The following is a 72089-nucleotide window of genomic DNA, read 5'->3' on the forward strand; positions in this document are numbered from 1 at the left end:
TCCTAAACAGTCGCACGATGACGGAGCGCAGCCACCAGCTACGTGGGGTCATCCAACATATGGACGGGGGACTACGTTCAGTAAAACTGAAATCGATCTACAAGCCTTTTGAAAACTTTCTAATTCTTAAAAATCTCTTCACTTGTGAAAATTGATTGTTTTATCTACACCATTAACAGTGCAAGAATATTACATATCACATCGAAAATTGTTTTAAGATCAGTGAGGTGGAGGTTTCATTTCTGTCAAGGTTACATGATATTACACGTACAACTGTTTGTGATTGAGTTTGGTAAACAACGACTTCCTGAAAGAGAGTGAAACAGTTATTAAGGAAGTTCGCATGGAAAGAGTTAACCGGTACTGCAATAGACTCATCATATCAAATCCCTACACACAGACAGATAGCTATATTTGTGAACTACGTTATATTAATTCATACAATTGATATTATCATTGATCCCAGTTTCACAGTTTCTCAGTTGATGTTCGACTATCGAAAATGAACTAGTTTAACGGTGGTCAAAACTCGGGTCAGGTCTAACCAGAAACTATAACCCGATCCTAGAGTTTGGATGACCGTAGTCATAATATATATGATTTATAATATACTTCGTGTAGATTGGTAAGAAAGCATGAAGACGTTTTCTGTCATAGTTCATGATACTTTTACTCAACAACTATTACTTGCATTATGGGGACATGATTATGGGAAAATATTACTAAGTAATAGGAATGATATTCTCAAAAACCTAGAAACCAATAGCGCCATTTAGTGGACCCTCACCCGCAAAAAGCTAGATCCTCGATTGCCACGTAGCTACGAAAGCTCCCCTATTGTAAGATTTACCTTTTACAATAGCTTGTGCTCGTCCAACTTTTCGCACGGCCACATCTACAGACCTCACCGCGCCTAGCACCGCCTTAGCAGCGCCATCTATATCACCTGATTGAGTAGCTGCTGCTGCATCTGCCGTTACTTTAGCAGCTGTGACCTGACGTAGAAAATAGAACTCATGAACTTTCACTAGATACTAAAATCGAACATCTTTATAACGATTGAACGTATCAGAAATTCATAGTTTTTATGAATTTGAATAGGCCCTGTCGGTATAGGTACGAATAGGCGTTTGATAAGGAACCATTCACACGATACAAACCCCTCCCCTCAAAGTGGCGTTCCAAGAATTTTAAGAGTGGCCACGCGCTTGATGTCGAAACATACCTATTTCATATTGAAATCATAATTTTTGAAGGTTATTTAGGCCATCGAAAAAGGCCATGTTGCTAAGCAAACCGCGCGCGATTTATATTGACCACCGCTTTTGAATGCAAAATGTATAGATGTTTCGTACTGCTGGCTCCTATCAAACAAACTCAATCTGGACGGTTACACGGTTCATATTTCGTTGATAGTCTAAAGATAGGGAATGGATTCGAACCTGAGCCGAATTGATAACGCTTTGTATCGAGTCAGACTTTTGTTCGCTACACTTATATTCTTCTTCTATCAAATCAGCAACAGACTGAGCCAATATGGCCGCTACGAAACCGGAAGCCATACGACTGACTTCCCGTTCCTGTTCGGAATGGTTTCTAATGACCGTATCTGTAGAAGCGGTTAATCTGTCATCACTAGTGATAGACTGAGGGGTAGTTGACTGATCCATGGTAACTGGTTGTGGAAGAGGGTGGTTTATTGTATTCCCTTCAGGAGAATGGTGCGGTGTAAAAATAATCCCACTCTCGGAATCGTCCAGTTTCCACTTGATGTTTGCGTTCTGAAATACAAAATCGAAATATCGCAGCTCAAGAAATTTGAATTATGCAAATAGAATTAACCAAGGTCAATTTTACTGAAAATTGCTAAAAACAATTGAAACGTGTAGCTCTTAACTTTGAATCAAGCGCCATAGCGCCCATACATTCAATTCTACAACTAATTTCCTATTTCGAATGTTTTAAACATCGGATTCTAAGAGACGACTGCTGCACTTGGTTCTACTAAGCTGGGCCCTAGGGTTCTTGCTGTGAAGTTAACGCAAGTTTTGAACGAGTTATTAGACCAAGTAATTTCCTCAAACCAAACCTTCTTTTTCTTCTTCCTCGGTTTCTCTGACCCACTATTTTCTTCCTCCGACGGCTGCTGGTGATTCGATTTAGTGCCCGGCGTTTCGTCTGATAGATTATCATCATTGATCGCAAACAGGAGATTTTCTCTTCTGATGTTTAATTTTCTCAACCAATGAATCAAACTGGGAACTTCATAAACTAAAAACAAAAATAAAGCGACTACAAAACAATAAGAACTCAGGGCAGTTGAGCAGTCAAACCTTTCATTTTTAAGACCAGTATGAAAGGCCGTCTTAATAGTTCTGTAAGGCCACAGGAAAAGAAAACCCCGTTTCTCAGGCCCGACCAACCCGAGATTTCGTCGTTTCAAATAATCATTTTCAGAATAGAATATAATTGCCCACCCTTTTTCAAATTTTGGTTGAAATAATTTTTTTCAAAAATATATATGTGGCCGTCCGACTATCAAACTCTCCATTCGCGTAAATACTTTTTTCAAATCGTGATGTCGGCTGAGATCAATTTCATAAAAATATTCTATAACATCGGATTTAACAATTTGATTCTGGAAATGGTGCAGCCATGCTCAGACAACTTTGCTAATCGGACATTGATGGCGACCTAGGATTGTAAAATTCCAGGAATTCCGTGGAATATGTTCAAAATAAGTAATCGTAAAAACACCTAATTTTTTTCATTAATCATTGTGGTCTACTAGCTGTTAATCATATTCCTAACTAAAAGTTTGGTCCAGTTAAAAGTGTATTTACGGCGACCTACCCCATTTCCAAAAGTATACCAAAATTGTTTTTCTATAAAAAGAAAAAAAACCTACCTACCCAGTTTGGTGGTTGCCCCGACCGAGTAACGGGAATTTTTTAGTGTGGCGTAACTTACAAATACAAACCTGAACCTGGTTGCACAGTCGAGACCTAGATCCAAAAGTACTCATATACAGCTCAAGTTATTAGGTCCAAGAATATTGAAACATCGTAAATTATTATATAGAACAGACCATGGACGTCTGAATGCCGATAACGTTCATGGCTTTGAGTTATCTAAAATCGGCTAGGCCTTGACTGAACATCTGATCGCTAGGAACCTCTGTCAAAACATTACTTAATAATGTATTTAAGCCAATTAACATCCCATTCTGTGAATTCAGAAACATCCATGATAAGATCAAATCTGCCAATAAGCTCAAATGGGCAAAGGCAATCTTTGGTATACAGTTTCATAAAGTTTGAAACTGCGTTAACTATCCTCTAAAGCATTCGGGTACCCGCGTACCGGATAGGGAACCCACGCCTAGTCAGTGTCAGTCTTACTAACCTTCATCTGGTATCAGAAAATCTAAATTGACATTAATTGCAGGGTCCGTAGATGCATTCAGTATAGGCAATCCCTCTAGACACTTATACAAGTCAATAGCAGGTTCATCGGTGACGTCATCCTCTTCATAGAATACATCCCCATAAGATATCAGATTCACCTACATATTATGATTAATGATTAACGCGTAACATTACAAACTGGTTTATTGGTTTATTCTATTCTGGACCCCGGCCCTCCCCTCACCGAGAATGGCTGTGCTCCCTCGAAAAATCGACGATGTAACATGTTAAACGTAACAAAAAGAAAATTGGAGTAGGCCCACATATCCTCCGCAATTCTACCCTTTCGACAAAGCTTCTCCTGGACGATAGTCCCGCTGTCCTCGGCATTGAAAACGTGGGAAATGTACTAATTAACTTGAGTTAAACTTAATCATGGACCGAGAACTATGTGGCTCCTAGGATACTTTCCACGTGCTGTGGATATGTGAGTTTCTCGGGTGGAATAGCCCAACGGGTCTTTTATCATCATATCATATTTTCATTTACCATCAAAGGAGGCCATATTCACAGCCTCTTAGGAAGGGAAGTGTAATGACACTTCCCTGGTTTGCGCATTTCATTTCCATTTTCAATTAGTAACACGCCATTCTACGTTCTATTTAGGATTCTGTTAATTTTAGCTGACAAATCTTACCTTTGTATAAAGACCTCGCCACTCAAAGAGTATCTTATCAATTAATTGTATGAAGAATGATAAATGTGCCCAGACGTCGGACACGGCGTTCAGTCGACGATTGGACCCACTGTCTTCACTGTCCGCGTTCATTCTACAACTGACGTCTATATACAGGGTGTCTTCACATTGGATACAGATTATTGCCTGAAACGTGTAAACAGAATAAACATCATTAAAATACTCATGACTCAGAAAGACCAGCCCGATTCAACTAAAATGGTTTTAGACCGTGAGTCGAGATGAAAACAGGATATCCGTGTATGATGAATAAACGCGAAAAAATCCCATATTAAATACAGCCAAAACGAGAAACTTGAATAGAACTGTATAGTATTTTCGCAACGTTTCGGCTTAAGACAATTAGCCATCATCAGTATGCATATATTCAAGTTTCTCTCTTTGGCTGTATTTATTGTGGAATTTCTCGCGTTTATGGATTTAGATCGTTGGCCCAGTTGCACATTCATTCATCTTATCCGATTAAGTTATACATGTAGAACAAAAATGAGCTAAGACTGGTTTTGTTATTAGACCGACAGAACAATAAGAGAAGACTGTTCTTAAAAGTTTTAAAATTTGGTTATAGAACCAATTCTTTTTATTAGCTTTCACAAAGAGAGAATTTTAAGACTGGTCCGTTGATTTGTAGATTCGCTATAGAAACAAAATGACCTGAGACTGGTCTTAAAAGCGTTGACAGTAGAAACAAATCGATTGGTGCAACTGGGTCCTTTATTAGATCTGATGTCAGTGATTGATGCCGCGCAAGATCAGCATAATCCACAAATCCCACTCCTAATTTGCATATCCAAATTACTTTACCTCTGCTATTTTCAGTAACATGCCTCGTTTCCACGTGTATTGATATGACTCGCAAGCACGTGATGTGTGAATACAGCCAATCAACCGCTCGAAACAACCCGGGGGAATCCCAACGGGAAACACGAGTCGCCACGTGATCTGTAAATCGCCCGGGAACGGTTTTGGCGTCCAATTTAATTGCTGAAAGGAAGATGAAGATTTGATAGACTTTCTTCAATCAGTTACTTAAAACGTCTTTCGCAATCAGAACGTTTTGATTATGTTACGTTTACACTGCACTATAGGCCAGTTCCATCATATCTCTCGTAACAGGCTGCATACGTTAAAATATACGTAAACTCGGTAAATTTCGGGATTTCTATCAACGAGCATTCAACGATGGAGATCTGGGACCACAAGGTCCGGGTTGATTTTTCCCAACGGTCTAGTGATCTGGTGGTATAGTGTACGGGGTGTATTTTTTAGTGATGGGTTACTCAAAGAACTATGGGACCGAGTCCTAAACAATCAAATGCGTAGATATTAGTAGAAGAACAAGTTATTTGAGGTGATTGAAATTAAACGAATTATACTGTAATCATTGATTAAAGATGATTACTGTAATTTAACTTACCGGTGTTTGATTTGGAAGTAGACGCATTAGTGTTATATAGTATTGAGTGGTCGATGAAAGATTCGGGAATAAACTCAATGATAAACCATTATCTATTGGTTTATTCTGTATATAAGGCATCAATATACCCAATCGACATAAAAGTTTCATCATCAGCTGAATCTGATCTTCATTAAATGGAATAGTCTAAAAAATAGCACAAAAAACATGCGTGACGTATCAAACCAGGACCAAGTTCCACATATTGTATGGGTTTGATTTGGACCTATTTTTTACAGTTGTGTGGGTTTTGTTTTAACCTGGACCCAGTTCCTCAATTGTATGAGCTAACCCAGTTCCACATTTGTGTAGGCTCACCAATTTCCACAGTTGTGTGGGTTTTCTTTGCATCTTGACCCAGTTCCACAATCGTATGGGCTTACCCAGTTCCACAGTTGTGTGGTTTTGATTCAACTTTGATTGTGCAGGCCTAAATCATAGTTTTTTTTTATTGCTATCCCTAGGTCTACCTACCTGCCACAGCAGAGGAAACAGTATCTCCCTGACAACGCCCCGTAATGGAATATCCTCCAATGCTCTTACTAGTACCGACGGGTTGGGTTTACTAACACTGCCCCCTGGTGGCCAGAACCGTCGAGATTCGAATTTGAACGATTTTTTGTCGTCGTCGATCAACAGTAGACAGATGGAGTTAGCGAGAGCGGACGGATCGAGGCAGACGAAATGGTTATATAACCCATCAGGAAACATGTTAAACCGAATATCTAGAATAGCTCCCTAAAACATAGACAACAATAACAACAACAACGTTAGATAACGAGAAGAAAGATTCCAACAGCGCTTGTTGTGAGTTTAATGTGACCAAAAAGCCAAAGATCCCAGTTTCAAAAATCTCCATTAAGACTAAACTCGAGAGTTTTGAATCAATTCATTACAAATGTTTTATCAATAACCCTCGGGACAAATCTTAACGCGAACTGTGGAACTGGATCCTGAGCAGAACTGGTTCGGGTAGATTAGGGAAATAGGAGAAGGTACAATATCGATACCTACTGCATTTTGTAGAAATCTGAGTTGATTTTCAAATAGATCCTCGTTAGTAATACAGCTAGCAGTGAATGCTATATCTCTGATCTGAGCTCCAGTCAGTAATACACATCCAGAATGTTTCAATTTCAACAATTCGCTATATAACTCCACAGTTGACGAATCCACCTGGTTTACTATGTGCGGAAATAACTGAACGTCCAGTGATAGATTAACTAATACTTCAGCGAGCTTATCCAAACCCTGCAAGAATAACATTTCAATCGTAGTCTAATATTTGTTTTCATAATTTATTAGTACATAATTTGTGATATTCGAGATTTTTCTATTGAATAAGATATTATTGATATTTTTCTCGAAAATTCTTTTAACCAATAATTGACGAAAGAGATTTACTTTAGAACCGATTTTAGATCTGCTGTGTCATTTGATATCAGACGTGTGTGTAAAATCGATAGAGTAAATGAGAAAACTGATTTGATACCTTTCCAGTAATGAGATCAACGGAGAGAATTTCGTGGTGAAATATCGGTCTTTTGTACAACAAATACTGTAGATTATCGATCCGATTATCGATATTAGGATTCAATTGAAGCGATCTAAAGAAAAGAATAAAAACAGAAAATGAACGATTAGAAATGAGTGGAACCGGGTCCAGTAACTGTGGTTCGAACTGGGAACTGGACTGTGGAGCTGGGTGGAACCGGGACGAGTAGCTGTGGATCGAACTTGGTCCAGAACTGTGGAACTTGATCTAGTCCAGTCTCAATTGACACTGACTCTCGAGAATTTAGACAGACAAATGTTGCTGCTAGTTTGTCGTCATCCCTTAGGATACGGCATTATTTTCTGCGCACTGACCGCGGCATTTGCGCAAAGGTTATTTAGTTCGTTTTTTAAGGGGAATGGAGAGGGGTGTAACGCTTGTAATCATTACTATTGGATTTTAGTTCACGTTCCGCGCTTTAGAGTGATTTTTTCAAGGCGGTAATAAAAGGCAGCAGACAATCCCGCTTTAAAACATAGTACCAGACACCACAGACACCGGCACTGGGCTACCCGGAATTATGTAATTTATCCTATCCCAAGTAATAAGCCGTCTTGGTTGCATTCATTGACGTCACAGTAGGGGGGGATTAGAGATAATTACCTCATTGATAATTGATGAAAAACATAGACGGGCGCGAATCCGAACGAAAATACGTTATAGCGCGAGTAAGCCGGATAGCGTAACGTGTTCATTATCAATAAGAATTATTTCTGCTAAATTAACTCAACCTCCATCTCTCATTATCCACCCTATAGAACTCTTGCAGCATCCACTTTCCTCGTCAGCTTTCTCTAGCATTTTAGAGGAGCGGTTCTTTTCCAAGAAAACGGACACACTTTTCAACCGTTTGCCCTATTAAAAAGGGACAGATCGTTGAAATGTGAAGTGCATGGGGGTACCTGAATAAATCATTTGAGAAATGGATTACTTTTCATTTTCTAAATTATATATGTCAATTGTATCCGAAATCGTGACCCAAAAAATCTTGACCCATAAATGTTTTCATATTGACTTTTTGGAGGACGCTTTGAAGATAAGAGGGGGTTCGTTCGCTACCTTTCGGCACGCCTGCACCCTTCCTCCTTCCCTCGATACCTCCACATTTAGAAAACTTATCACTTCGTTAAGATATCGTATTTACGGTAACCACGGTAACGTATCGATGATATCTTTTTTTGTGTCTCATTAAGAGAGGAATGATAAAATGGAGTAACTCGTTCGCTCTACGCTGAGAGTCGTCTAGCGATTAATTATTCTAGTTTCTAATAGCGCAATGAATGACTCGATATTTCCGTCAATTTTTCCTATGGGGTTCCCCGCGTGGAATGAAAAGGGAGTTTTATATATAGATTCAGATATGAACGAATTGATGGTTGATTTAGATGATCTAATGAGAATCGGTGTGGTTTTCGTTTTTCTACACTATCTCGTGCGCGTTCTACTCGAGCTCAGTTGCTGGAAATCAAGCGCAGCCGAGACGACATAAGCAGGGCCGCGATCCAGCTATTTCGCGGTTGGGTCAGGGGCGGATCCAAACGGGACAGTACAGAGAGCACGTGCTCCCGTCACAATTTTCCAGTGTCCTATTGAAAATACAACGGCAATATTTTTCAGGGCACTTTTTGCACCCACAACTAATAAGACAGCGTATATATGTAATTTTCATTACAAATTCTGCTCCTCGATCCGGCCCTGTGCGTTTATATCTTTTGCCTCTCGCAAAACCGCGGCCAACAATAGCCGTTTAAGCAACGTAACTACACCGTTGTGAACTGCTGAACGAAAGACACTTAACTCCGTTTAATCCAAAGAGTTCTAAGTAAGGAAATAACAGTTAAATCCTACTAAAAGCGCCTTTAGTGGGATTAAAATCGGAATATAGGAAATAACAACTAAATTAAATCCATTCAACGTACGTGGGGTGATTACAGACAGCATTTGGTTTATGGTTAGATCTAGACATTTATTGTAGAAATTACGTTTACCACCTTAACGTCTGGTCATTGAGCTTAACCTCAAATTTTTCATAGTTTTTTTTTATCTTTCTCCCACAAAGTGCATGTAGCCTGTATCTCTGGGCCTAGTGAGGAATATTGTATGCATAAATGTAGCCATAAAAACAAATTTAGCCCGGAACAAATGTTCACACGGGTGGCAAATGGGCCCGGTCCAAAGAGGCACTGGCAAATTTGGCCCAACTGAAAACGTCGGACCATTTCATCGGATAAATGATTGCGTTTTTTATTGCAACTGGTACCGGAAATAATCCACTTCGCTTCGTTTGAACATTGTTTAGTATCGAGTGAGTGGTTTACGTGCGAACGCACTCTCTACTAAGACACGGTACAAATTTGGCTCGAGCCTGATCCGTGCCAATTTTGCCCGGGCCAAATCGTCTCCGTGTGATCGCGGCCTTGGTATGCATTATTTGTATGGGGCGCTACTCGGAAAATAACACGCGTTTTCCTTGATTTACCGAATAAACAAGATTTCGCCACATTTCAATTTGCATTCATTTCCTACTTAGATATGTAATCTAAACTTACTTTAAGTATTCTATTTCATCCGAAATAGCAGACACCTGATTGGTCTCCATATTAGTCAGTTGTTTTTGAATGTTGCGGTGTATCTCTTTGATCTCGTTTTCGTCCGTACATTTATTGCGCCTGCTCGACACTACGATAATAATACCACCGGGAACCTGAAAACACGTAACGCAAAATACTTAAAAGTTTGAGTTGGAAAAGTCGACGTGATCCTACAGTAAACTGCGCTTTCCTCGGATGAGACCGGTGCATCTTTCTCCGACGCAGCAAGTGAATTACGGAAAGTCATCGCATGAATTGGAGTTGGGAAAATTTAAGCTCGCCCACGCGGGGCACGTGATCGTCGAGGCAAGCCATAATCCGAGGCATCGGCCCCGTGGCAAGTCCGGGCATGCCTGCGCTCGGGGCAATCGGCTCCACGGCGAGTGGCATATCTTACCTTAGCTTGTATAGAGTTCACACAGAGTAGTATATTATCACAGCTAACCTGATCAGTGACGTCGCAAACGATGACGAACAAAATATCCCGTGTCATATAGATCTGATGAGCGCCTTGAGTTAACTATACAAAAATGATCACATCCGATAGAATATACGAATGTTCGAAAAACGTCAGCCGTTTGTTTGCACACAAGTGTTTTCTTAGCGATAGATCGACCAAGTTCATCGACGGGTATTTTACTCGGGAGTATCGCCATCTAGTCCGTAAATTGACGAAGAGATAGGTCTCGAATGATTTTTCTCGCAAATACAACGATCAATTTTCTCACAAATTAAAAGTAGCCCGTCGAAAATACAACGTCAATGCGCAATGGTCCATCCATAGCAGAAATTACAACAGGTATATACCTCGTAATTATAGTTACACGAAATTCAGCATAAGATTATGAATATGTTAGTACACAGCAACTAATAGGAAATTTTCACATTGGCCCGATTTTTGGTTTTCTCGCGCGAGAAAACAAAACATTTTGGTCTGAAAATGTTTCTGACTGGCCAGTAACTAAAAGTAAACAAAAATATCTTGTGTATTCTCACGCAAGAAAACCAAAAATGAGTCAATGTGAAAATTTTTTATCGTTCCTCTAGTCGTACAAAAAAATATTTTAGTATGGCCCGAATCAGCCACCATAGATGTACTACTATTAATTACATTTTTTACAAGTGAATTCTGGCAAAAAGTGAATAGCTTAGACTGAATGATACTTGAAGAGTTAAGTAATGATTTGTGAATGTCATAGTGATATTATAATGATATTGTATTTCTGCATGATGTTGTGAATTTGAGAATACTCGGACCATTTACAAACCCATAAATGGAGACACGTTTCCACGAAACTTAGATTTACCAAAAAGTAAATATTCAACACACCTGACGCCCCGACAGATCCCAAAATTCCAACCGAAGATTCTTCCGTGCCCCGCATACTTCAACCTCTGGTACCGCGACACCTGGGGTGTTCAAAATATCTCAAATAACAATAAATAGCCGTTTATTTCAGAAATATACCGAGATCGTACCAGCGCATATACTCACCCCCTTCGCGGAACGGGTACCAACACGTGACATCAACGCCTTCTGTCGGTGAGTTATGAAGTTTCGTGGTACCCGTCGTTATTGATTCTATTAAACTGGTTTTACCGCTTTCAGAATCACCCATCATGAACACCTTCAATCTATAGGAATAACAAATACAGTTGGTAGATTTCATTATGTAGTTAGAATTTAGCTTGTTTTCGATGCCATTGAAAACAAGCTAACCCCCTGTTTCGCTCCCGGCAGGTGTGGTGGGTCTGTAAGGGACACTCAATCGAAAAATCAAACAAAATTTACCAACTAAATTGATAAATAACGGGGACAATCCCTATTTTAAGATTTAAAAACAGAAAATTTCGCTAAAAGCTAATTTCGATTAAATGCCGATTTCGGACATGCTCTGAATATTGTCGCGGCGAATTTACTTAATTTCTTCAAAAACGTGGTATTCAAAGAAAAAAAACGTCATTCAGTAAATCATTGCCGCGGCTTTCTCCACTGCAGTCGCTGCACTTCTAACGCCGCTGAATGGGATACCCGCAACGCTAGGTTACTCGGTTACAGCGCTTCAATTTCTTCTACATTTCAATTAAATTCGAGTGAACTTTTCTCATTAGTAAATCAATTTCTAATAAAACTATACCATTTACTTATTGGGAACGCCAATCTTATATTTATTTGATAACTTATTAGACGACATTCCCATTTGTGAGCCTAAAAATCCAGTTCTAAGTTCATTGAAAATGAACTAATTTTTACTACGTAATAACTTAGTGTATTGTAGCGCCATCTGGTTCGTGCCAATATCCCATTAGTCTTATTCAGCGTCAAATATTCAATTAAGATTTGTAGAGTGCAGGGTGCTCATAAGTATGTTAATTTTAACTAGTCGCTAAGCTTAACGACCGGTTGAAATCCCTAACGTTAGTTCACATCCGCGTTAAAAGTGTCGCTTAAAAAAAACCGCTCGAAAAACCGGCGGCTTACAACCACAGTCGTTAAAACCCTGTAACGAGTCATTTAGAATCTCACTCAAAAAATGGCTACCTTCATTCCCAAGCTGCCGTTCAAGTGAAAATGCTCCTATTCTAGAACGTTAAGGTAAAGAAAACGTCAAGTTCTCTTCACAGGTGATTGCCCTTTTAAACGCGGCCTTTTTCAACCATCTCCTAAAATGGTCGCGTTTCAAAGCTCTTCATCCGACAGCTCAGGCTCTTGGTGGCCATTAACAGACAGATTATCATAATTTTCACCATAGATGTTGTTGATGTGCCATTTTCTATTAAGATAAATGGCCGCGTTAAGGGGATTACGTGACTACAGGAGGTAAAAAATGTAACGACTGGTTTGGGAGTTTTAACGATACGATTACTTTTGAGCAACCTCAAAAGTACCTATCGTCAAAAAGCAACCTATCGTCTGGCTACGAAATAACGACTCGATAAGTCATTTAACGACCCGTTAACAAACATTTCCTCTGATCTTGGGTTAAATTTGACTGGAAAATCAGTTCATTATCAGTTATCCTGACTATGATTAAAAACTCAGGGTTCATATATTCACTCAAAGTTGGTTTAAGCAGGGAAGTGTTATGAGATTACAATGAGTCAACCATCGCTTGGATGATAGATGCCGTTTTAAATGTCACTACCAATGTCAGTTGTGCTCTAATTGACCAACTTCAGAGCTACAGATCTCAAACCTGTATTTACAACCAAAAAAAAAAAACAAAATGAATGTGACCGATAGTACGGTACAATGACAAATTTGAATACCAATAATCGTTTCATCGATAAATTTGGTATGTTACGAGTGTGTACAATTTTTCTGGCGTTGGATATGTACAGGTATGTAAACGTAATAATTAGAATGATCAAGTCCTTGATTAGAACTTCATTCTCGTCGTAACGGAAATTAGCAGGTATTTATACCTGCAGGGATAATTGCATCAGATAATGAGACCAGTCACGTGACCTGTAACCTGTATTTGTGACGCGATGTTACGATCGATTTGGAGTGAAAACCTTGTAAGGAGTTGATACAGACCCAGAGCTACTGCTACTGCTGGTGGTGGTAATATGATAGAAAATTAATTACGACCTTATGCACGATATCTTTAGGTGAAAACACATAGTCAGTTTCTTCCGTTAACAAGGACACAATATATCTAAGAGCTGATCGTTCACAATATTGTTCATTACAACGAGCTCATCCATAGCTCGCATACCCCTCACATCGAGCTACACAACTAGGATTATAGCCCTCACATCGAGCTACACAGCTAGCATTATACCCCTCACATCGAGCTACACAGCTAGAATAATGCCCCTTTTATCAAGACGCAGCTAGCATACCGGCCTTCACATCGAGCTACACAGCTAGCAAGCATATAACCCACAGCGAACTACACAGCTACCATACCCCTCGCAGCGAGCTACACAGCTAGCATTATACCCCTTTCACCGAGCTCCACAGCTAGAATACCCCTCGCAGCTAGCATACGCGGAAGCGATAAAGGGCCTCGAGTTGTCGCGTTTCAACTCGACAAGTCGCCATATTTATGTCGACGTATCGCGATATATCGCGTCAAGTCGACATGAATATGTCGACATATCGTGACGTTTTGACGACATATTTCGTTTTCACGACCATTTTCCTCGCGACAAGTCGACATATTCATGACGACTTGAAACTCAGTCGTCATATGACTGGCGTCCTCATCTTACATTTCGACGTGTCTTCAAATGACGGCTTGTCCCGTGGAAAATGGGCGAAAAAGCGAAATTTGTCGTGAAAACTTCACGATATGTCGACATATTCATGTCGACTTGACGCGATATATCGCGATACGTCGACATAAATATGGCGACTTGTCGAGTTGGAACGCGACTACTCGAGGCCCTTTATCGCTTCCGTAAGCATACCCTTCACATCGAACTACACAGCTAGAATACACCTCACAGCGATCGAGCTACGCAGCTAGCATTATACCCCACACAGCGTGCTACACAGCTAGCAAGCATACCCGTCCATCGAAATACAAATCATACCTCCTACACTAATCGTTTGTATGTAACCGGAGGGTGCATTGGTAACGCGCCAGCAGGTTAACTAGGTTGGAGCCGAGATTCCTTTTTTTCAATTTCAAAATATAATTGGGAATTCTTTATTGATGGTACACTTACCTGTCCAACGAAACTGTCGGCTATTACCTGACATTTTACAAACCAATGTGTTCAGAGTCGGTGTAACCCTTGCATTTTCTCTGATTAAAACGTTTTCCGACACAAACCTGATCGATGACTGAAGGGGAAGATTCGAGGTGACGGATGACACTGATCTGATATCCACGACGAAATATCGCGCTACTCGGATATTACGCCAGATCGAAACCATTCAACGGATTGATTTAATGTTCTGGTGCTAAAATTGCCCCTCGTAGGCCTACTAATAAGACCAGTAACCTATCTGTCCATAAACCCCAGGACCGGTTTCATATATAGACTAAATCCAACTCATTACCTCAGGACTAATCTAATTGACATATTTTGCGTAAAGTTTAAGCCCAGAACCGTGTTTGTGACGTATTTAAATTGGTGCTATAGAACTATGATGTCCTTATACGGGCCTCAAATCTAAATATTCGCCGCGCAACCGGAGGCCACGAGGCTGAAATTAAAACTGGTCTACAAAACCGGTCCCTGGTACGTGATGCCTTGAATAAGTTCCCTTACCTGTAGTTGAGGCAAAACGGTTTGTAGTAATCGAGCAGCGAGTCTGTGTCTAATTGAGCAATATCTGGGGAAGGTTTCACCAATAGAGGGCAGTCAGCGATGTTTAATTCTTTCAGACGACTGAGGCAGACAATATCACGTGGTATGATTTTGATATTAGTTTTACTGAAGTTTACTGTTTCTAACTGGAGACAAAAGCGAATCAGAGACGCTAATGATTTATCAGTTAAACGCGGACAGCCGGAAAAATTCACCCGTTCGAGTAAAGAACATTTTTGAGCCAGTGACGTCACACAGTGGTCCGTTATACGTTTACAATAAGAGAAATCTGCGTGTATAAGCCTCGGGCACCTGTCAGCTATCAGACACACGCCGACATCGGTTAGATCAGCTCCTGAGAATCCTAGTTTCCTCAGAACTCGACAACTTGTCGTTAACGATACCATACTCTGGTCGGTAATCAGCGGACACTCGTTGAAAATCACCTCGGATAAATCTCCGTAACATTCCGTGACGTAGTTCACGGCCATGTCGTTAATTTCCGGAAACCCGACGAGCGCTAACGAGTGTAACTCCTCGATACAGCTACGAACGATCACGTTCAAGATTTCCTCGTTTCCCGCCGAACGTTTCCGACTAGTTCCGACGCCTACCGAATTCGTCCGAACGAAAGTCAATTGGCTGAGTTTTTTCAATCGTTTCGCTATGGATGGAATCACGTTTAGGTCGATATCGTGACAGTTGATGAATTTCAGCGATTTTATGAATTTACAGTTGTTGACGATTTCGTCCAGACCGCGTTCAGTAAACGTCACCCGATTCATAATGAGATTTTTAAGTTTTGGGTTCAGTAAGTGACAGCTGAAACTGATATCGGTATCAGTGAGTTTCTCGCAATCTTCGAATTCAACGGTCTCCACTGCAACATTCTTTGATAAAGTCGCCTGCAATTGATAGAAATAAGAAAATCATCAAAACTCCAGGCTGTGTATCAGTGACGTAACCGAATTTTCCAATTTTCTCGGATTCACGCACTAAACGGGAAAGTCATAATCTCTATTTCAAGATGAACGATCATGTGTCACAAATGCAAAAATCATAATCGTGTGATCTCAATCTATTATAGCCAATTCCAAATCTGGATCAATTAAGGCGGCTGTACAAAATAAATACCCACCAGTTGCTTGCCGGTTCTATGGTGGCTGATAAGGGCCAAATGCATTAATTTTTACACGACCTCGATTATAGAAAAACGCAAAACGAAACCTATAGAGCAAAAACAAATTTTATGGCGCAAAAACGAAAAATCATGGAGCAAAAACGAATATTTTCCTTTTTTGCGCTATAATATTTCGTTTTTGTGCGGTAGCAAAACGAAAGTTCGTTTTTGCTAGGGTGCAAAAACGAAAAATCATAGAGCAAAAACGAATATTTTCGTTTTTGCGCGGTAAAATTCGTTTTTGCTCTATAAGTTTCGTTTTGTGTTTTTCTATAATCGAGGTCGTGTGAAAATTAAAGCATTTGGCCCTTATCAGCCACCATACGGTTCAGACTGGATTGACGACTGTCTGAATGAACCGAAAACGGAATTTCCAATTACTTATGTACTTTGATTTAAAAAACGACTCAATTACATATTGTTATTCGATTTCCGATTTCTAAACCGCTGGTTTGCTCCCGGCAGGTGTCTGAGTTTGTAAGGGATACCAAATCATGCCGAATTACAGAGATGAAGATGATCGGATATTCCACAAACGATAATTTATTTAGCAGAACCTAGTAGTCTCTTAATGATAAAAAGATTCCATTGATTTCCTAATTCAAGATGCGATCCTGGCCCAATAGAACTAGATTTGGCCACGAATATACCGATGAATTCTCAATGCAGGAGATAAGCTTACTTTCGAAAAATTAATATTAGATATCATCAATCGCGATATTGTTCATCCATATTATTCTTTTTGAATTTCTTCAAAAGTTATTTTTTGCTAAAACGAAAAAAACTTTGTTGCCAAAAAAATAAATGTGTTGTACTAAAATAACGTTATAAGACGTGCACCGACCAGGCATCAGAGAAAAATACAAGCAAAGAAAGCGTTGGAATAAAATCTAAATATAGGGGTAGAAAAACAAAACTTCGAATCGAGGAAACCCTTCAAAATATGTTGTTTCCTCCACAATCTAACCCTGATTTTTGCTTCTAATTTGTCTCCGGCAGGTTTTGGCGACGGGAAACCATTGAGTTCCCCACGTAAAATAAGACATATCTTTTAGATCGAAAGCAATGGACGACACAGAAGCCGTACAGGCATTGTTACTAATAATGCTCATTGAACGGTTTACAATAATGTAATTGCGATTACCAATCATTCTTAAACCACCACGCCTTTCTATATCATTCTATTGTTCAGACTTACATCATCTAAATATGTGAAATATTGATGTGGAATCTAAATTAGATTATTATCAGATTATTGGTATTTGTCATTACGATACTCTTTGATATATTGATACTCGAATTACTTGTCACGTGTACAGGGCAACACTTCGTATACTTTGTCTTGGAACTAACATAAGAATGTTGACACTAGTCGCTTCTTTCATTCAGGCGGCCACCTTCTCTAACTATCAGCAATATCCACCACTTAAATACTTGAAAGTTAAATCGCTAGTTGCTTCTTTCATTCAGGTGGCCACCTTCTCCAATCAGTACTTCGTTAAGCTTTGTTTAACTTAAATAAATCTCTGAAAATGAAAATAGATGGAAGAAACCTATATCCGAAATGTCAATATAGTGCTATTTTTTAAATCCTCAATAAACCGTCAAGTTATTTTTCTTGTTCAATGGTAGAACTGTGCGTGCGTGCGTGCGTGCGTGCGTGTGGATCTTCTATTTGAAGTGCACTGAGTGCTGTACTGATGATTTTAGAATTCAGCCACACACACCACACGGACTGAGGGCAGTTTATTACGCGATGTTCATTAATTATTCAATATCTATTTCTTGGTAAATGATAAGTAGTAAACAGTAATATCTGATTGTGTTTTATTTCGCCATTGTGTTCAGTACCCCAGTATCCAGTACTAGTGTTCGGTACCAGTGTTCAGATTTCAATGATTTACGTAAAAGTTAAACGTGGATTCGTTTTATAGAGTCCATGGTTAAAGTAAGGTGATTATGGGATTTGGAAATGATTAAAATTGGTTAACAGATTTTCCGTCACCAGCTACGATATCAAGCCGCTCAAACTTATCGAACATTTAAACACGGCGTTTTGATTGCAATTTGTTTAAAGATGTGAATTCGATCAGTGAATCAATCCCCTAGGTAAATTTCCCCTGAGTAAAAATCCCAAATATTCTTACTAGGTACAAATTCACACTTGGTGATTTATAAGAACATTTCAAAACAAAATATTTCTCCAATTTTATTCATTCGCAGTGAGACTGAAATGTGTTTGAACTGCGCGATGAAATCTTTCGTTGCAATATCTTAAGTAAACTGTTAGAATAAAATAAATTGTTAGAATTAATATTATGATAATGAAATGAAGTTTTGAACTTTAATAATGAACTTTTTATTTGTAATATCTTACAGTTCGAACTGGAATATTTTTTCACCGTGAAATTTTGAGGACTTGTGGGATATTTGAGCTGTGCGATGCCATGAATTGTAAGAAATAATGAACTTCTAATTTGAAATATTTCAGATACAAGCTAGTGTATATTTGAAATGTGCGATGAACCCTAGCTGTGTGATAACTTTAAGTTCTAATTTGGTACTAATGAACTGTTAATTGTTTTGTATGCTTTAATGCAAATAGTGTGTACTATAGTTTGTATGCTCATGATATCCTTATGGTGTTCCACAGAAAAATATGAATAAATTGGATATATGTATCAATAATATGAATCAATTGACCTTAAGATTGTATCTACTTAGATTGCATTCAAAAGGAGGGGGATTTTTACCTACTTTGAAGAATTGGGGATTTATACCGAGGGGATTTTTATTATGGAGATTTTTACCGCTAACCGTAATTTCAGATGGCTGGAAGCTGCTTGGTTCGCTACGTGCAACTGACACTGCACCTGACCGGTGCACCTGTTGCTAACAGAGATTATCAACGCTTCACTAAATATTACATTCAATGTTCATCATAAGTACCGATCCAGAATATCGCGGAGCGTATGAGAAATACATTTTCGCGTTCTTCAAAAATTGACCCTCTGAGCGCCACTCGAGGTAATAGTACTAGGTTCAAGGTTAGCGCCACTCGAGGTAATAGTACTAGGTTCAAGGTTTTGATTTGCCTCTCTTGGAGACATAGAAATATTCCCGCAATCACAATTCGAACCAATGGATCCTTGAATCCGTGAATTGATCCGAGAAGAAATTCCGGCATCGTTGTCCGAATGACACACCAAGGGGATCCTCACTTGCCACAAGAACACTATGTTGGTCGAATGAGTCGCGTTATTAGATTTATAGTGATTTTTTTTTCTATCGGTTGGAACTGAGCGTCGTCATGTTTATATAATATACAAAAAATACATCATTTGGAATGCACATCCCGCGGAAAGAAGGATTTAGAGGCATTTGACCTTTGACGTAAAAATACTGGTCATACGGCACCATATTTTCTTGATTCAAACGATGGCAAACATACGTTGTTGTATTACGTACTATTCATAGTACGTACTATTCAGAACCATGTTAGATAAATCTAAGAATTTGAAATGGGAGTTTCGATCATTCGAAAAAAAATTATTTCCAATATGGCGGCAAACGACGTTGATTTGGATTTTCTCATAACGTAGCCACCGATAACATAATTCGTAGATGTGAATTATTAATAAAAAGAAATTTCAGCGCCTTTTCAGCGATTGTCCAACAGGTTTTATTGTATACAAAAGAATGAATCTACAGAAAATGAATTCCAATTTTTTCCCTGTAATGCTCAGGAAAATTCCAGAATGATCAGATTTCGACAGAAAATTGAGACAAAACGATTGTAAGTACAACTGTGAAACCTAATCCAATTAGCACGTTATAGTTTCCGTTTCTCCACTAAGGCATGTGATAAATGGTGCGATTTGAATTTAGCAGGTAACATACCTTCAACGACAATACAGTGGAGTCTTTATCAAATTTAACGTGTTTATCCATCGTTTCACTGGGATAAAATCATTTCTGGTTCAATATGCCAAACGTTACCATGGTAAACACTGTGGAGTTTGTGAAAAGCGTCAGCTGCAGTGGCGGTATAAGCGCCACTCGGCGGCTGTATCGTAAACAAATATATTTATCGTTTCCGATAGATTTTATGACCGGGTTTTATAGTTCTATAGCCAATAAACAACTATGTCCAACCTTTAGATCTAAGATCATTTTGGACACGAGTCACGACTGTACGGTAACTACGCCCAGGTCAGATTAGACAGTTGTGTAGTCATTGGATTTAACACCAGTACGCAATGGCTCACTCAATCCAGGGAACGAACCCTTAAACAAATCAGCTCAGGTCTCAATAACAGAATGACTTAACAATTTCATTGAAATCTTTATGATACATGTAAACAATCAAACTTGTTCTGTGAAATGCCAGAATTGAAAATGTGTTCTAAACTCGCGAGTTTCCCAGAACATTTTGAAATTATTCATTCCCAATCAAAACGTTCGAAAAGGTTTTACATTATCCCCAAATTCCTCTTGAATATTTCATTTTGTGAATTAAACTCAAGCTTTATCTATAGTCAAATGATTGATAACAGTTTTCCGAGTTTGCAGTGCGATAAATGCTGTCCGCTGGAAGAGTCCAATATCATAGCCCCGTCCGCCACTGGGGATTGGCCAGTACTTGATTACGTCACACGTATCATTTGAACGCGCGCCAAGCGACAAATAAATATGTATAGAAGTTTATTAATTTGTAAGAAAGAGAATATATTATCGCGATAACGATAACTGCGGTTGAATCTCTAAATAAAACATGGTCGCCTGGTTCAAATCCGTTTTGTTGCCGGTATCGTTTATATTAGCAATATTTATCGGGAACGCAATTATCATAAGGATTATAATGATCAGAAAAAAAGATACGTTATTACTACATTTAAGTCTAGGATTGGCAAACGTAGCGGTTGGTATGGTTCTATTGTTGCACGTTGTCCGTTTGGCGATCATCAACGGTGGGTTGGGCGGAGAGGACGTTGTCAAGACATTGGTGATTTGTTTGTGGAATACATCACGTTTCGCTCTGTTGGGGACACTGGTGTGCATTGTTGCCTATCGTAGCCTGAAGATAAACTTTCCGTTGCGTTTTCCGGCTATCGTTACGCGTAAAAAGATTATATGCTTACTGTTGTGCGTCTGGCTTTTATCTTCAACTATTGGAATTGTGATTTCAATTTTTGTCGACGACTTAAATGTTATGTTGATTACACCCGTAAGCGTTTCAATTGTTGCCGTTGTCATAGCGGTCGCGGACGCGCAGATTTTTTACGTAGCTCACCGCCACAGATGTAACATGGGAAAGATGAATCGGGCGACTCCGAATTTGGGACAATTGCCGAATATCAAGTCGGTCGGAAGATCGCTACGAACTTTGATCACGTCGACAATTCTATTTTGCTTATTCAATTTACCCTGTTGTATTTCGTGTATTGTGGAAATTCGCACGGGTTCGATCAACCCGACAACTAGATTAACTACAAACTATTTAATGTTTGCATTTTCGATCGTAAATCAGATTGTATATATGAAATTTAGGAAGTGTTCCATACATCACGTGCCACAGCAGCAAACTATTTCGTCTATATCTCGACAGGATAATCCCAGTATTGCGACATCTGGACAGGACAATCCCTGTATTGTGATATCTGGACCGAACAATCCCAGTATTGTGATTGACCCATCGACATTAAACTTATGATCTATCATATTTTTAGATTTTCACGTCACGCGCATTTAGAAAAAGCAAGTTGCCTACTCCTCGGGTGCATCGGGGGCCTTGCAGCACTTGGTCAAAATGTATGCAACTGTTTTAAAGCGGTGGATGACCCTAGGAATTGAGCATCGTGATAATCTTCATAAACAAACCCACAATAATTATGATATGTAACAATCTCATCGTCAGGAAAACGAACACATTAATTTCCGATCCTCTGATGATGAGATTTATAAAAACTGTTCACAAACTTCGAAACGTTTGAACAATAGATTTATTTTTATGTGATGATCAAGCCGGTTTCTTCATCAACTTTGATAACTGAGTAAACATTCGACTGCCAGTCCTATGGTGATATTATCTTGTATTTGTTTGAATAAATAATATTAAAAAGTATCCATGGTATCGAATTGTTATTTATAGGGAATGTTTATGAAATGTTATAGTGACACTCAAGAGTCGGAAATGTGGTAGAATCCGTGGCAATAATAGGTGATAATTGCTGGTGACATCTTTCGCCCGCCAGGAAGCAATCGCTACACAGAACTTCCATCAGCACGAGAGGAAAAAGAGAGGAAGAGAGTCTAAGAGGGCTGAATATGCTATAGATCCTTCTTGATATAATATACATAGATCCTTCTTGAACTGTCGATGTTACTGGCCAGTGTAGGCACATCGATTCAATTAAATTCAATTCAAAGTGTATTTACATAGGAACATTCAACAGATACAATCTACGCAGGCAAAAGATGCTGCTAAGTTAATTCTATAATTATACATTTGAGGGATTTGATAATCTTAAATGACAGTAATAACAGTAAATGTTATTGCAAAAAGGTCTACCATGTGGAGATGCGATAGGTCTTCAATCTAAGTGGGATCTTAAGCGTGTCACGTGCGTACTGTGAGGCGCGTTTTTGGCGCATAAGAAATCGAGCAACGTTTCCGCTCAATACGGTTTCGCTCAATCAGCCATCATCAGTATACGCCTGATGATGGCTAATAGTCTTTCTTTTGCCGAGGTTGCTCGAAATGTCGACTTATATTTAGGAAATTTTCATGTTTGGCGAAATTTATTGTAGGATTTCTCTCTAATCCTGTCATCAAGAATTTGTTCTTCACAGTCAATGAGGACATGTGTTTATCGTGTGCAAATTGAAGGATATACGTAAGGAGATTGTGCATGACTTTTTGATTGTCTGTTATATAGTTTAACTCAAAAACTGATCATCTCCGTTTTACCTCAATACGCATGGTTTATCGACCCAATGGCTATGTACTTACAGGTTCTGACTTACAGGTTTCGATTGATTCCTTATGTAAACAATCAGTGGAAACTAACGAATCCCTGTTTGAAATATGCCGCAATTGTGTTGAGTCGGTTACTCGTAAAAAACCGCTCTGATATTTTTGCTCAAACTGTGTAGGTTTTCAACAAAACAAAGTGCTGCTTTTGAGCAAATCGTCTAAACAAATGTTAGAAAGCGTCTTGAGGACACAATATTTTTTCACATTTTCTGCGAATTTTTTTCACGGGAAAGTGATTTCCGATTGGTAATTTTTCGTGGCGACTTTGCTGTGTATTTTCTCTCAGAAACAAAATTTGCTACGTATAAATTTCTTTCGGTCACTTCAATAGCCACGTAGATGAAACGTTAATAGCGATGCATCTTACCGACGATTTCAGTTCGTCTTGCATATTAATGATATAACCTCGAAGCTGCAAATATTTTCTTTTTCGATATGAATATATACTAATGTGGCTGGCTATTCGGGAAATGAAAAGATATTTTTTTCGTCCTCCACGAAAACGCGCAAAAACAAATCTGACCGCGCAAAAACAAACATTACCGTGCAAAAACAAACTTTTAACGCATAAAAACGAAATAATCCGTTTTTGCGCGGTCAGATTTGTTTTTGCGCGTATCCGTGGAGGACGAAAAAATTTTACATGTCCCGAATCTCATGCCACCATAGAATACTGAGGCGCAATGACGAATTTTTGTTTCCAGCACAAGTAAATAAATTATGTACAACGCGACAGCATTTGGCAATTTATAATCATTATCTGAACATAACCTTACATAAAGGTATCTGATAACTTCGAATGATAATTGTGACTTACTTATTTTGAAAAATCTAACGTACGGTTTTTTCGGACATAGAGTCCGCTGCCGTGTCCGCAAACCGTTCAATCGAAGGTCGTGTGGATGCGGAAATAGCGGGAGCAAATCAGAAAATTTCGAAATTTAAAGGATAGGATTGTCTAATTAATCTGATTGAAATCAGCAGCTGAGGTAAGTTTCATCATCGAGTCTGAGCGTGGGTGCACCGCAGTTTTGCCATGACGAGTTACATCGTCATCGTTTCAATGTCATTTCATAGCGTTATGAATGACCTGGCAGAGGCGAGAAACCAGCTTATTAATTAATAATTGTCTCGAATGGAAGTATGGACTAGGAGAGACTATAAGATATTATTTATGGGGGTAACTCAAGTTTTACAATAAAAGTTTTTACACTCATTTTTACAATAAAACTTTAATTCTTTTAGATTTTTATTTGATTTTTCACACTTTTCACTGGCAATGGGGACAAGAAAAAATTTAGAATCTCTTCACCAGTGCCAGTGACAAGTAATCTCGTCATTGGTTTTTTATACTAGAATAGATCAGTATATTGATTAATCAATGTACAAATAGTGCTGGCAGCATATAGATTGTATAATGTCAAAAATTAGCGTTGGCAATGGCGACCGGACCTTAAACCGCTAGGTGACAGCGAATGTGTTGAGCTTAGTGTACATTGACAAAGCGATTGGAGACAACTAGTTGCTAGTAAGCGAATACCTAGCGCACATCAAAAATCTAATGGAAGCCAGCAACTGCGTGGCTCATGTCCATAGCTAGGTCCACAGCGCACACATCAACAGCGAAAATTCTTGAGGGCATCTGATGTGACGTGACGAATTGCTTTGTTTTAGTCAGTTGCGCCATAAGTTGTTGATTATGGAGCGCTCACATCAACAGATATGATAGCAACTGAGTACAACTAGTTGCTCAAAAGTAGAACATGAGCAACTGGCTGGAACTGGAGATAGATGGACGCTAGCCAGTCGTAAGCTCGCTCACATCGAAAAAATTTGAGCGCCGAGTTCCTCTCGTGCGCCGAAACCAGCCCGACAACTAGTTGTCTCCAAGATCGCAATGTTTATGTACGCTATCCCTTACACTACTACCAACAACTCTGATATCGCCGACCCGTTCGATCATCTTCGTTGAAACGTTGTTTGTAAATATAATTGTCCGTATGTTTTTCAGGTTTGTGCAGCCGAAACGATGTCGGACGTCGAAACCGATGAGACGTTTAATATTCTGATCGCCACCGATATCCACCTGGGATTCATGGAGAAAGACGCCGTGCGCGGCAACGATTCGTTCGTCACGTTCGAGGAGATTCTCAAACACGCCGTCCGAGAACGCGTCGACTCCGTGCTGCTCGGCGGCGACCTGTTCCACGAGAACAAACCGTCGCGATTCGCGATGAACTGCGCGACCGACCTGCTGCGTAAATACTGCACCGGAAACAAACCGGTCGAATTCGACCTCGTCAGCGATCCGAAGATCAACTTCCCCACGCACCGAAACCCGACCGTCAATTTCAAAGATCCGCACATCAACATCGCCATTCCGGTCTTCTCTATTCACGGTAACCATGACGACCCGGCCGGTAAAGGCAATCTGTGCGCGATCGACGTTTTAGCGTCGGCCGGACTTTTGAATCACTTCGGCAAAAGCGACTCGCTGGAGGAGGTGACGATGTCGCCGGTGTTGTTGCAGAAAGGCGCGACTCGTCTGGCTCTGTACGGGCTCGGTTCGATACGCGACGAACGGCTCCATCGGTTGTTCGTCAACGATAAAGTGACGATGTTGCGGCCGGCGGAGACGCCCGACGACTGGTTCAGTTTACTCGTCCTGCACCAGAACCACGGCAAACACAGCGACACGAATTACATCCCCGAACAATTCTTGGACGATTTTTTGGATTTGGTATTCTGGGGCCACGAGCACGAGTGTTTGATCGAGCCTCAATACGCGAAAACGAAACAGGATTTGTTCATTACTCAACCGGGGAGTTCAGTGGCGACGTCGCTCTCCGAAGGCGAAGCCAAGCGCAAACATATCGGGCTGTTGAGTGTTCATAAAAAACGGTTTAAACTGAAGAAGATTCCGCTGACGACCGTGCGGCAGTTTTATATCGAGGATATCGTACTGTCTCAGACTACGCTCGATCCGACGGCAAAAAATGCTCAGAAAAACCTCGAATCCTACATCAAAGAACGTGTAGAGACTATACTTGAGCAAGCAGGTGAAAACTTGATTCTTACATTAACCACAATCCAGTTACACAGTTCTGAATCTAGTTCGATAGTTCTGAATCTAGTTCGATATTCCGAATCTAGTTCGATAGTTCTGAATCTAGTTCGATAGTTCTGAATCTAGTTCGATAGTTCTGAATTTAGTTCGATAGTTCTGAATCTAGTTCGATAGTTCTGAATCTAGTTCGATAGTTCTGAATCTAGTTCGATAGTTCTGAATCTAGTTCGATAGTTCTGAATCTAGTTCGATAGTTCTGAATCTAGTTCGATAGTTCTGAATCTAGTTCGATAGTTCTGAATTTATTTCGATAGTTCTGAATCTAGTTCGATAGTTCTGAATTTAGTTCGATAGTTCTGAATCTAGTTCGATAGTTCTGCAGGGAGGAAAATCTTCCGACCATAGACGGATTTCCGACCTTTTCTAACATTTTCTTTATTCCTGAGAACAGTGTAATTCACTTCAATCGCTTTAATCACCTCAATCGCGGGCGTCACATCAGAGCGCTCCGTAGCCGTAGTAAGGAGTGCTCCTTAAGATGGTTTTCGGCAGTTGTTAGCTCAACTGTGGAGTCGGAGAAACCAATATCGCGTCTCATTCAAAAAGCGGCTCTTATTCAGGCCCAAACGATTAACATTTTGACCAAAAGGAAGTAAGTTTTTTGGCTAAAAGTTACTGATTTTTGTTCCCCAAAAAAATTCTGAAAATATTTTCTGACTTTTTCAATATGGGCCGTTTTCATCCCTGGTTCTGAATCTAGTTCGATAATTTGAATCACTGAATCTAGTTCGATAGTTCTGAATCTAATTCTGAATCTAGTTCGATAGTTCTGAATCTAGTTCGATAGTTCTGAATCTAGTTCGATAGTTGTGAATCTAGTTCAATAGTTCTGAATCTAGTTCAACAGTTCTGAATCTAATTCAACAGTTCTGAATCCAGTTCTACAGTTCAGAATCCAGTTCAACAGTTCAGAATCCAGTTCAACAGTTCAGAATCTAGTTCAGCAGTTATGGATCCAATTCGACTGAGCTCCTTAACCATAACTTCCCATTCGTTGTGCTTTGGAAATCCAGCAAAATTCCTTTATAACGCTACTGTTTGGACCAGTGAAAAATATGGCATTATACCGTATGGTATTTTAATTGAATTTGAGTTAGATTGAGCAAATTTGTTTACTGAAAAATGTTGGCGTTAAGCGAGCTGCAGTAGCATTAAAATGGAAGTCATTTTAACAGACTTTGACATTAACTTCAGAGGCGGATCCAGAGGGGGGTCCGAGGGTTCTGGAGTACCGGTGAGCTTCGTCTGTGCCCATTGGAGATGCCCCTAAATCCATGGATTTGACGCAAAAAAGTGACCTCGTTTGGCATGATTTAGCATTGTAAGTGCCCCTCAAAAACCACAAGTTTGATGTGTAGTGCCCTTTTTGCCGTAATTTGACATGGAAAGTGCCCTCCCCAGTAATAGTGAGTGCCCTTATGCAATTCAGAACCCCCTCGAGATAGGGCCCCGGATCCGCCCCTGAACTTTGAGTTCATTTATCACGCGATTAGTTTTAAAGTTGTTGAAATGTGATTTCAGAAATTGAACACATGGAAAATGACAATTCGTTACAACCCGAAGAACCGCTGATTCGTTTAAGACTCGAATACACCGGATTCGAACCGTTTAACGTCATCAGGTAAAATATATCGCTAACCGGTCCGGAGTGACATCCGAAATCAGGAATGAGTTTGTTGCACATTATAAGCTGGATAACCACTGGCCAAGTGGACTAGTTCTATTGGTCTACTGGGACCAGTTGCATAGTCATGGCTTAGACTTAAGACCAGTCTAAGACCAACTTTGTTCTATAGCTATTCTAACAAATTAAGACCGGTCTTAAGATTTAAGACCACTTTTGGACTTAAGTCACGACTGTCCAACTGGCCCCAGGGGCCGGTTGCATAGTCACGGCTTGTACTTAAGACCAGTCTAAGACCAACTTAGTTCTATTGCCAATATAACAACTTAAGACCAGTCTTAAGATTTAAGACCATTTTTGGACTTAAGCCATGACTGTGCAAATGGCCCCTGGTCTACAAATCACCTGAGAAAGGTCGATGTTAGAGTGGAGGTGTTGTTACGCAAGCTGTATATAACAGGGTGGCTACTTACTTGGAAATCAGGAAGAAGTTGGGAAATTTTCTTTTCTAAAAAAAGTCAGGGAATAGTCACAGGGAATTTTATAAAAAAGCTGAAAATCAGGGAAAAGTCAGGAAAATTTGTTAGGATAGTTAGATCCCAATTAATTCTTAGCAGATCAAGTCGGGGAAAACAACCTGCATCTCGGGGAATATTCAGGGAAGAGTCCCGAAAAAGAAAGTCAAATAAAAGTGGCCACCCTCTGTATAAACACTGGCCAAGTGGCCTAAGTCTACAGGGGCCAGTTGAACAGTCGCGACTTAAGTCCAAAAGTGGTCTTAGATCTTTAGACTGGTCTTAAATTGTTAGATTGGCTATAGAACTAAGTTGGTTTTAGACTGGTCTTAAGTCTAAGCCATGACTATGCAACCAGCCCCTGGAGCCAGTTGCGCAGTCGTGACTTAAGTCCAAAAGTTATCTTGAATCTTAAGATCAGTCTTAAGTTGTTAGATTGGCTATAGAACTAAGTTGGTCTTAGACTGGTCTTAGCCATGACTATGGAACCGGCCCCTGGTCTAATGGCAAGCACGCTCATTTTCTACGTACGAGAGGCGGGTTCGATCCCGCGCTGAGCGCGCGTGATTTCTCTGTCGCTGCCCTAATCGTGTCGAAATTAACGAATTGTAAACGATTTATTATTTTCACAGATTTAGTAATCATTTCACGGGAAGAGTCGCCAATCCGCGCGATATGATTAAATTTCATCGTAAAAAACTGCTGAAAGAGGAAATCAAAACGGACGTCGAAGCGATGAATAAAGCGCTAGCTCCGGTCAGACTGGACGCCGCCCGCGTCGAGGACATGGTCAAGCAATACTTCGCTAATGCGAACAAGGTCAGAAAATGGAAAGTAGTGTAACAATGAAGCTATTGATGAGTCAAGAAACATCCATAGAGGGAAAGGGTGGTTATATCTCTGTGCCTGTGCTCAGTACGTACCCACTAGTTGGGGAAAGAAGGCGGGTTGAAAAGGCTTATGTCTATTCAACTTTGCTTCAGTGGACACTGGGTAGCCTAGCAGCAGTCAGTTAGCTGATTGCGTGAAAATGAGACAAAGATTTTTTGAAAATTTCTGGGGATGACAGGCCTGCAGAGCACCCCCCCTTTGAAAATCCGGTCCCAACCCTGCCCTTCAACCCTTTATAACCGATTGTGTTTTATTATGAATTAAAGGGTAGTCGACTGGCACTGCTCACAGAACGTGGTTTAGGAGAAGCAGTTCAAGAATTTGTGGATAAAGAAGAGAAAGACGCGATACCCGAACTAGTCAATTATCAGATTAGAAAAACACAGGTATCTATCGAATTACGGAAAGTCTGGTTTAGACTCGGAGCTGACATCTCTTAACCCTTTCAGTGCTGACTAATTAATACCCTAGTGCTGGAGATAATTTGAAAATTCTAAAAAATTCCGCCCTAGTGTGTTGAACAAGGGGAATACCACTATAGTGCTTCTCACTGCGGTGCAGTGTACCGTTAGTAACTAATATTTCACTATGTTTGACAGGTGCTGCCATTTTTCAAGAGAGATAATTACTAATTACATCAATACACCGCAGTGCGGTGTACTAGCAAAATCTATCACTGATTTATACACCGCACTGCGGTGTAGATGCACTGAAAGGGTTAAGACAAAAAACAAAACGAGAGTGCTTCAACTCACTGTGAATTTTTACAAGAATTATTTGTCTGTGGAGGAGCTCTTTGATATCCTTGATTCTCAAATAGATACAGTCAAAGCGACGTTATACCGCCATCCGTAATACCGCCAAATTCACCTATCACCAAGAATTTCCTTCTTAACAGTTCATTTGGTATGTATAGCTCTCGTTATACCGCCAGAACGCCAACGAAATCCTAGAACGGTCCAATTCAAACCCATAGAGAAAACATTCCTCATACCGCCAATGATCTTTCATTAACGGCGTTTCCAGTCTTTTGGTTAAAAATCGATACATGCGGTCGGCAGTATCACACATCTACTTCATTATTTTTTTCTATTATCTAAATGAAATGAGCTAAGACCTTTACCCTTTCCTGAATTAAGTTCATCTAATGGCTAATTCTGGATTTGGTCAATAGTCATGTCTTGTGTACTATGTCAACTCTCATGATCACCATTTCGTTATACCGCCAAAATTTTGACAGTCCCGGGCTGGCGTTATAACGAGCTTTGACTGCACTTTCAAATCTATTAAGATATTTAACCCTTTCAGTGCATCTACACCACAGTGCGGTGTATAAATCGGTGATGGATGTTGCTAGTACCCCGCACTGCGGTGTATTGGTGTAATTAGTAATTAGTTTTTATCTCTATTGAAAGATGGCAACACCTGTCAAACATAGTGAAATAATAGGGCCTAGTAACTAACAATACACCTCACCGCGGTATAGAGGCATTATATAGGTATTCCGGTGATTCAACATACTAGGGTGGAATTTTCATCTCGAGCACTATAAAGAATTAATCAGTCGGCACTGAAAGGGTTAAAGCCTACTTATCGACGTAACGAGCAAAACGGAGTCTGTATTTGATTTCTGGTTGAAATGTGATTTGATTTTACGAATATTCGATTATTCCCTAGACGCATTTGAAACAACGAGAAGCCGAAGAAGAGGTGATCGAAGAAGAACTCGAGAAATTCAAAGAGGAGCGACGAAAACGACCGTCCGAACTCGAGGAGCAAGAAACTCAAGAAGCGCTGAGTATCGCGCGCAAAAAACCATACGGACAAAAAACATCGCCGGAGACAGATCAGACAAATTCATCGGTTACTGCGAACACCACCAGAGGGGGTAAAATATGTCTTATATTCATTGTCAAACCACGGTCAAACTCACGTTGTCATCGAATAAGTCTTCTGTGACAAAAACTTGGCAATTTTTAAATAAGAATTCCCAGTTAGGAAATATTTGGGAATTTAAAATCTTTTCCTCAAATCAGAGAAATATTCGGGAATTCATTTAAATTTCACCTGTTGCATTTGCCTGGTGTGATTTTGTCCCGCGCTTTCCCTTGAGAATCACCTTTATTAACCAGTCACCAATTAAATGTTGACTCCCAAATGAAAATGAACAGATACGGTCATTATGACCGTATCTGCTAATTTTCATTTGGGAAAATTGAAAAATCACGCACGAAATACTTGGGGAATTCTTAATGCATGTAACTGTGGGAACCATGGTTTTCAATATTCAAGTCTCAATTTATATTTCCAATTCAACTTTACGAAACGTAGGCCTAAGTCATAATTTGGATCAGTCATCAGCATAATGACCGTTCTTGGACCTTCAATTGTACTCTTAACTGTACATTTACTTAATTTTTTTCCGTATCGAAAATTAGCAGGTTTTTTGTTGGTGCTAATTGAAAATTTAATGTTCAGTGGTAAGAACCGGAAGGAGATCAAAAACTGTTAATGGAAATCTAGCCACTAATTATTGTCACATTGTCAGTTGCTCAGAAGTTGGTTAAATTTAACTCGTAATCCCGTTGTGACAATTGAAATTGCCTTTCATCTATTAACTTTAACCATGTTTGAGCAACCAAATCCTGAACTGTCGAGGTGCCTACGACTCCTTGATTCCTTGAAATGTTTTTCATGGTCCTTGTATTATATCCTTGAATTTGAACAAAATGCTAAAAACTCCTTGAATTTTGAGAAATTGGCCGTAAGAAAAATTTTTAGGCTTTAAGCCTAGTTATTACACGTGGATTCCATTGAATTAAATTAATTACTACGATAAACAGTACCGATGGAGGAGCCTACACTACAGAAATTTTCGCTGTTACAACTCCTTGGATATTGGAATGACTGATTTGTAGGGACCCTGACTGTATATTATAGTTAGTTACCTTTAATAAACAAGAATGCAACTATCAAAATATTCGTTTTGATCAGACGATTTTATCTAAATGTTTCGATCAATTTTGACTCCTTTTCAATATCAATTGAAATCAAATTAAACATGTAAATGAAATCATCCAATCAAAATGAAGATTTTGATAGTTGTGTTCCTGTTGTAATTTAACTTACTGGATACTCTTTCTAAACTATATTATCATTGTTAAACCTATATGAACGACTGTGTTGGTATATATCAAACTGCAGGTCGTGGCAGAGGTCGTGGTCGTGGAAGAGGAGCGGCTTCCACCTCGACTCGAGGTGGAAGAGGAAAGAAAACAGACTCCAGAAACTCGACAATTCAAGAAGCTTTTTCAACTCAAACTTCAAGACAAAAGACAAGAACTACATAGTAAGTAGTGGGAGTTTCCTCTCTATCTCTATACCATACCATAATGGATCTGCTCGGTGAGATGTCAATGACTAGGAAATGTTTGTTTTTGGGGGGAGGCATTTGGATCAGACCCAAAGGGATGTCCACTTCAGGCCCGTACACAGTGGGGTCCATCAGGTGAACGCACCTCCCCACAAGATCCCGAGTCTGCTATTTTTGTCAAAGAAAATTTATTAGATTTAGTGTTTCAGTGACTTATGTTATATAAAACATTCACTAACATTGGTCGGTAAGACATCTAAGACATTTCAGGATCCAGTTCCACAGTTCTGAGTTCAGAGTAAACTCTGAGTTTAAATTAGTTCATGTTCAATGAGTTAACTCTTGAGTCAAATCTTTACTCTAACTCACACTGTGGAACTGGGTCCAAAAATTTCTGGCTTAAGAAAATGTTCTTACAAGAGGACCCCAAAAACTTGCTACACCATCAAATAAGTTCCGCCTTATCACCCACCCAAAATAGAGGCTGCATACAGGCCAGCCCTCGGGGTCTTAATCAGACAATTTCAACCTTCACCACCCCCTTGTGAACGTAATCTGGTAATTCCGGTATTTCAGCTCCGACTCCGACTCTGATGAAGCTGATATTCTGATTATTTCCGAGGATGAAGAGGTTTCATCAAAACAAACGAAGAAAACTCGCGGCGGTAAAAGAGGAGGTGTTCTATTCGATGACCAATCCGATGACGATGAGGCGCCCCCTACGAGGAGGAAACGCAAACGTTAACATCATCGGTGATTGTATAGTCGAACTCAGTAGATAAGTTGTGATATAACTGAATTTGTCTCTATTTTTTGAGTCCCATTTTGTATTTCCAGTTAACTTCACTAAGCTGTCATTTGGCCCTGTCTTAGAAAAAATAATGACCGTCAGTGGAACCTCGTTTTAACTAACTTGGACACCATGGGTGCTCAGGGCAGGAGCACAAGGAGCACGTGCTCCTGTTGCAATTTTCCCGTACCCTTTTGGCAGCGGCAATACTATTAGCAGGTGCGGATCCAGGGCCATTCCATGACTACAGCACAGTGAAAAAAGGGAACCAACTTTGAAAAGGACCAGTATTAATGCCCAGCGAGTGAGTTTGAGTGCCATTCATTGGTATCATGCCACTAAATTTGCCTTCACATTCAATTTGCTGGTGCCTTTTTAAGATTTTTGGCGAAATTTGCCCTTTTTCGATTAGATTTATAGAGCAACAATAATGTCTCTTTTCGAATAGTGCCCTTTTGAGTAATGGAAAATGCCTTAGATTGCCTTTTTTGGATTTGGGCAATTTATTTTCATTCACATTTTGCTTTAGTCCTAGTACAGAAAGGCAATTATTTTTCATGGTGCACAAATTGTGTGCCCTTTTATTTACTTTTTTCCTGAAACAAAGATTTTTCAAGGGCTTTTGAAAACTGCGACTACCGCACGTGCTGCATGTGCTGGATCTGCGCCTGATTAGGGCACTTTTTCCGCCTGCAATTAATAAGACATCAGCAGTTCTCAGTGAAAGATTTTGCTTATACGCTCTCAAATGCCCCTCAAGTTCCTAGAAATTGTATGAAAATGCACCGAAGTTTTCCAAACCCTTGTTTTGGCTGCGTGGCGACTTAACTTGCCTTTTTTCAGTACATATAATAGACTTCGCTTGAGTCGGATCTTTTGGGACCGTAAAAATGTGTCTGACTTAAATGATATCTGAGGTGGATGTTACGGTATGTATTTCATATATAGTGTCACAAAAATATTTTCGAAAAAACATCACGAGTTGAGCGGTTATCTCAAGTTTTATCGGATCCGACTTTATTCATTTCTTTGTGCTCCAGTCATAGTCTGCACCAAGACACGACGATTCATTGTATGTAACAATATAGAATTTTTTTCTATTCATTATTCCCTTTAATTTCCATCAGATAATTCGTAAATCGTAGCCCTTCTCTTTTAAACGATTGAAAATGCGATGCATAATTCGTATCACATTGTTCTGTCTGCTGGCAGTGATTGGCAAGCTCATCGATTACTCGTCAGTCATTGAGTCATTGGAACGGAGCGTGCCGCGGCCACACGACGCATTTTTCCGCCAGTTAAGTCTCAAACAATGAATGGCCGTGGCGTTTGTTCCAACGCCAGTGAAAACGATTTTTAGCAGGTTTTTATTCGTAGTTCATACGAATCAATAGATAAATCGTTAATTCTACGAATCATACACAATTCATTGAAAATACGAATTACGTATAATCCGTATAATGTCTAATTCGTAGTAAAAACCACGGTCCCAAGAGATACGAAGTAAGCGAGGTTGACTGTATTAAAGCCAGATTTTGAGGTCCTGTGAAGTTAGTCGTAGACAACGAAGTTCCGCTGATCTGAATTTCGCTGTATCATGAAATTTTCTGAATTTTGTATTACGAATTGAATTGTTATTATGTGAAATGTATAAAAATGATGCTATATTTTCATGTTTCTGATTGCGATTTTAATTATTGTTTCTTTCTTGAAATAAAATTAAATTCATCAAAAAATGTCGTCGGTAAGGTTTCAGTGTCGTTTTTATAGTACAGTAGACTCTAGGGCGGATCTAGGAAAAATGGAGGGCCAGGGTCCAGAGAAAAGGTATTGCTCAAATAAAGCAGCCAAAAGCTTTTATTGGGGTTCCGTCCTCGGTTTAGATATTTTTGAAGATAAACGTACATCCATTCCAAAAGGTTGCAATTTCCGAGAGGACGAGTGTCAAATTAAAGGTTTTTATGATTTCTGTGTTGACAAAAGGGGCCACATAAATTGGAAGGCGGGGTCTGGACCCCGAGACCACCCCCTAAATCCGCCCCTGAGACTATGCTTAAATCGGATCTTTTGACTCGAGATTGATATCTGAGTTGGTTGATGCAGCTCGAGTAGGATCTTATGACTAGAGTGATATCTGAGTCGGATGGTACAGCTCAAGTAGGAACTTTGACTCGAGAGTGATATTCGAGTCGGATGGTACAGCTCAACACGTAGGAACTTATGACTCCAGATATCTGAGTTGGATGACACATCTATACCAGTAATCTCTCCACCCTGCCTGCCACAAACTGATTAGCCTATTTCCCAACAACTAATACAGGTCTAAACCCAGGGAGGAGTGGGTTGGATGCGAACGCACCTCCTTGCAAGCTCCATAGTCCACTCTTGCCATAGAAAATTTATTAGCAGATTACATTATTAGTGTTTCAGTGACTTAGTTATATGAAATATTCGCTAAAATTGGCCGGAAATGCATCTAAAACGCTTCAAATTTTCAACTTTAGGAGGATCCCAAACCCTACGGCAATCGCCGCTGCTGGCTATGAGATCAAATAATCAGTATTGCGTTATCTAAATTTGCACCCACCCAAAATGGCTGCTGCGTAGGGGGCCTGGAGATACAATGACGAAAAGTTCATTTATAGTCATTAAATATTACATTTTATATTATTCCGAGTCGAATTGAGACAAAATTAAAAATATTGCAAACGGAATATTGAAATATTACCGGTAAATTCTTCACCGCGAGGGACCGTTCATAAAGTGCGTACGATAAGAAAGAAAATTGATCATCTTTTTAAGGTCCTATCTTGTGTATGCACATCGTGCTGTATCATCAACATCAATTTCATTTAAGGGTCCCCATATGCAGCTATCAACATGCTGTCTACTCACCCCTGCTCGGACGTTCGACCCAGATACTCACCGTTTTTCCAAAACATGTTCGCCTAGGCGTCACTACCCCCTGTGGCAGTAACTCCGGACATTTTTTCTTAGGAAATGAATTTAAGTGTCATATCCGAACATGTCTGAACATCGACATTCACCAATTGTGAAAAATGTGTTCGTCCATTTAAAAAGAGATCGTCTGAGGGGTAGGTTCAAACAGCCGATTGACCGCTGCAAAAATTTAAACACAAGGCTAAACAAAAATGATACCTTGTTTCTCCGCAGCGGCCGGGTCATTTTTGTAAAATATGATAAAATTTGTAAATTGATCACGATTTTAAACTAGGGGTCCAGGGACACCATGCCCACTTGGGAAGTGGTTTCAGATGCTCAACAATCTAACAATTTCAACATTCAACGCCCCCTGGTGACCATTTACAAAAACCAATGACCTTGAAACTCACCACAATCATAGAACCTGTCAGCAGCTACGATTTTGTAATTGATTGTGATAACAAAATATGCCTCGTTACCAATTTAATATGGAAATACTAAGTCATTCTACTATTCAACGCCCCCTGGTGACCATATTCAAAACCCAATGACCTCGAAACTCACCACAATCATAGAAACTCACCACAATCATGAACTACAACTTTGCAATTGATCATGGTAACAAAATATGCCTAGGTACCAATATAATAAGGAAATACTAAGTTATTCTACTATTCAACGCCCCCTGGTGACCATATAGATAAACTTATGTCCTTAAAACTCGCAACAATCATAGATGATGTCATGAGCTACAACTTTCCAATTGATTGTGGTTACAAAATATGCATAGGTACGAATATAATAAAGAAATGCTAAGATATTGTATTATTCAACGCCCCCCTGGTGGCCATATACAAAATCCAATTACCATGAAACTCACCACAATCATAGAACACGTTATGAGCTACAACTTTCTAATTGATTGTGGTAGCAAAATATGCTTAGGTATCAATATAATGTGGAAAAACTTTTTCCCACTTACGAATGAGTACTGGTGACACCAAGATGGCCGCCAATTGCGTCATAATTGGCTGATGAAAAATACCTGTCTCAGGTATAAAACATCCCTTTCCAAAGAATACCCATCACAAATTGCAATGAGAAATGATAAACCAGTAGGAAGCTACAGGACTCAGAATTTGGGCCAAAATTAACATTTTTGGGCACTAAAAAGGTCATAGGACGGCCATCTTGAGTCCGATCGACCCAATTTTTGTTAAGTTGATGGGCCCTGGGGGGATTCACATACATCCGAAAGATCAAGGTAATTGATCAAAGCGTCTTCAAAATTTCCCTCAAAAAGTTCAAAAATGTGTAAAAAGTGCTGATTTTGGCGAACAACAATGGTTGCCAGTCGGCCATCTTGATTCTGACAGGGGCAGTTTTTGGGCTGAAGATGTGTCTAGGGTAGATACATGTGTAACCCAAATATCAAGACGTTACCTTGAAGCGTCTTCAAAACTTCCCAAAATAACTGGATTCCGTCTACGGACGGACGGACGATGGACGAAAAGTGAACGCAATAGCCCGCTGGGACTAAAGTCCCAAGTGGGCTAAAAAAGTAATGTACAGGGTAGATAGGCGGCCGGCCTGATCAACTTTTAAGCTCAGCAGAGCGGAGAAACAAGGTATCAACTTTTTTTTAGCCTAAAGGCTGAATTTTGAAGTCAACTTGGTTAATACACAAAGCCAGGTACTTAATACTAGTAAAACTGATTCTTTAAGTACAGTACGTACAGTTTGTTGCGAATTATTCGCAGATCGTACGAATTTGACATCGAGGTCTTGGCCCCGATGGCTTGCGTACGTACTTCATGAACGGGCCCCCCCCGAGAAGAAATTCCGCGACATTCTTTTCTTGTTTAGTATAAAATTAATTCGCTCGTATAGCTTCCGCATTATTTATAAACTCCGAATTAATTTAACGAACAAATATTCCACACACGCGTTTATCGATGACGAATTCAGGAGTTCAACACAGGTTCTCCAAACTGTAACCGGACAGAGCGCACAATCTTTCGTACATAATATAGCACATTTCTCTCGACAGCACCATCTATTATCACGTTTCCGACGTCATTTCGAAGTCCCAGGCCGCATCGGTGTTGGTTAAACTTTCCATATGGGCATCGGTTAAACTGCCGCAGAATTCGTTCAACCTGTAATAAACGAAATACACGCGTTTAAATTCGACATTTTAGCGGCGCATAGATCACGAGTCCCAGGGGCCAGTTGTGCAGTCATCGCTTAGAATGTTAGACCAGTCAAAGGCGAGCTTAGTTCTATAGCCAAGGGTCATGGACTTCAGTCACGACTGGGCCCTGAAGCATCTATTTATCAAACACTCGAGATTTTCCAGGGTAAAAACCGCCTGCATTATGAAGGCATTGCTTATTTTTAGAATGAATTGAAAATGTTTGAGCAGTTTGAAGCTCGGGACTGAATTCCAAATTTCTCTGTTAGAGTTTGACTCATGGGTTCAGAATCAAACTTAGCATCTCAAAATTTCCATTGAAAACTTCAAAATGTGTTAAAAGTGACGATTTCAGATCCTGACCGGGCTAGTTTCTGGGTTGAAGATGTGTTACCATCAGCCAAATATCAAGACAATCCATAGAAGTATCTTCAAAACTTTCCAAAATGACTAGAATGGATGACAAGTGAACGAAATGATAATAAAGTTGAGTGAATGGCAGTGTACCCAACATTGGGTTTCCTGTTTAGGCGGGTCTCACACCACTAACGCAGCGTTAGGGAGGGTTACTTCGTTAAGGGCAGAGTTTATAGGAGGGTTTCACCACTAGGGGGGCAATTTTTAGGAGGGTTTTTCACCACTAGAGGGCAGTGTTTAACGAACCTCGTGCGCGTTTCATTGTTCTCCGTAATAACCATCATCGATTCTTCCATCGACCGGTCGAAGAACGATAAATCGCCGCCGGGCTCCGAATCGCCAATACTCGTACCGGTGCTGGTCGTCGACGAACACCGAGCCGTCGTAGTCGACGTCGACGTGTCGGCATTCACGAGTTTCTTACTCCGATCGGAACACTGCGAAAAACATTACAAACATTACATTTCAATCGTAGGAGAACAAGGAAACTAAAGCGAAAGTTAATTGACACCTTGAAGAAAAGTAGTATATGTGTACATGTACAGTGGAACCTCGTCACAGGACCTAAAGCATTGTTTTTTAATCCATTATTTACTGTATTGAAGGATTGAAAAAAGGCTGCACTGAAAGGGGTTCATGAGAGAAAAGAGACTCCATGATTTGAAAGTTTAACAATATGTTTCCATGCCTACCAACTGAACTTTGGTATGTACTTAGGCATGAAAACATATTGTTAAACTTTCAAATTATGGAGTCACTTTTCAACCCCTTTCAATGAAGACTTTTTTTGATATCCTTTAATACAGTTTAGAATGGATTAAAAATCAATGGTTTAGGTCAACTGCCAGTGCTTCCTGGTCCTAAGAAGACTTTTATCAGGTATGTACCGCAAACAATAAGCGAGTTAGGCCACCTGATGTGCTCTCAAGTCAAGTTGAAATAGACATTAGTAGGTATCAATGTATAAAAACAATATCGTAACACTTTTTGAGGGATGTAAAATTCCATTGCCTACTGGAACCGGGGTCAGTAATTACTAATCAAACTCACCGCTACTTTCACTAATTTCCAGATATCATCTTGTCGTTTATTCTGAAATTTCTCCAGTTCAACGATCGCTTTATTTATCAAATCTATCAATGCTTCGACGCGCGGAATTATCTGCAGTAGTTGGAATTTATAGTTTAGGATTTTACTGAAAAAAAAAAAAAGCGAAAATACTGTGAAACAACATGGACTACGAAATAGACACGCAATCCACCATCACTCGCCAGGGCTCGGTTTCCTCTGTCTTGCCCCGGCAAGCTAGGGTCGAAAATGGATTCTTCTTACTCTAGATTAATGTATAAATCTTTAACTAGTTTCTCCCACGTATTTTGCGACCTCAAAACCAACTGGTTCATCTTTACATTTCCGTCTTTGATGAATTTGTGCAAATCTGAAATAGATACAGTAACCGTTTTTAAGAAGGATATTTAACAGATTGTGTAGGTTGTTAGAAGCAATATTCACCACTGTTTACATCGACCTAACTCATAGATGTAATAATATTTACCATTGCTTGGATCAAACTGACTTATTTCATGAATTCCATGTTTATTTTTTAATTCTAAACACAACCTTTCGATCTCCGATGATCTGGAAAATAAACACGCGTGACAGTATTCGGATAAATGAACTACGACCTGATTCGAGGGGGATGGCGCAGGGAGTGAATGGCGCAGGGAGTGAAATCGATTGGTTTCCGGCGAGAGATAGAGAAAGAACTTATCCTTCATTTACCATATACATTATCACTACTGTCATTATTATATCTCGTACATGTATTCCCTTATAGTTAAATGACAAATAAAACTATTAGATTATTAGATTATTATTAGGGGTCATTCATTTATTACGTACGCATTAGGGGAGGGGGGAGGGGTCAGTGCAATTGTGTACTGTAATGCTTAATGTATACGAAAAAATGGCCGATTTTGCGTACAGAGGGGGAGGGGGGGTTTAAAAATTCAAATTTTATGCGTACGTAATAAATGAATGATCCCTTACTTACATCTCCATTAAAGTATCAACAGGTTTACAACGAGCGAATGGCGATTTTTGTAGCTCGATTATCTTCGTTTGCATCTCGATGCATTTACCGTCGATTTGTTCAACTTCACCCGACTGCAATATAACAGGAGTACCTATCACCGCATATCGACATTGAAATACAGACAACAGAGAGAAACCACACCCGTAACAAAGACGTACCAGTGATAACATTGACTTGATGTCTCCGTTCATTTTCAGCCATCTTTCATACATTTTTTCCGACCCTAGAAATCAAACAATGACGTAAGTCTTAATTCGATTCTCGGCACGTTAAACCGCATTCGATCTCACGGGACCAATATCCTCGACGAGGCAGTAAGTGAATCCCTGGACAATCGGGGTAACGATCAGTCATTACCACATGAATTAGAGTTGAAAACATTTTAAGTACTTTTGTCACACGCGGCATGCGATAACCAGAGGCAATCAGCTCCGTAGCAACCCGAGTCCCGGGCTCGCGCGCTTATCATAGACAATGGCACGTGCATGCAGTCTTCTGTATTTACTTGTATCATTAGATTAGTATTTAACTCACTTATTCCTGTGTCAAATTGATCCATATATTTCTTCATGTCATGGTTCAAACTGTAACAGATCAGAAAAACGTATGAATTCCAGTTCATAGTGGTACACAGGTCAGGGGTTGGAAATCAATAGGGTGCGGCAAAACCATCAGAATCCGGTTCGACGTTTGTCCGCAAGTTTACTTTCTTTCTCTCTACATCACAAAATTCGACAACAACTGTAGAACTAGATCCTGATAAATACCGTGAGGACATAATACAACTGGTTAACCTGAATATCACACGGCTAAGCTCTGCTGAAATTGATTCTATCATTCTTACCTCGTTTCAAAGAATTCTCTCTTAGCCAAAAAACTTTTCAAATAATGGGATAATTTTTCCTTTTTCTTCGAAAAACTTGAGTTTATTCGCAACAAATTCAACCTGTAAATGTAACAGCCACATTCCTATTGGTTAATACGTATGAGATATCGACAATGTTCAATGAGAGCTAAGGACATTTAAATTTAACAACGTACATAGCGGCTTTCCGTCCCTGTGCTAATCGTAGATAAGACTCGTTATTGGTGCGACAATAAAACACCGCTTCGCCCCAACACTTCTTCTATAAAACATCACATCAAAATATCGCCTTTAAGATTCGGTAGATCAGGATATCCGTGATAAGACAATACGAGTAAAATCCCACGATAAATGAATCACTGACACCAGAAATGTTTCGGGTGGTTACTACCACCCTTCTTCATGCAGCGGTCAATGAGAATCCTGTATCCCCCTAGTCAGGAACTAGACACTAGATCGATACCATTACCATTTTCTTACTCTCATCAGGATACGATATCAAAACACTCATATTAATAACCCTTGATCGACAGGTTTATCACTCGATCATAAGATCATCAAGGATAGCGAATTCACTGACACCTGGACGTTGTTATACACAGTCCCTTCAAGTCATGAGGGGTTAACCATGATAAAAGTTTTCATAGTAATGCCCTATATGAATAAATAAATCATTATTTTATAATTACCTTTATTAATTAAGGTTTACAATAGTAATGTAAATTTATCATCGATAGAAATTCGTCATTGATAAAAAGTATGGTCGACAGGAATTTGTTGTTGTCTGAAATGTGTTTTCATCACGAATTTGATGTCTAATACGTGACTATGTCTGACAGGAGGGGAGGGGTCGGGTGCAGGATTATCATTGACTGATGCATCAGTCTAAAATGAGTGTACATATATTCGAACTTACGCAGTTATGAACCGCATCTTGAGGATTATTAATCATTTTTCTGACGATCGAACTCGGTTCCGGGGGTTGAATTTCGGAAGAGATCGAACTCGTAAATTCTTCATCGTGTTGTTTGAACAGATAAACATGAACAGGCCATTCAACGGTCTAAAAGGATTATAAATCCTGAATTAAATCATCTGAAAGCATTTCGACAAATGGAGGGAATGATATTCGACGTACCGGTTCGACCCAGAATTGTGTGGCTGGTTTAGTTACGTCGGGAGCTTGACCCAATGCGTAGATCAACTCCTGTTCACATTTCGGTATCTTAGTTTCCTTTTCCAGAGCGACCTGAATTTCATCCACTGAATGTCGGTCTTTCACCGGATACGATAAAATCTGATTCGTGGTCATACATAAGACTTGTATTATCTACAAATACAGAATACATAGAACCCTGTTCTCATTCTGAGTGAGCGAGTGTGGGTGAGTGGTTAGAGCGTTCGACTCTGGGAAGCCAGGTCATGGGTTCCATCCCTGTACGTTACCATAGTGTCCTCGGGCAAGACACTCATCCTCATTGCCTCTCTCCACCCAGGAGTAAATGGGTAAATGGGCACCTGGCCTGATAGATGACTCCGGAGTGCTTGTTAGCTGCTTGGATGCTACTTCTCCCCAGGGAGAGATGACTGATAAATGGTTAGAGTTTATAGGCTGGGGTAATGATACCAATCTAATGGAACACGTCGTTCAACATTGGATGACAGTGAAAAGGGTGCTATGGAAATTAAATTACCATCACTATGATCTACAATACAGAATACGTAGAACCATGTACTGTCTACGAATACAGAATACACAGGACCTGTATCATCTACAAATACAGAGTACATTGAACCTGCACTGTCTACAAATACAGAATACACAGGACCTGTATTATCTACAAATACAGAGTACATAGAAGCTGCACTGTCTACAAATACAGAATACACAGGACCTGTATTATCTACAAATACAGAATACGTAGAACCTGTACTGTCTAGCTGTATTAACTACAAATACAGAATACATAGAACCTGTACCGTCTACAAATACAGAATACATAGAACACATACGATATAAAGTATTCCATAGTTTCTACAGATACTGAATAGGTACTTTCTCTACGTACTTTAGAATCAAGTATATCGTCTAACATTTTAAAACAAGCAGGTCGTCTATTCTCCTGATCAACCGGACCTCCTCTCTGTCTGGGATCCCATAATAGCATCAATCGTAGAAACTTCTCCATATACACTTTCATCGTTCTAAAATGCAAAAATTTCCAGGAATTAAAATCAGCGCAAAATACAGACAGGACCAGGTTCAGAAACAACCAACCAACTGACAATGAATGACTAACCGACCTAACAAATAAAAACCCACAGTTAGATCTGTAAAAACAGTTTATTTTCCTTACAGTTTCAAGGCCTCATCATCAGAGGAACAAAAAACACAAGTATATTGTGTTTTTAGTTCCTCTGATAATGAGGCTTAGTTAAAGCCTCAAAACTGTAAGGAAAATAAACTGTTTTTACAGATCTGTGGGTTTTTATTTGTTAACTCTACGCTGAGAATGATATCAGTTAATTGCAGACTAACCGACCTACTGACTGGCTGACTGACCTGCTCAAGTGATGAGGGCTCGGTATCAATTGACTATAAACTATTTGTTTCTGTTCGTCCTGATAAACATAGATATCATTATTATTCTTCTTTCTGATATTCTCATGCCTGCAAATACATAATAAAACATAACGTATCTGCTGCGGGGACCTGCGGGCACGAATAAACGTGATAACACTGACCAGTGGTACGGAATGAAATGTGGTAAAAATGGCCGAAATCCTGTAATGATCTCGAACACGACGGTCCCGAAACACCAATAATCAACGGTTTTAGAGTATTTCTGCGTTATCAGCTCTGGAGCCTATAATTACACATCAAACACATATATAAACTGTCGAGGACGACGCATAACATTATATCAAAACGGTTTCCGTTTTTATTTTCGGTTTTCGTTCTCACCAGATATTCGTAAGTTCCGACGAGACTCTGAGCCATACTGGAATCGTTCAACTCTTTAGCGTATCCTAAGTCGATTAGCTTATAGACCAGCTAGAAATGAAATAATCGAGTACCAGTGAATACTACCGAATCAGTAGCAGCTTCCACGCTGATTAATACGCTCTGAGAGTACTCATCTGTGCTCCTGTATGCAATAATCCTCTGGGGCCAGTTGCACAATCGTGACTTAACACCAAAAGTAGTCTTAAATCTTAAGACAGGTCATAATTTCTTAGATTGGCTTTAGAACTAAGTTAGTCTTAGACTGGTCTTAAGTCTAAGCCATGACTATGCAACTGACCCCTGGACAATAGAAAATCCCATCATTCTTTTTATCTATTTTCCATACTAATTTTATCGAGTACCCAAACATGAGCACCAATCTGAGTCCCACACATCAGTTATTTCTATAGGGAGTATTCAAGGAGTTTAAAAGAAGGAAATTTCGAATTCCGAGGGAAGTGTCTGCATCACTTTCATATCCTAATTACTGTAGACTCCTCCAAAATCGGTACTGTTTTTCCCAGTAAACCATTAAATCTAATTCAGTGGTTTTGCAGGCAAATTTTTATCCTTTACACTACTAAACTCGGTTTGTAATTCAGGAACCGTCTAATAGGGTAAAGAAAAGATCTCATCCCAACTGTATCGATTCAGGCACAGCTTACTGCATGACTACAAATATTTCTAGTTGCTTATTTCTCAAAGTTGACGCAGTTCTGGGAATTTTGCTCAAATTAAAGGAGTTTCAATCATATTCAAAATCAATCAGTGTTTTGAAGTTTTCAAGGAATCAAGGATTCGTGGCAACCCTGCAAGTAACGCAGATGATATTAGATATTTAGGCCTACAACGTAATACTCTAATGAGTACCTTATCATCGACATGTTGTATGACGATATTTTCAGGTTTAATATCGCGATGAATCACGTGTTTGGAATGCAGATATTCAACGGCAGCCATCACGTCGTGACACACAGACCTCAGCTCATATTCGTTTAAACCGCAGTAATTCACCGGATGCGTCAACACCTAGAATAATTACAAACCGCAATCGTGTAACTCCATGGGCGGATCTAGGGTTAGATTCAGGGAGGGATGCCCAAAAATTGGACATATCGTAATTCGAAGGGTACACTGAAAGCTCGGCGGAAAAAATTAACGGTAGCGCAATTCTTGGAAATACAAAGAACAAGATAACGACTTTAAAACTTTTTCCGGTCTCAGTTTAATATTTTTTATTTCCCCATAAAATTTCAGGGCAAGGGGGCGGTGCACACCCCTGGACCCTCCCCTTGGATCCGCTGATGAATTCAGACATCCATCTGAAGGCTGGAGCAAGCAACCCCTCCATTGAACCACCTCTTCAGGCATCCAATATTGCAGTGTGGATGATCAGTTTTGGAAATTGTGCTGTATCACAGTAGTTCAATTTCGACGAAAAATGTGACTCTCCGAACATAGGTGATGTCTTGTGCGAGGTGCGGGTTTGCAGGCTAAGGGAATGAAGAGGGTGCAGGCTGAAGGGATGAAGAGGTGCAGGCTGAGGGGATGTATAAGTGCTAACAGTTGTTACCCGTCTGAGATCTCCTCCCGAACAGTATTCCATCGCCAGTAGAGGCGATGTCACTATATTCTGTAGCGAAGCCGGTATCTCCAAAGCTCGCACTACGTTATCGTGATTCAGTAAATGCATGATTTTGATCTCTTGAATCCAGCGATCGTACGTCGATTGTTTTATCGATTCTTCGGGCGTAAAACGTAGATGTTTCAACGCGATGAATTCGTGCGACTCCTGAAATAAAATCGATCACGATCAATTAGGCATACGAAACGTACTGAAACTCATCCCAGACTCCGGGTCCATTTTCACGAAAATAGTTTACAGCATGGCTATCCGACTGAACTGGCTGGATAGTTGCCTGAACTATGCCGACTGCGTCCGATCTGCCGTACTCAAGAAAATTCTCAGAAATAACCCACAAAAATTGGGATTCGAACATCCGCAGCACTAGCACAGCGCTCACATCACTAGAGCCAGATGCTAGCCAACAACATCCTTAAAACTTATAGCCTAACGCTTACCTACCACATCCTCACTCGCCCGGTTTTGATTGCCCCCCCCACCCCCACCAATACAAAGCCTGGCTATAGGTCCCTCATTGTTCGATTACACCACCTAAGATTTCTTTGGCGGACACCAGTCTATATATCTAGCCGATCAGATGCATTTTATTGATACAGCGAATCTTTCGGTGAAAAACAACGCATCTGATTGGCTTAATACACATAGACTGGTGGCCACTGAGCAGCAACCTGTCCGGCCAAGACTTTTCTGTGTGGTGTCGGTTGAGTTAATTATGGAATTGTTACTTTTTTTTCTATCAAATGGCCTACACGAAATTCTGTTCGTACGATGATCTTTTATTTTCCCGCGGTCATCGTATTAACCCTTTCAGTGCGTCTTCACCGCAATGCGGTGTATTGATGTAATTAGTAATCATCTCTCTTGAAAAATGGCAGCGCCTGTCAAACATAGTGAAATACTAGTAACTAACGATACATTGCGCCGCGGTGTAGACGCACTATAGTGGTATTCCCGTTATTCAACACTTTAGGGTGGAATTTTTTAAAACATTCAAATTATTTCCAGCACTATATGGTATTAATTAGTCAGCACTGAAAGGGTTAACGAGGTTCGACTGTAGTTCAAATTACTCTGGATAAACTTGTTGGAAACGTTCAATCAACTCTTTAATCTCTTCTTCGTTAATTCAGTTTTTTTTAAATCGATTCGTTTCGAAGAATGAATTATATTTCTGTTTCAAGGCACAGAACTGCTTACCTCATTCTGCCATAGTAACACTTTACCGAAGCCGCCCGATCCTAGCGTTTTCTTATGTATCCAGCTGCCGAGTTTCTGACCGGGTTGAATATTGTTATCCATCGCTACCTCCAACCGGTGTTGTACAACACTAAGTACCTATAGCAACCAGTTTCTTTCGCAGCCAGTGTCCGTAGCAACAAGTATCTTTTGGAACCAGTGGCAGCACAACCTCCTCTGAATAAACAATACATCTCTAATCAAAATCAAAAATCTAAACCCTCTTTAAATCAACAATTATTCCAAAACGGCTCATCCTTTATCTTAAATGTATTCAAATAATTAGCTTGTAATCAAATACTCAGTAGTTTGTAATTAGCTTAGAATTTAGCACTTGTAATTTTGTAACTTATGTTGTATATAAACCTGTAGTTTAATCATTTGATTCACTTGTATTTCACCTGATGAGGGGATATGATATTTTTACATCTCTAATCAATATGCTAGAATATCAACTCGAATTTGAATACCAGGTGATATGTTACGGGTCGATTTTACAACACGGGTTGCCATCCCCTTAGTGCGTGGTTTTTAGCCCATCACCCAATATAACCATGTTGGTACGAACAATGTTGGTTATAAAACAATCCGCCGATGATTAGCTAGTACGTACGTAACAGCCACCCCCTTGATTAATTAGCTTTGACTACGTAACGTTATATGGTTAGTTTGTTATAGGCACATTATTATCATCATTGGTTTCCATAGACGAATGGCTGTCTAATGTCAATAAGTTGATGAGACCACAGTGAGAAGAAAAAGCTAAGATATAGTTTAACTTTTCAACTCAATTCTATTTTTTGAAAATGGCTCACAGAATTGAATTGAAACGTTGAATGATCTCATAGCTTTTTCTCCTTACTGTGGGTTTATCAACATATTATCATCATTATATTGGACCTCTAAACTGCAGTCAGGAGCATGGCGGCCTAACTAGTCCAGCCACACTCAGCAGGGAATCGAACCCGATCGCTAGACTCAGCCACGGCATGAAACCCAGCCACACTAGACCCCATGCGTAGTGGTTTCCGCCGCATCAATACAGTCACGGACAAAAACGAAGCCGTTTCACCCCTTGTTATTTTATATAGTAAGGCGGCGCGACTGCCTGATAATAATCCTCAACGACCAATTGCTTATCGAACTTTATAGCGGATAAATAAATAATATCAACACAAGGTATTTCTGCGATATTTTGAATTTATTTGCAGTTCAAATTTTGCGCCATTCTCGCGAGATTATCAACAACCCGCAAGTAAAATCGAAGCCAGTTTACAAGCCCCAACACATAGTGGCATTATTCATGTTTAAATTATTTTGACGACAGCTACAATTCATTAATGAGATTAAGGCAGGTGATATTTTCCCAATGCGATACCATTGCTGCATTCCTGTTAAAGCTATTTTGCCAATTCTATTGTTTCTTTTATAATGGGCAAAATATCCACATTCTAAAATCAACTACTAAAAGCAATAATGAAATCATATTACTTGGTTTACGGTAAGGGTTTTGATAAGGTCAGGGTCTAGGAGTTAGGCCGGGTTAGGTTAACCTAACAATGTCACAGGGGTTTGGCGATGGGCTTGGATTTTATTTCCGGGTTGTTGATAATCTCGCGAGAATGGCGCTAAATATGAACTGCGAATAAATTCAAAATATCATGGAAATACCTTGTGTTTATATTGTTTATTTATCCGCTATAAAGTTCCGATAAACAATTGGTCGTTAAGGATCATCACCAGATGATCGTCACGCTTTACTATATAAAATCACAAGGGATGAAACGCAGTTCAATTCGTGCCAGCCAGAAAGTTGGGACAGTCATGTGACAGTCGCGCTTCTTATTTGACTGAATGCAAACCCGAAGCATCTAAGAAGGAAACTATGATACGAAAAATATTTGAGAATAACTTACATTCAAATGCATTTTTTGTCTATGAATTATATATTTGATCATAATTTATTCTTTATAAGTTATTAATTTCATATGAATCATAATCTGACAATTGATATCGGTCTGTGAATATGTTAACTTTTCATGTTAAAGTTTTAAATGTGATGACATCATCAGAATGTCACGTGAATGTCCCAACTTTCTGGCTGGCACAACTCTGAAGGCGTTTCATCCCTTGTGATTTTATATAGAGCGTCACGACCGTCTGATGATGATAAACAATATAAACACAAGGTATTTCCATGATATTTTGAATTTATTCGCAGTTCATATTTAGCGCCATTCTCGCGAGAGTATCAACAACCCGGAAATGAAATCCAAGCCCATCGCCAAACCCCTGTGAACAATGTCAGGTCAACGATCCTTTCTTTCTTGGCAAATTAGCTTTAACAGAAATAATGTCACATTGTCATTGACGAAATATCACCTGCATTGGCAAAGTACCATCTGCCCTAAATCTAATCCACCTAAAAAGTCCAAGGAAACCTACCCCGTGTCGACTCGCATAAACCTTCTAATTTATTGCATGTAAACGGAGGTTAGACAGAGTATGTGTCCATCGTAAACAATACCGTTTTTTTCTAAACAGCGGAATTTTCTATCGAATAACGAATGAACTACAGTTAGATTTACCTTCGATAAAACAATCTTGAACTCTTAAAACAGAAATCACTGCAGTGAAAACAGTGAAATTACCGGTTTTAATGCAGGGTAAAACCCCCGAATAATCGCACTTGTCACAATTCCGGGTTATTCCCTCGCCTGCCACAGCTGAACCGGACTATAAACTAAAACCCGGAATTGGACACGGTAAGCCAACTTCCAGCGGTAAACCATACGGCCGTCTCAGAAATGATTGGGAGGTTTCGGCCCGTTTGGGAAGTTTGTTGGCATTTAGCCTACTTACACCACAGAACTATAACGTTATAGTTCTATGCTAATACCCATCGCGAATCAATATAGATTGTAGGCCGGAAAGGTGGGAATTGATCCCGCCCGGCCGCACGAGGCCGCGGTGCGTGGGGGCTCTCATACCCCGGCGCGCGTTGCCTGGTAATATCGTTAGGCCACGCTCAAACGCGGTAAAGCATAGGTAATAAGATTTAAAAAACGACTATATATAGCCTACTGTACATTCAGTCTATAATCGAATAAAACCAAAATATGAAATCATATCATCATGTATGCAATTTACCACCTGGAAACGCCTTTAGAGACAGCCTCCCTTAGTCTTAGTTTGTTAGATGTACGGTACTACGTTTAGGGTCCTTTTGTTGTAAAGGTACTTATACCGGTAAAAAATCGGGTGCGGCCGCGTCCTGCGCGACGAGTTTTTGAAATAGAACGTTCATCTCGGAGTAAATCAGACTGATTTCTCTCCAAGCATATACTTGTCTCGCGGAAATGCATCTGAGTCGATTTACGCGCGAGTGTACTCAGTCAGCGGCGGATCCAGGGGTGCACAGGGAGGCACGTGCACCCCCTAAAGTCCTCGCTAATTTTTTATGGACTGACCTCTAGATATAGAATAGACAGGGTGTCTCAGAAAATGTGATACCCGTACCGAAACTTAAAGATTAATTATTAATTTACTATATTCAAATAACCGTACATTTAGGTAGGGCTGTTTAGACCTGGATATTTGCTCGAGGATGGATCTGTCTTTAAATGTAATCATAAGTCATGCATGATTGAGCACTGCCGTGTTATGTTTAATTGTGGAACTGGTCCAGATGTAACAGAGCAGTCGTTTCGATATATTTTCCGAACCAGATCAAACCAGAAGCATCCAAGTAAAAGTGAGCATTTATGATAGCGTTTAACAGTTCAGAAATCTTTTTATGTTTGTCCACAGCAGCTTACAAAGTATTTGTGCTCGTCCATCAGATAGCTTCTTCTGAACTCCACTTTAACATTCAAAATTTTTCGTAGCTCCGCTAAAGCTATGTTAAAACTTTACAAAAGTTCTTCGACCAACTCTACCAAGCTCTCCAAGCTATGGTTTTACCTTAAAAAATTCGGGCCTATTTATATCAATTTATCATCCGGGTTGGATATTTAGATCTTTACCTGATCTGCTAATCAACTGAACTAAAATAATCAATATCTGGATATTCTAGTTGAGTGTTGACCAACAGAATGATTCTTGGGATTTTCTAAAGGATCGGATTTATAAATATGAAATTATTTCAACACAACAGGATAAAGATCAATTTCTATACCGTACGTATGTACGTATGCATACGTATAATGTGACGATGCGATCGTCACATTTAGAGATCAAGCCCTGATGAATTAGAAATTCATTTCTTTACAAATGTATTTTAATTCAGATTACTTTACCGGTATATGAAATTCTGATTTTCGTTTTCACAGTGAGATGTGTGATTAGACTTTTTGATTACTTTCAAAGTAATGAAATAGAATTAGTATACATGTTTGTTGGAGGCATGGCATTTTCTGTGTTCAGAGTACCGCGTTAATAACAATGGGGATTTGAATGGCGGGCGAAAACCACCAAACTATAGCATCAAAATGAAAGATGGTAAAATGATGAAAAGCTCATGAGAAGCTGGTGATAATATAGTGAAAGGATTGTGATAAGACTAAAGATTGTTCAACAACGATGTATGATAAAAGATATAAAAAGTCAAACGAATGGTGACATGATGAATAAGTGAAATGATAAAAAGAGCTCAGACCACTATTCCAAAATCTTCTATATCCTGTAGTAAAAACAAGAAATTCGAGAGTTGAGTTCATATTTAAGCGCGTAAATTCAGGGGAAATCCTGCTTATGGCTCATAGGCTATCCCATTTGCGGAATTATGACAACATTTATGGGGGACCTCTTCCTCACTCTATGTACTATTTTTGGGGTCCGGCCTTACGCATCTTCGAGCTTCTAACCTAATTGTGGTCTGAAGGCAAAACATGAATGATGGATAATAAGTAAAAAGGTTATTATGCACCGGCTGTAGCAATAACATAATAGGTGATTGAGACAACAATTCTTACCACAGAACTCGCATGTGGTGTGATGTGTTTAAAACCAGGATGTTTTACCAAATCAGCAACGCTGGCACGTCATTGAAGTTCATACAAAAAAATGATACACATGTCATGGCGCATTGTTTGCTTGTTTTGTACACAAATACACAGCATTTATTAGCCTCGCGCCAGTGTGTATGGAATCTGAACGGACTGCCCGCATGATGAGTGTCAATGAGCTAGGACCGACTCGGTTCTCTGGCTCCAATTTAAACCCAACATGGCAGTTTTTCCATCAGTTTCCTATGTCGATAATATTTGCATGAATCAGACTTCGAATGTAGTTATTCTCTGTATTTCTACAATTCTATTTTGGAACAGAAATATTCACGAATTCTCGTCCAAGCAAACGACATATGTAGAAGTTAACTACATACGGTAGTTACACGAACGAAAATACGAGAATATATCATGAAGAAAATTCTCTTGAGCTCCAATGAGATTGGTAAGAACACAGTTACACAGTACCGGTATGGAAGTGTGAATGTTGCAAATGCTAGTGAAACTGTTACAGACATTATTGTTGTACGTTTTGATTTCGTAGTTTTTTGATCTGACGAAACCATTTTTAAATCCCTGAATAACTGAAATATTATAATGGAATTTGATGAAATTATCAAAGCTAACGGTACAATGAAAACGCAGTGAAACATTCACGGTAAGATATGTGTATTGGTCTGATAATTCATAGCAACACCCGAAAAACTCGTCGGGAAAATGTATCGACACAGTACTGCAGTAATAATCAATAAAGCAACTCTTGGAGTACACTATCAACCAGGAGCTAGGATGCAGGCGCCATTACGAATTCATAGATTTGACATCTGAACAGAGAATCCATAATAAATATTGGACCGATGTCTACGTCAAAGAGAGCAAACTATAAAACAGGCAAAACTATTGCAGCACATAAAATCACTCACTGACAAGACGATGAGGTAGTTAGCGTAAGATAAACTCCAGAATCTGCGACTTATTATTATCAAGCAAGTAGCCAAATTTCCGAAGGCTGCCGATGGTAATAAGATAAGAAGAATGACCAATGACACCGTGCGGTGTCATTGGTCAACTCAGATCTAATATATGCCCTGTTAATAAAATGAAAGCAAAACTCAGAAAACCGTGATTAATTAAAATTCAATCTTTATTTTCGATAAAATCGGGTATATACATAATAGGAGAAATGATGTTGATAAAGCGCCAGACGCCCAAAAATGTTTTAACGAATACTGAGACTGGAGCCAATAGTTCAAACCGGTTCCTACTAAAAACCGACAGGAGCCGACTGGAGCCGACCGGAACCGACTGGAAACAGACTGGATGAAGGTTCCAGTCGGTTCCGGTCGGTTTTTTAGTAGGGGCGGAACTATTGACTATTAGCACAAGTATCATAGAAATGGAAACTAGTATTCAATTTTCTGTATAGAATTCACAGATATCTCAGTCTTGATGTGTCCTTATAGATAACTTCATCAGTCGCTTGTTGCCATTTATCATCAGCTATCAGATCTATATTATACAAACGACATTTTACATCGTTATTTTGTGGTTTGATGACGAACAAATCACATGCGCGATTCATAAGACATTTGGAACCGCATCGGATTGCAGACGCTGTTACTATGGCTGGTTCTAGTGGGTTGATGTCAGATGAAGGCAGATTCTTAGGCTTTGTATCAATCGCGAATTCTACAAAATATACGAGATCAAAGTTCAACATTACATGCAAACAGACCGCGCGGTGCATACGGACGGAGCGCTCCTTTGTTGAACATCGACTGGATAACTTTGGGTCGTGCCATCATGCCTTCTTGAATTTGTTGAATTATACCAACTTAACCAGTGCTATGGTGATCATTCTCAGAATTTGGAATATGATGATACGGAAGCGATTAAGTACGGAAGCGTATAAGGGCCTCAAGTTGTCGTACGATATTCAATGAAATCGACATATTTTCCGTGCTTAATTGTTATTAATCGCGTCTTTGCGTCGATTTATTACGCCATATCGCGATATTCATGCTTCAAGACGACCTTTTTTCGTGGCAAGTCGAGATTATTTCGTTGACTGAAATTGTTTCCGTCATTTTTTGATGACTTGTTTTAATTATCACAACTTGGCGCATAAATATTGCGTTATATCACAATCTTTTTTGGTGGTAAATCGACAAATTAAGCCGACTTGTTCTGGAATATTGCTGAATGTCACCAAAATTATATCGCCAAATCGCTATCTTGCAGTGACAAATCGATATAGTTTCGTCGACTCTTTTACTCTAACTTGTTAGAGCGCCATAAAGATAAGCCGAGTTGAGATGATTCGACATTGGTTCTGTTTGACTGATTGTCGAATTCCTACAAAGAAATAGCCTCGACATCGATTTCAACTTTGTAATTTACGCCTTTCGCGTCTTAATCTATACTGTTTTTTGCCGCCTGAACTACTTAACTAGAAAACGGAGTGAGCCATATGATTTAGCGTTTCTAGAACGCGTTTCTGAATTTATTAATATAACTAAATTTGTTGCAAAATCATAATTTGAATCCAGGGGAATTACGAGACTTGGTGACCGGGATTTACTCGAGATGTTCCCTGGTAAAAATTTGTTGATTTTGAATGGCAGGGCATCACGACGTAACAAGGAACAAGGTACGTAAATATACTTGTTTCCAACCAGCGGACAACAGTGCTGTATAGATTATGGATTACTAGATATTACACTGTCGTATTACACTGACCGTGCTATGTTATCACTGAAAGTTACTGATAAGTAATGGTGGTATTCGCGTACATCACACAATTCGCCATAGATACAAATGGTGTAATGTACTGGAAACTCAGTTTATTGAAGCTGATGGATGATTTTCAAAGTCTTGATTGTATGCTTTGCTATTCGCTGAATAAGGAAGATGATCATGACTCAATAGATCTGTAATTAAGTATTCACAATGTGTATTCAAATATAATATCCTTCTGGCAATTTTCCTCTGGCATTTTTACTTCTGACATTATTACCTATTGTATTTTTACCTGTACCCGAAATGCATCCAGTCATACGAACCGCAGGCTTACGCTTTACCCAAATGAAGCTAAAGACCACTACTAAATGACGATAACCACGGCAAAATTCATGTATGATGAAGAGGCTCTTGATGATTTATCATATGCTATAGACTTGTGTAAACCCAGAGATCTCTGGAGAAAATTCAAGGGTGATTGTTCTCAACGGAGTGAGCTTCCTTGAAATGTGCGAACATTTCAAAAATTCATCAGAGGGACAGAACGTTGATATTTGATAACGTTGACATCGATATGTGAGAACATATTATTCTAGATAAACCGATATTGAAAGTTGAGGTAATTCAGATCATAAAGAGAAATCAATCTGGAGGTATGGACGGAATCAAGGGTGAGGTTTTCGCAACATCCGAGCAGCTTAGGAGTCACCTATCAGGCCAGGTACCGGTTTACTCCTGGTGGAGAGAGGCAATGAGGACAATAATGAAAGGTAATGATTACACTAAGGATTCGAACCCACGACCTAGAGTCGAACGCTCTAACCACTCGCCCAAATTACCATCGCTCGCACCTATTAGTATCGTGAACACCCGATCACCGATAAATTCATAAATTCAACGGGCAAAACAATTTATGTCCAAAACACTTTTAGGTTTTCAAAAGTTATGGAAACCTTAGGACTTAAGTGCAGAATCCGGTTTTAAGTTCCAAGCCGAATCACATTTGTATTCATCCGCCCCTTCAGATATATGAGACTATATATGAGCAGCTGACTGTTTGATTGGCTGGATAACTAGACGAGTGCCTGATTGGATGACCGAGCGACTGTACGACTGGTCGACTGGATGACCGAGTTACTGCATGACTGTACGAATCGGTCATATTGGAACACTGAATGAGATTTATAGTAAAAGGTTTTCTGAATCATTTCTAGATTGTAAACCATGTAATGCCTTGATGTATACTCGAAAATAATGGTGAATAAAGGAGTAGAAAGTGGTGTCATAAATGGGTGAAAAATCGATGAATTGATCATTTCATATTAACTTTAGGTATACCGTTAAATTCCTGTAGGCATATAGATTCAATGATTAGTTATCTACCGGGTACTGGTAATGAGACTTGACTTTGAATTGAAAATTGAAATCGGCAATTTCACCACATCGGTTTATGAAGCATACATACCTAATTCATCTGTATGTTCACAGTTCCAATCTATCAGTTGATACCCTACCCAGACTTTAAACAAATCTGGCCGGGTAAATCTATTTTCTGGCTGAACACAGCATTGCTCGTGTGTTCCCAAATAATCAGCAGATCTACAGAGGGTCTTCGTGAAATTCGCACATAAATTAATACACTGTCTTAAAGTGAGACCGCGAATGCAATCATTTACAAATCCACTCATTGTCTTATCTGCAATAATGTTCCGTCTGAGTCTTTGCTGCGGTCCACACCTATCTAGAAAAGTAATTTAAAAACGTTACATATTCATATATATTGTCGCCGTCGCGACAAAATGAAATGCTGCCATTATGGGCGAGCTAGATCAATATCCTATTATCATCACGGCCCTCCACCTGAGTAGTAGATATTGGTTTCCTATACATGTATGTTCGCGTGATATCAATTAGATATTATATTCTGCATGTCGTAATACGCAACGAATCGTGAGAGACGAAAGGCTCTTAAAAAGGCTATTAATTGAAAGTGATAGGTATTGCAAGCCCTCTTCCTGCGGATAAGCGAATTTGTAAACAATGTAATTTGAATGTAGTCGAGGATAAGAGCATTTTACACCAAACTGTCAACGCTAGGTAAATAAAAGAAATAGGCGCAAGTCCAGTATACGACATTATTAGTGCGTGTGTAGAGTTACACTGCGCTATTCGGTCAGTTTTCACGCCAGTTGACCGTAGACAGCCGACACCTAAAGTAAACTACGAGAACAGGTGGCAACCTGTGAACCCGTTGACAGCCGACACCTAAAATCAACTACGAGAACAGGTTGCAACCTGTGAACCCGTAGACAGCCGACACCTAAAGTTTTCTTTAATCTTTTTTTCAAACATATCTTTTCAACCTCGTGTACCGGTACATATCTTTTCAACTCATAGTGTAATCTTTTCGCAACCGTTTTGTAATTTGTATATTTTTTGTCATACTCCATCCCATTGTTGATGAAATGCTATAATGTTTTATTGAAAAATGTAAATAGTGTCAATAAAGATTGAATTGAATTGGTCACTTCAGTGTCTAGCATTCAAGTTACCAGTATGGGGGCAAAGGACTGAAGATCATCCCGTTAGTTGTTTGAAATCAAGCGCAGCCGGCCGACATAAACCTCGGAGGTGTAAACTGAGCTACGATTGCATTTCTTCTCAGATCTGTGCGTTGCAAAAATGACCTGATTCGTTTAAACCGGTTTCGAAGTGAAGTAGTTGCTGCTTTTTTCAGAACTCAGTTAAACAACAAATAAACATAGTATCGACATCAAAAGAACTTACCTAAAACTGCAGTTTTCACCTGAATCGTAGCAACAGCCAGGAGACATACACTTAAATAAAACATGGTTTGAAATGATTCGAATCCACGCCTAAACAACTCGGCTACAATCGACTCTCTGCGGTATTATTTGGTTTAACTTGTCGTTGTCACGGAGAAAAAATAATATACAATGAAGGCAATGGTCGATTTGTTTCTCCTATCTCGATAGGCAACAGTATCGTTTTTGAGGCCACGCAAATAAATACCCTGGTTTCTCATCAGCCTTTCTTAGAAAAGTGACGAGGGAGGCAGGTTTTTATTTTCACCCCCTTTTAAAGAAAAAGAAAGTAGAAAGAAAGAAAAACGAGAGCGTCTACATGTATTTCTTATTTTTTTAGATAGGGGAAATTTAGGCGCATAATTTTGAGCGTAATTTGAAGAAAATCTGATAATTATCTCAAAATTCAGTGGTTCAGCGATCCATCAAAATTAGAACATCGTCGTGTTCATATATATATATATATATATATATATATATATATATATATATATATATATATATATATATATATATATATATATATATATATATATATATATATATATATATATATATATATATATATATATATATATATATATATATATATATATATATATATGTCATTGTATTTAATTTATTGTGATAACGAGTGGAAACCACGGGTGATCTTTAAACGCAGAACTTCCAACCTTTCAATTCATTGCACGCGAATTTAGTAAGAGTATTTAAAAGTGGCCTATTCTCAGAACAGCAGAATAGAATATGTTTTATTGCTGGACAAAAAAATACAATTGCTTAGAGCACAAAACAAAATCAAAATTTATAACAATTACAATAATCAATTCAGTTCACAATTAACAGGTAATTAACATACATAGACGCACATACACATACAAATACAAAATCAAAATACATACAACAACATATACAAATATGGTCTAGAGAAATTAAGAAGCAGTTTTGATAAATTTGGTGAGTTGAATAAGCTGTTTCCCTTTAGTTTTAATTAGTTGGGTAAATGTGTAAACGCTTGGTCTAGTTCTGAAAAATTGTTTTAAAACTTTAGTGCGGAAATTTCGGAAAAAGGACAATTAATGACGTGATGGAATTCGTCCGCGACATCTTCAGTGTCACAGAGACTACAAATTCTTTCCTCCCTGGGGTTCGATTGTATCGTCCGGTTTCTATGGGTTATTTGTGGTTTGAGCAACGAAAGCGGCAGAAAATTATTCTTATGTCCGATGGCATTGTGGTGAGATATTCTTCAAAGCCCCATTCACTTTTGAAATGTTTATAATATATAGCTGCGTTAGAGTTGTTTAGGGATTCGTGTTTGGATAAACCGATCTGTTAAGCGTTGCTGTACGGTGGAAGCAAAAATATTTAAGTTTGGGGTAATCTGTGTATACCATGGTGAACGGAAAAAATGGCCAAGGAAAAATGGCCAGGAAAAAATGGCCAAGGAAAGAATGGCCAAGGTATTTGCCTAGGAAAAAATGGCCAAGGTAAAAATGGCCACGGAAAAGTAGGCCAAGGAAGATTAAATGGAAAACTGACTGTCATTTTACTAACTAACACGAAATCAATTGCATTGATGTTTTCCGATGTTTTGGCATGTCACTTTTCGAGATTATTAGACAAATTCCTGAATTAGTTTAGGTAAATTTACGACGATCATATCTCACTATGATGTTATCAGACACTGCACTAGTTTGCTATATAAGTTACCACATAATTTCGATGCATTTACCTTTGATTTAAGACAGTCTGTGCCCTAATAGCTTATTTAGATGTTTTGAATTGCCAATTTAGTTATCTTATTAAGTTTAAGTTCATCACTAGTAAGTTTATCCATTGACCACTTGCAGGATAGTTCTTGATATATTCATTATATGTAATGAAATGAAATGTAAGTTCATCACATTTCTGAACTCATTAATACCGATATTAATTGTTTTAAGCCCCATGAAAATATATGATGTCTTTAAATTGAAAGTTTAATGTTTTTATTAACATTGGCAGTACACATACATTTTTCTTGGCCTTTTTTCCGTGGCCATTTTTTCCTTGGCCATTTTTTCCTAGGCAAATACCTTGGCCATTTTTCCTTGGCCATTTTTTCCTGGCCATTTTTTCCTTGGCCATTTTTTCCTTGGCCATTTTTTCCTTGGCCATTTTCTCCTACATTCGTATACCATATTTCGCCCAACCCATTGGTTTCTACATGTAGAACATGTAGTCAAGCCATTTACTAGTGTTTCTGTCAGTTAAAAAGTGACGGTACAGGGTTTTACACACATACGATGATAATTTGTTAATATTCCAACAGGTTTCTCCAGAAATTTAATCACTACGTGGCGCATGGACAGACGGAAGAAGTCAGTTTGGCTTGGGTTTTCCTCGCCGTCGGTCGTGCTTTTACGGTTGTGGTGGTTCACAGCGTGGCTTCTGTGACCGTACTTTTGTTGAACTGTGTGTCCTCCTTTGTGCAGTTTGGTGTCTGTCACCCGGGGTTTCCACTGTGCAGTGTGGACGTCCAATGTGTTTGGACTTTGAGAATTTTTGATTGCCCACTTCGGTGGTCGGATCCAATGTGTTTGGACACATTTTATAGTTACGTATGTTTTGATTGCCCACTTCGGTGGTCGCATCCAATGTGTTTGGACAAATCTTGAGGCTACTGTGTGTGGCTGTTCACTGTGTGTGCACTAGAGGCTGTGTGCCTTGTAGGACTGTGTGTCCTGTTGCCTGCTGTGTGCGGGCTGGTGGGCTGTGTGCCCCGGAGTCCGCTGTCTGTGAGAAAAGATTGGAAGAATCGTGACGTTAGAATAAAGAGTGATAATGAATAAATGAATTTTAGGGCAGAGAAAACTCGAGAGGTCAGGGTTGTTGGTTCTCCATATTCTATGTGTGTTTGGAATACTACGTCCCACTATTGTGAGATTTATTATCGTTCAAGGTGTTCGTCTATTATTTCGGTTTTCTGCAGATCTGTTTCGGCGATTTTATTTAGCGCATTTGCGTTTCCGGCTAGAGTCAGTCGCGCTCAACGCACGATTTAGTTTGCTCCGTTCGTGCGGGACGCGTACCATACACTTATCGTTTCAAGTTTTATGAGAGCCTTTTGATTGAGTTAACTCATTGAAAATGAACTAACTTTAACTCAGAGTTAACTCTATCTCACAACTGTGGAACTGGATCCAGTTATTGTTTTTTTTCATCTCTGGACTCTAGAGAAGATTGTAATTCAATGCGAGGTTTGTTGATTGTTTAAATACAAGGGACAGGTGAATTGATTTCTAAGAATAAAACGTTGGCTCGACATTGACCCGGCACTCGTAATCAAACGTCAGTCTTCACATAAATGGGTCATCAGTCAGGTGACTGTTTCATAACAAAACAAAATGTCCGTGGCTGTTGCTGTCGTGTCGTTATTTTGTGACTGGGATAATTTACGGTTTATCAATGTATTCATGTTGTTCTGCGGTTCGTACATTCTCTGGTTGATTTATAATGAATATTTCCGCTGGTATCTCCCGCCCGGTCCGTGGGGCTTACCGATTATCGGGCACCTGACCTCGATCGGGAAAAATCCGCATCTCACGTTCATGAAAATGCGCGCGAAATACGGAGATGTTTTCCGCATCCGTCTCGGTGGTTTCCCAACAATTGTCGTCAACGGTAATGAATTAATCCGCGAGGTAACTAACGCGAGAGTCGATGATTTCGCCGGTCGACCGAGGTTTTATTTATTCTCGCTGCGCGATGATGGATTATCGGGTGGTCTTTATGACGACTCTTGGCGTATGATGAAGAACGTCGCTATGAAATCTCTCCATCGTTTCGACAACGAAAACGACGACGGGGATTTCAACGACTTATTATCGGATGAAGCTGAGAGATTGGTTAACGCTATTTCACGGCACGACGGACTTCCGTTCAGTCCGAAGATGCAGATATTCACGACCGTGGGCAGTGTGGCCTATCAGCTGTGTTACGGGCGCGGGCACGATTTAAATGGGGATGAGGTTTTCAAACAGATCGTGGATGGATCAAATGAATTCATCGAGTTTGCCAGTGCGGGGAATCCCGTCGAAGTGTTACCGTGGTTACGCTATTTCATGCCTTGGAAAACTAGCGCCATTCGTAAAGTAATGTCGTTTTCGGACGAAATCAGCAAGGAAATTCTAGCCAATCATGAAGAGACATTCTCGGCCAATCATATTCGAGATATTTTAGATAGTTACCTAGCGTTGGATTATGATAAACCGGCGTTAAGCGGCTTAAATAAAAGCCGACTCAGTTATACATGTTTTGAGTTTTTAACGGCAGGTTATGAGACGACTGCCACAGTTAGTCTCTGGACGCTGCTCTATATGGTTAAACACCCGGACGTACAGCAGAAAATCTATGATGAGATATCCGATGTGCTCGGCGATTCTCAAGCGCAGGTCTCTGATAAATCGAAATTACCGTTTCTAGAAGCTACGATTACAGAAGTGATGCGTATCCGAACCCCGGTCACGCTCGCTCTTCCTCACGCCGCCGTTAGAGATTCTAGAATCGGTGGATTTGACGTCCCTGAAGGAACGGTCGTCTTACTCAACCTCTATTCACTCGCTCAAGATGAATCCGTCTGGAAAGATCCGCACGATTTCCGCCCTGAACGATTTCTCACACCAGACGGACGAATAGATCGTAAAAAGTGTAATTTGATTCTACCGTTCGGCGCCGGAATCAGGAAATGCCCGGGCGAAAATTTAGCGAAGTTTGAATTGTTCGTATTTTTAGCGTCGATTCTACAGAAGTTTGAGATTTTACCGGTTCCAGGTTTTGAGTATAACATGACTCCGATACATGGTCTGACGGACTACCCACAAATATTCGATATCATCGCTAAACACAGAAAATAATATTGATAATTGTTTCTTCAATTAAACGCCCTGAGTTCGGGTTGTTAAGATGATTTAAAATTCCTCCTCAATAAGAATGAAAATATTCTGAAATATATCCTTAAACTGCAGTTAATATCATAATTATATTATAACACTTTCCGAATATTACTGTATTATGATAATGTTTGATAACTTGTGTAATAATACTTTATCCAGCACCAGTATTAAACTCATTTACTGAAGCCAGCTGAGTGTTTGTGTGGACTTGTATGACTTGTATGGCGTTATCGTTTTTCTCATCTGTTACTAGCTGCACCCATGAGTTCAGATCTTCATTAAAATTCATACATTATAGAATGATCATACCGGTACTTTACATATCTATTTGCTATCTATATTTCTGTTACCTTGGGCCTCCATGGGAAGGATAAATTTTCAGTAGGTAATTGATTAAAGGGATCAAGTATCCACGGGCACAGGTCACGTCGGTCCCGAGATCACATTATGGTCTCTAGAGCACGGGTGATCACAACTCATTATAGAGTTAAATCTTAACTCAGAACCTGTGGAACTGGACCCTGAATACTAAACTAAACATCAACCAGATCAATATAATCTGTATTGCCAATTAGTAAAGCTACAAGGCAGTCGCGAGCTAATGTTGGTTAGAGGTGGTCCACCACTAATAACAAAGCAATTTCAATGTTTCTTTTAACAATACTTATTTCATTTATTTTTAAAACATTTTAAAATCGTCATGCAGACAGGATCGCGATTATTGTTTTAAAGTTGATCAATGTACATAATTATCAGTGTAATAATGAAATGAAGCTCTGGTTATTGAAAATTGGCCAGAATTGCTTTAATATGGATTGAGGTTACTTGTGGACAGCCTGTCTGCATGACGATTGTAATAAAATGGTTTCTTTTTTAATTACTTTTCAAAATCCTGCATTGGTTGAAACTTAACTCCGAAGTGTAGAACATGAAAAAGACATTCTCTTCATGTTTGTAGAAACGTTTTTGAACCGTTAAGAAGGCTTAAAACTGAAAGGTTTATTTAAAAACATTAAGAAACGCTGTTTCGTCTTGAAAGGCAACATTTATGTAACCCTATGTAAGTGCTTTTGTATCAGCTATGGCATATTATTGTATCTTGTGTTAAATCGCCATTAGGACGCCCTAATGGTGATTTGACAGCCAATACAATAATTTGTTTTATCACAAATGCCACATGTCACATACGAAACTCGGCTTTAAATCAGAATATGTCAACATTTGTACGTATCCATATTCAGTTCAAACCAGTTGGACTTTTTACGAAACAGTGCTGGTGTAGACCTAGCTGATAGATTACTCCTTGATTCCGCAGCGCGATGGAAGTACAGGCTGTTTAGAATTATTCGGACGATACAGAAAATATCAAATATTTCAACTTTTCATCATCGAGTGTCGTGAGTTTTTTTCATCATCGAGTGACGTATTTTTTCCCTTTCCGTCTTTGGGTTTGCTATTCCGAATGTCTCCTACCCTCTCATCTCTCAGATAGGTGTGCACCGGCTGATAAATATTTCAAGTTTAACTTAAAGTTTAGCACCGAAGTTCACATGTGTTTCAGAATTAAGACAAGCAATTTTGTAACAAGTAAAAATGGCCTGTCCTGCTAACAGTATAGACTCAACGTTCGTTGAATCATTGGATTTCAACAAAAAAAGCCTAGAGTATCTTTTCCAGTAAACAATAAAGTGCTATCGGTCGGATCTTGAATATTGAACCTAGAAATCAAGTTTTTTTACATTACATTGATGTATTCTACCGGTTTAACAAGTCTTTAGTTATTATATAGTGTGATACCGGTTATAAAATAGTCTCGGTTGACAGTACGGGTCGTTTGCAGCACGATGGAAGTGGAAGCCGTTTTGAAGGATTTAGGGAGATACGGCAGATATCAGATATTTCAGTTGTTTATTATCGAAATTGCGTCCTTATCAACGCCTATATGTACAGTCGGTTGGATATTTCAAGGTAAACATATTACATTTTATTCCAAAAAGTAGGCCCTATAAGTATACTTTCATGAATTTCAACTTGTTTTAACGGACACATGGTTATATATATATATATAATTACGTTATAGTATAAAATTGTCATGTCTTTAAAATTCAGCGTGGATTCCAGAATATCATTGCAAACTGTCTACGCTGAACCAAACAGTGAACGGGTCGATACCGTTTATAACTAGTGAGGATGGAGAACTTAAACTCGATCAATTTCGACAATTCAAGTCAATTACAGATAATATCACAGTCGCCTGTCAAAATGGTTACTCTTACCAGTCAGATGGTTTTTACTCTAACACAACAGGCCAGTCAGTCAATCTACAGAAAGCTTAATGCCATCTAATCACCAGAATGAAATGATTTTATCTATTTTCAGTTTTCGTGGGTTTGTGAATCGAGTCACGTGAATGCTTTAGCGATGACGATATATTTCGGTGGTTTTTTGGCTGGAAGTATAGTGGCGCCACCTTGGTCGGATTATTTCGGAAGGAAAATTCCGTATATAGTCTGTTCTATATTATTCGCCGTTTCGGTGTTTCTACCTGGGGGTCATTCATTTATTACGTACGCACCAAGGGAGGGGTCAGTGCAATTGTGTACTGTAATGCTTACTGTATATGGAAAAAAATGGCCGATTTTGCGTACAGAGGGGGAGGGGGGTTGAAAAATTCAAATTTTATGCGTACGTAATAAATGAATGATCCCCTGTCATTTTTGTCAACCAAACATTTTTCATTACAATGAAATTCGTTAGCGGAGTTTTCAATATAGTAAATAATTTTCTATTATTGATGATGAACTGATTAGAAATCATTCAATTCCCGGCGGAAGCAAGTTGGGTTAGAAATCCATTGAAATAGAAATTTCGTTTCCACACCAACAATTTTGAAACCGCAATTTTGGTTTGAATCCGATATACGCATTTAGGCAGAAAACCCGTTATAGATAGATGCTTGCAGTTATACTTTCAGATTTTATTTCGTTTGAAAATGAAATTTCAAATAGGAGAATAATATAATATGCACGACAAAGAAATAACAGATGACTCCAAAGAATTACTAGATAACAAAATTGATCATTTGCCAGGAAGATATTTCTGCTTACATGATTTGGTTGTTTCTTTCAGGGTGCCTCCATAGTGTCTCATGTTTTGGTTTGCGAATGGTTCCCGACCGATCAGCGTTCATTCGCAAACGCTTTTCACATGCTCACCTGGACAGTAGGAATGCTTATAACCGGAGCGTGCGGCTACTTGTTCTCTCATTGGAAATATATGCAAATCGTCGGGGGTATCTTTTCTTGTTTCGCAATTTCAGGAATTTGGTAAATAGATTTTTCAGATAACAAAATGTCCATTCAAAATTGAAGACATTCGTCAAACTAATTTTGTAACCAGGTTTTACGATGAATCTGTGGCGTGGCTCGTCGCTAATTCCAAATCAGAAGAAGCGATCAGAATTTTGAGAAAAGCAGCGAAATTTAACAAACGTTCGCTTTCACCACGTTGCGTTCTCCCCTCGTGTTGTCGTTGTTTGTTCCGATTAATCCGATTAGTGATATCCCTCTGACTCCAGAATAATAACAACACTTCTCGTGGGTCTAAGTTCTTCCTTTATTCTCCCGTACAATTCTTATTCCTTCCTACAGCTCGTATTTTAGACTTCTCCACCACTCTAGAATCTCTCAACCCTCTTACTGTGCTGACCCTCCCTTTTTATACTATTTCATGCTCGCGACGTATCTTCTACATATTTTATACGTCACGAGTTTATTACTTGTTTACTACCTAGCCATACCAGAGCTCAAGGCTCCCGCTATAACCAGCATCCCTACGCAGATACTCACGTCACTTTCACCTATCTTCTATTCGATGTCTTATGTGCGACGTAAGCATCTACGCAGGTTGTTAACTAACTTCAGCCACTGCCCTGAACTCTGGCTTCCCTCCCTGTTATGCAAACTACTTGTTAACTAATTTATCACTCCAATACTACCATTAGAACAACCTCAGATAGACAAGGAAAGTAAAAGTAAGGAAACCCTATTGCTAAGGTAAATTGTCAAAAATACGCGACCTTTAAAATTCATTAACGAACATCGACCTTTTTTATACCAAAATATGTTATATTCAGATAAAAGCTCGGTTGTGGATAGAGTTAAACTAGTGTTTAGAAATATGGTCGACTGTGGTAAGGGTAGCGAAGATTCGGATAATGAAACGATTGGAATTTTACAGATTCTCAAACATCCAAAACTGCGTCTATACACGATATTAGAAGCTTTTATCTGGTATGCGTTATGAATGTATATAATAACTTGTATGGGGAGGAGGGGTTTCGTATTTTCTGTAAAAACCACCTTAACTATGAACCTTAAGATCATTTAAGCTTATCAAGAGGAGTGATTTGCCTAATTTCTGATGAGGGAGGCTAAAAATCTAGATGAAAGTTCATTGAAAATTTACTGGATTTTGACGGGTTGTCGCACTGTTTCTGTTATGCATCTAGCGGGATAGCTGGAGGCACTAAGTCCTCATAGATTCATATTTGGAATTATTACTTTATTTACTTGGTTTATCGTCATAATTACAACATATACAATGGAATATTCAATTGTGATCCCAAATACATGTAACCATATACAAAAAAAACATGCTTTAATACAATTTCACTCCTTTACACCATGGACTCCACAACGAACTGTAGATGTGCCAAATAGGTATAAAGGGTTTAGTAGGTAGGAGGTAGATTGATTGAGTTATGAATTTTTGATTCTTACTAGCGATAAATGACAACTATAAGGATTTTCTTAAAGGGACAAGATATTCTAAAAAATGACTTATTTCATCCTATAATTTCGGACCTTTGTATCTATGGAAATAACAGACAGTCCTACGCATATGTCTGATATATGTAGAACTGAATTTAATGTCATTTTTGTAGAATTCTATAACTAAATAAATTAAGCATTTAAGAATCAAATCATCAATACATTCCGCAACAATACTGTTTTCCTTCTTCATAAACAACATGGGAGAATGTGTGAGCAGGTATAACATAAGGAAATCGAACTCGAAATCATGCTACTTTTATACGCAGACGATACACGGTGATTCTAGTAGAATCACCAGAAGAAATTCGAAAGAATAGCAACCAAGTTCTATAAGATCTCTAATGGGCGTCGAGCAATAGACACCAAAATATTTTGTATATAGAGATGGGGGATCAGTATATATAATTAGTAACCACTTTCAAATATACTGGTACCAAATCATTTAGAGCAGATATAATAAATTCACACGTAAAATACGCAACATAACGCTGATGGATATTTCACGGTCCAGCAATGGTTATCTAGGCATCTGAAGTCAGCGATTTACTTAATTGACTAACGGCAATGTATGGTAAACCAAAAAACAAGCCTTTTAGAATCGCCAGATTCAGATGTACATGCTGTGCACGTTTGTACATCGTGATCGGTCGGCGCAATGGTTGCAACTTCCATTCTTCAGAACCTCACAAATCCCACTAATATTTACACAGGCCTCGTACTGGCTGCAACTACGATAAACGGAACCTATCTGTGGTGTTACCTCGTATTCGCCAGTCTTTGTTTAATTCTCGGATTCATCGGCAATTTCCTGATTGTAATAGTTATGATGCAACGTAAACTATGGCGACGTTCTTTCAGTCGTATGTTCGTTCAACTAGCCGTCTGCGACACTTTGGTTCTCATCTGTTATTCGATAAAATATATCAACGTTATATCGTATACTTTTTACGGGAGGGAATTATTGGTCAAACCATTAACGCGAGTTCAATGTATATGTTTTGAGTATATCATATCATTGTGCCTATCGAGCAGTCCGTGGACGCTGGTCCTCGTAGCAACCGAGCGAATGTGTGTGGTTTGCTTTCCGTTTAGAGGTCCTCGTTTCTGGAGCCCGAATACTGCTTCTATACTCTGTTCCTCCGTAATCTGCTTCGTAGCCCTGGGTCATAGCTATTTATTTGTAACTATCGATATTAGTGGCAACGGTTGTATCATCAAAAATGTTCTCACATTTACCAAGCCTTTGTTAACGTCTATTATTTTCTCTGTCGGCCCGTTTATTTCGTTAGCGATCATGTCCACAATAACTTCGATCACTTTATTCAGAAAAAAGGCCAACTCAGAAACAACCCGAGCATCGAAATACTCAAACCAGGTAACCGTGTTAGTTCTGTTACTGTGCGCCTTCTTCATGGTTACAACATTCCCAACAGTTATTATGAGCCCTTTTCTCAGTACTAATTCGGAATTGAAAAATATCTTCGCTGCCCTAATTGATATCTTAGCGATAAACTATTCGTTTAATCTCTACTTGTATCTGGTGACGGGAAAAGAAATCAGAAACGAATTGCGGAATTTGATTTTCGAAAAGAGACGCGATATATCACTGTATGTCAAACCTTAAAACCCATCATCTCTGTAGTCTAAAATTACAATCGCAGAAGTTATAGCTATATCAGTACCGCGTTCAGTTTTCTATCTAATAGATTCAATCAATTATAAAATCTTTATCCGCTAAATTATACCAGTAACTCTCCAATAAAAATGGCATTCTCTGCCGGTCGAAGATGAGGAAATATTATGCAGTTTCGGGTTCTGTCTTCGACATAAGTACAAATGCCATATACGTTGAACGGAGCCCCCTCTGCCACACGACAATGATCCATTGACATAGGGGGGCCATCAATTTTTGAAAAGTGCTCTTTCTCCAAATATTTGTGTCATATCCTATAGAACGGCCCCTTTTCGAGTCTCCCTTAAAAAAAGATATTCAAATGCGACGTACGGCCCTGACTTCCAGAATCAGTTAGCATTTACAGGGATAATCGGGGACTGAAATTCGGCGGCACCTGTGTGAATTTGACTGTTACAAGTAGAAACTGACAAAAAAATTCAGAACACATCAAAGCCTGTGCCCGAAGCGTAATTTATCGTCTCCAGCAATTTCAGTGACATTATCAATACGCTATCAGATGAAGCTCATGGAAAAAAGGTAATGAGTGCTTGGACCGTCTACTTCATGGCGCAATCGATTGAGTAAAACTAAGTTTAGAGAGCTTACAGATGCTAACAAAAATTATCACGTGCTGCAAACGGAACATCTCTATGAAGCCCGATAGATAACGAATATACGATGATTGTAACGAGTTTAGTTCTGACAGTCGGATACGGATGATAATCATTCATGACGCGGATGTTAATCAGACGATCTGCGACGTCTTGAAGTAAAGTGTAGTGACAAGTTCCGCCGAATTTGTAATTGAACCCGTCAAACGAGGCGTACGATAGATCATCTTAGTTCTGATCAGATAGGGTCTACTTTCTTCGCTTTTTGAAATCAACTTAAGCAAAATTTTTACGATTTCTTTTTTACGACGGCGCCCGGGGCTGGACAGAGCATACCATCTCTTAACATGATGACGAATTTTGTGCATACTACGACGAGTGAAGTTTCACGATAAATTATTATAAAATAACGATAAAAAAGTGTTTTATTTCAAACATATCTGTAGATATAAAAACATTGATCATATTTACATTCAAACCTGAAAGAAATAGATATGTTATTAACAAACAAATACAATTTGAAATCCTTATAAAAGCACAGTGTATGAAAATTGTAACATCACAAAAATTCAAAACGTCGAATTTGCACTAAATTATTATGAAAAGTTGCATAAATTTACATAAATTACACCCTGCAAAACCAAGTCATGACATGATAACAAAGTTACATAAAACGATATTGAAGATAAACGTATTGAAAACAATCTACAAAATATGAAACTATTCTGAAATCATTCACTACAAAATAAACAAAAATCCTGAAAAAGCAAAAACTCTGAAATAGAAAATTTAATTAGTAACAACAAGAAAAACAACAGGAGCAGCGACATAAATATAACATCAATCATCATTAATGATGCACATCACTTAAAACAGAGTAACATTTTATTTTTACTTAATCTAAGTCATCAGGAACATCAGGAATCTAAGTCATCAGTTTGAGAACAGGTTTTATCATTATGTAGGATCTCGCTGGTTCTAATCCAATATGGCGTTCTCCGACTCATCACCAACTACAACACCTCCTAACGATCGTAACAACAACGGCATTTTCCCTCTTCTTTTCTGCTTGTGTTGTTTCTTCAAGTTTTTCTTGTTCTTCGAAGAGTTAGAGTCGTGTTGTTTCTGCCGAGTAGAATGGTCACATTGAGAATGTTTAGGTAGTTTGAGTTGTATGTTGTGCTCGGCGCATTCTTTTACGTAAAACTTCACGATAGCGCATTCGCAGTTTCTACCCGAAGGACATTCACAAACGTTATCAGTACAAGCCCTGAAAATGAAATAGAAATAAACCATTACCAGTCTAGTTTTTCTTTCATTATTTTCGTAACTCTCCTTACTCGGTACCAGCCAAATGAGGAAACTGATGGTGCAATTATACCAATAATGTATTACTCAAAACGTGGAAGTAAGAACTTTACTATAGAATTAGATATTTACCTGAGAAATGGTTGGACGGGGACTTTCTTGTGGCATTTTTTGAACGCCG

At 39.2% G+C, this 72089-nt stretch overlaps 5 protein-coding genes across 6 annotated transcripts in view; 2 read left to right on the forward strand and 3 right to left on the reverse strand.

Annotated features, from left to right (window-relative positions):
* Window positions 1-200: 200 nt before the first annotated feature.
* On the reverse strand, window positions 201-20165 carry LOC141904413 (uncharacterized). The gene is made up of 17 exons (XM_074792999.1): window positions 20115-20165; window positions 14996-15939; window positions 11262-11401; window positions 11097-11176; window positions 10164-10286; window positions 9725-9879; window positions 7113-7227; window positions 6635-6871; window positions 6095-6358; window positions 5582-5767; window positions 4969-5148; window positions 4105-4290; window positions 3406-3565; window positions 2090-2271; window positions 1443-1781; window positions 851-995; window positions 201-307 (listed from the first exon to the last, which is right to left on the reverse strand). Exons 1-17 carry the CDS (start codon window positions 20163-20165, stop codon window positions 252-254), a joined length of 3543 nt encoding a protein of 1180 aa, XP_074649100.1. The 3' UTR covers window positions 201-251.
* Window positions 20166-24146: 3981 nt separating this feature from the next.
* LOC141903292 (double-strand break repair protein MRE11-like) lies at window positions 24147-35253 on the forward strand. The gene is made up of 8 exons (XM_074791389.1): window positions 24147-24239; window positions 25262-26309; window positions 27899-27998; window positions 29149-29335; window positions 29674-29793; window positions 31085-31295; window positions 32612-32756; window positions 33357-35253. Exons 2-8 carry the CDS (start codon window positions 25280-25282, stop codon window positions 33523-33525), a joined length of 1962 nt encoding a protein of 653 aa, XP_074647490.1. The 5' UTR covers window positions 24147-24239; window positions 25262-25279; the 3' UTR covers window positions 33526-35253.
* A 967-nt stretch (window positions 35254-36220) lies between these two features.
* On the reverse strand, window positions 36221-50686 carry LOC141903907 (inhibitor of nuclear factor kappa-B kinase subunit alpha-like). 2 transcript variants are annotated; one of them, XM_074792284.1, is made up of 21 exons: window positions 50561-50670; window positions 50418-50441; window positions 47934-48149; window positions 46665-46883; window positions 45962-46120; window positions 45050-45139; window positions 44830-44951; window positions 44648-44755; window positions 44154-44289; window positions 43223-43414; window positions 43001-43147; window positions 42261-42346; window positions 42064-42165; window positions 41754-41803; window positions 41378-41442; window positions 41178-41290; window positions 40680-40762; window positions 40457-40562; window positions 40175-40319; window positions 39371-39561; window positions 36221-38672 (listed from the first exon to the last, which is right to left on the reverse strand). In XM_074792284.1, exons 3-21 carry the CDS (start codon window positions 48033-48035, stop codon window positions 38576-38578), a joined length of 2313 nt encoding a protein of 770 aa, XP_074648385.1. In that variant the 5' UTR covers window positions 48036-48149; window positions 50418-50441; window positions 50561-50670; the 3' UTR covers window positions 36221-38575. The 2 variants fall into 2 exon arrangements, with proteins under 2 accessions (XP_074648385.1, XP_074648384.1); XM_074792283.1 differs by lacking the exon at window positions 50418-50441 and having other exon boundaries at window positions 50561-50686.
* An 11164-nt stretch (window positions 50687-61850) lies between these two features.
* LOC141903931 (cytochrome P450 1A1-like) lies at window positions 61851-63635 on the forward strand. Its single transcript, XM_074792320.1, has one exon. It carries the CDS (start codon window positions 61932-61934, stop codon window positions 63438-63440), a length of 1509 nt encoding a protein of 502 aa, XP_074648421.1. The 5' UTR covers window positions 61851-61931; the 3' UTR covers window positions 63441-63635.
* A 7943-nt stretch (window positions 63636-71578) lies between these two features.
* The window catches only part of LOC141904414 (BMP-binding endothelial regulator protein-like), a 3115-nt gene continuing 2604 nt past the window's right edge, over window positions 71579-72089 (reverse strand). Inside the window, exons 7-8 of the mRNA XM_074793000.1 lie at window positions 72041-72089; window positions 71579-71870 (exon numbers count right to left, since the gene is read on the reverse strand). The exon at window positions 72041-72089 is cut by the window's right edge and continues 673 nt beyond it. Of these exons, the coding sequence (XP_074649101.1) occupies window positions 71579-71870; window positions 72041-72089 (341 nt within the window). The remainder of the gene's footprint in view (window positions 71871-72040) is intronic.

Source organism: Tubulanus polymorphus, chromosome 4 (genome assembly GCF_964204645.1).
Source record: "Tubulanus polymorphus chromosome 4, tnTubPoly1.2, whole genome shotgun sequence".
NCBI lineage: Eukaryota > Metazoa > Nemertea > Palaeonemertea > Tubulaniformes > Tubulanidae > Tubulanus > Tubulanus polymorphus.

What these genes read in the sequence shown, in the direction of transcription:
- LOC141904413 (XM_074792999.1), bottom strand. Translation starts at nt 20,165, where the DNA reads ATGGATAAACACGTTAAATTTGATAAAGACTCCACTGTATTGTCGTTG. An exon ending in GTACCCGTTCCGCGAAGGGG is followed by an intron (nt 11,177 to 11,261) that starts GTGAGTATATGC and finishes TGAACACCCCAG; the next exon opens with GTGTCGCGGTACCAGAGGTT. An exon ending in TTTTCTGATACCAGATGAAG is followed by an intron (nt 2,272 to 3,405) that starts GTTAGTAAGACT and finishes TTTTGTTTTTAG; the next exon opens with TTTATGAAGTTCCCAGTTTG.
- LOC141903292 (XM_074791389.1), top strand. Translation starts at nt 25,280, where the DNA reads ATGTCGGACGTCGAAACCGATGAGACGTTTAATATTCTGATCGCCACC. An exon ending in ATCAGATTAGAAAAACACAG is followed by an intron (nt 29,794 to 31,084) that starts GTATCTATCGAA and finishes ATTATTCCCTAG; the next exon opens with ACGCATTTGAAACAACGAGA. An exon ending in TGCGAACACCACCAGAGGGG is followed by an intron (nt 31,296 to 32,611) that starts GTAAAATATGTC and finishes ATCAAACTGCAG; the next exon opens with GTCGTGGCAGAGGTCGTGGT.
- LOC141903907 (XM_074792283.1), bottom strand. Translation starts at nt 48,035, where the DNA reads ATGGATAACAATATTCAACCCGGTCAGAAACTCGGCAGCTGGATACAT. An exon ending in AGCCCTCATCACTTGAGCAG is followed by an intron (nt 44,290 to 44,647) that starts GTCAGTCAGCCA and finishes TTTGCATTTTAG; the next exon opens with AACGATGAAAGTGTATATGG. An exon ending in AAGATGCGGTTCATAACTGC is followed by an intron (nt 42,347 to 43,000) that starts GTAAGTTCGAAT and finishes GATGTTTTATAG; the next exon opens with AAGAAGTGTTGGGGCGAAGC.
- LOC141903931 (XM_074792320.1), top strand. Translation starts at nt 61,932, where the DNA reads ATGTCCGTGGCTGTTGCTGTCGTGTCGTTATTTTGTGACTGGGATAAT.